Source organism: Rana temporaria, chromosome 3 (assembly GCF_905171775.1).
Source record: "Rana temporaria chromosome 3, aRanTem1.1, whole genome shotgun sequence".
NCBI lineage: Eukaryota > Metazoa > Chordata > Amphibia > Anura > Ranidae > Rana > Rana temporaria.
Window position 1 is genome coordinate 484,853,402 of NC_053491.1, and position 71,875 is coordinate 484,925,276.

The 71,875-nt window shown below is 49.2% G+C and overlaps 2 protein-coding genes and 3 non-coding genes across 5 annotated transcripts; all 5 read left to right on the forward strand.

Annotated features, from left to right (window-relative positions):
• Positions 1-5,736: 5,736 nt before the first annotated feature.
• On the forward strand, positions 5,737-15,773 carry EIF4A1 (eukaryotic translation initiation factor 4A1). The gene is made up of 11 exons (XM_040347071.1): positions 5,737-5,834; positions 10,342-10,396; positions 11,113-11,245; positions 12,072-12,211; positions 12,550-12,718; positions 13,001-13,110; positions 13,498-13,641; positions 13,890-14,027; positions 14,235-14,324; positions 14,590-14,669; positions 15,113-15,773. Exons 1-11 carry the CDS (start codon positions 5,812-5,814, stop codon positions 15,255-15,257), a joined length of 1,227 nt encoding a protein of 408 aa, XP_040203005.1. The 5' UTR covers positions 5,737-5,811; the 3' UTR covers positions 15,258-15,773.
• LOC120934193 lies at positions 9,496-9,626 on the forward strand. The gene has a single exon (XR_005748339.1). It is a non-coding gene; the product is annotated as a small nucleolar RNA SNORA48 (small nucleolar RNA).
• LOC120934225 lies at positions 11,602-11,741 on the forward strand. Its single transcript, XR_005748370.1, has one exon. It is a non-coding gene; the product is annotated as a small nucleolar RNA SNORD10 (small nucleolar RNA).
• LOC120934226 lies at positions 13,282-13,421 on the forward strand. Its single transcript, XR_005748371.1, has one exon. It is a non-coding gene; the product is annotated as a small nucleolar RNA SNORD10 (small nucleolar RNA).
• Positions 15,774-40,818: 25,045 nt separating the features above from the next.
• CD68 (CD68 molecule) lies at positions 40,819-68,360 on the forward strand. Its single transcript, XM_040347072.1, has 7 exons — positions 40,819-40,982; positions 52,489-52,765; positions 52,925-53,180; positions 56,363-56,473; positions 57,842-57,896; positions 62,086-62,253; positions 68,155-68,360. Exons 1-7 carry the CDS (start codon positions 40,937-40,939, stop codon positions 68,298-68,300), a joined length of 1,059 nt encoding a protein of 352 aa, XP_040203006.1. The 5' UTR covers positions 40,819-40,936; the 3' UTR covers positions 68,301-68,360.
• The last annotated feature ends 3,515 nt before the right edge of the window (positions 68,361-71,875 follow it).

A 71,875-nucleotide genomic window follows, 5' to 3' on the forward strand; every position in this document is an offset into this window, starting at 1 on the left:
TTAGCATTGTTGGGAGGAATTCTGCCCCTTCATTGGTGTCAGGGGGGGAAATTATGTTCCATTGTTGGTATTAGTTGGATGAAAATAGTGCCCCAAGGGCTGGATAAAAGCAGGCCAAGGGCCGCAGTGTGGAGACCACTGCTGTAGACCACAGAGAAAGCTGGGAACAATATATGAGTGCACAGGAAGTTATCAGCTGACGAGACTTCTGGCAGGATCAACAGGTATTTTTCTTTTTTGCAGTTATCAGACAGATATAAGACAGGCATTTATTGTTGGGGTGTACATGGACTCATTGTTGAGGTGTACATGGACTCATTGTTGGGGTGTACATTGACACATTGTTGGGGTGTAAATGGACTCATTGTTGAGGTGTACATGGACTCATTGTTGGGGTGTACATGAACTCATTGTTGGGGTGTACACAGGCTTGTTGGGGTGTACATGGACTCATTGTTGAGGTGTACATGAACTCATTGTTGGGGTGTACATGAACTCATTGTTGGGGTGTACATGGACTCATTGTTGGGGTGTACATGGACTCATTGTTGAGGTGTACATGGACTCATTGTTGGGGTGTACACAGGCTTGTTGGGGTGTACATGGACTCATTGTTGGGGTGTACATGGACTCATTGTTGGAGTGTACATGGACTCATTGTTGGGGTGTACATGGACTCATTGTTGGGGTGTACATGGACTCATTGTTGGGGTGTACATGGACTCATTATTGGAGTGTACATGGACTCATTGTTGGGGTGTACACAGGCTTGTTGGGGTGTACATGGACTCATTGTTGAGGTGTACATGGACTCATTATTGGAGTGTACATGGACTCATTGTTGGAGTGTACATGGACTCATTGTTGGGGTGTACACAGGCTTGTTGGGGTGTACATGGACTCATTGTTGGAGTGTACATGGACTCATTGTTGGGATGTACATTGACACATTGTTGGGGTGTAAATGGACTCATTGTTGAGGTTTACATGGACTCATTTTTGGGGTGTACATGGACTCATTGTTGGAGTGTACATGGACTCATTGTTGGGGTGTACACAGGCTTGTTGGGGTGTACATGGACTCATTGTTGGGGTGTACATGGACTCATTGTTGGGGTGTACATGGACTCATTGTTGAGGTGTACATGGACTCATTGTTGGAGTGTACATGGACTCATTGTTGGGGTGTACACAGGCTTGTTGGGGTGTACATGGACTCATTGTTGGAGTGTACATGGACTCATTGTTGGGGTGTACATTGACACATTGTTGGGGTGTAAATGGACTCATTGTTGAGGTTTACATGGACTCATTGTTGGGGTGTACATGGACTCATTGTTGGAGTGTACATGGACTCATTGTTGGGGTGTACATGGACTCATTATTGGAGTGTACATAGACTCATTGTTGGGGTGTACATTAACTCATTGTTGGGGTATACATGGACTCATTGTTGGGGTGTACATGGGTTCATTGTTGGGGTGTACATGGACTCATTGTTGGGGTGTACATGGACTCATTGTTGGAGTGAACATGGACTCATTGTTGGAGTGTACATGGGCTCATTGTTGGGGTGTACATGGACTCATTGTTGGAGTGTACATGGACTCATGGTTGGAGTGTACATGGACTCATGGTTGGAGTGTACATGGACTCATTGTTGGAGTGTACATTGACTCATTGTTGGGGTGTGCACAGGCTTGTTGGGGTGTACATGGACTCATTGTTGGGGTGTACACAGGCTTGTTGGGGTGAACATGGACTCATTGTTGGAGTGTACATGGACTCATTGTTGGAGTGTACATGGACTCATTGTTGGAGTGTACATTGACTCATTGTTGGGGTGTGCACAGGCTTGTTGGGGTGTACATGGACTCATTGTTGGGGTGTACACAGGCTTGTTGGGGTGAACATGGACTCATTGTTGGAGTGTACATGGACTCATTGTTGGAGTGTACATGGACTCATTGTTGGAGTGTACATGGACTCATTGTTGGAGTGTACATGGACTCATTGTTGGAGTGTACATGGGCTCATTGTTGGGGTGTACATGGACTCATTGTTGGAGTGTACATGGGCTCATTGTTGGGGTGTACATGGACTCATTGTTGGAGTGTACATGGACTCATTGTTGGAGTGTACATGGACTCATGGTTGGAGTGTACATGGACTCATTGTTGGGGTGTACATGGACTTGTTGTTGGAGTGTACATGGACTTATTGTTGGGGTGTCCATGGGCTCATTGTTGGGGTTTACACAGGCTTGTTGGGGTGAACATGGACTCATGGTTGGAGTGTACATGGACTCATGGTTGGAGTGTACATGGACTCATGGTTGGAGTGTACATGGACTCATGGTTGGAGTGTACATGGACTCATGGTTGGGGTGTACACAGGCTTGTTGGGGTGTACATGGGCTCATTGTTGGGGTGTACATGGACTCAACATTGGGGTGAACATGGACTCATTGTTGGAGTGTACATTGGCTCATTGTTGGGGTGTACATGGACTCATTGTTGGAGTGTACATGGGCTCATTGTTGGGGTGTAGATGGACTCAATATTGGGGTGTACATGGACTCAATATTGGGGTGTACATGGAATCAATATTGGGGTGTACATAGATTTTAACTTAAGGCAGCTTATTCACTTGAATGGGTTAGCATCCACAATGCAACAGTGTACCGTAGGTGTGTGGCTTTAGTTCAATGGGTTTCATTGAGAATGAGAGGCACAACATTCAGGTTACCTGTATTACCACAAGAATTGTAGTGTAAATACAGTCACTGGGTGTGTCACAATAGCTGATTCCCCCCTGCTGTTACCATATGGCTGCCCATTGTACAAATACATCACAATCACAATGGCTGGGCCCCCTGCTGTCACCCTGTGGCCGTCCATTGTAAAGATTCATTACATTCACAATGACCAAAGCCCAGGTCCAGGAAGTGAATGGGGACCCTGGATGATGGCTAAACAAAGATGGCCCCATCCTTCTAGAGAGAAAGGACATTGTTAGGGTGTGTACAGGCACACATCATTCCCAGTTTTATTTGGGGTAACCATGCACCCCCTTCTGGGTGATACTTGGGGGTGGTGATGGCACGCCTTCCTCTGGGGTGAAGGTGTAACGCCTTCTGGGTTGTATTTTTGGGGATGGATGAGGGCGACAGTGGAAATCTTTTGGGGTGATGGGGAACCTCCTTCTAGGTGATATTTGGGGGGATGGCGCACCTCCAGGGTGCAAGGTGAGTATAATGGTGCACCCCCTTCTTAGTTTTATATGGGGTGATGGCATCCCTCTTTTTGAGTTATATTTGGGGTGATAGGTGAGTACAATGGTGCACCTCATTCTCAGTGATATTTGGGGTGATAGCGCACCTTCTTTAGGGTGATAGGGGGGTACAATAGTGCACCTCGTTCTCAGTGATATTTGGGGTGATAGCGCCCCTTCTTTAGGGTGCTAGGGGGGTACAATAGTGCACCTCAGTCTCAGTGAAATTTGGGGTGATAGCGCCCCTTCTTTAGGGTGATAGGGGGGGTACAATAGTGCACCTCAGTTTCAGTGATATTTGGGATGATGGCACACCTTCTTTAGGGTGATAGGTGAGTACAATGGTGCACCTCCTTAGTTTTATATGGGGTGATGGCAGCCCTCTTTCTGAGTTAGATTTCAGGTGATAGGTGGGTACAATGGTGCACCTCAGTCTCAGTGATATTTGGGGTGATAGGTGAGTACAATGGTGAACCCCCTTCTTAGTTTTATATGGGGTGATGGCATCCCTCTTTCTCAGTGATATTTGGGGTGATAGGTGAGTACAATGGTGAACCCCCTTCTTAGTTTTATATGGGGTGAGGGCATCCCTCTTTCTCATTGATATCTGAGGTGATAGGTGGGTACAATGGTGCACCTCAGTGTCAGTGATATTTGGGGTGAAGTCGCCCCTTTTCCATGGCTCCTGTATGAGGCTTGTGTGGAAGGAGATAGTTTCACATAATCATCACGTTATAAACAGAACCGCCATTATTTGACGTGGCACAGACAGAAGGGAGCCATGGCCCATGTATTTGGTGTCTGTGACATTACAAAATGGCCTCCTTGTGTATTGAGGCCCCTTTGTACCCTCGCCCCCCATTCATATATCAGGGTCCCAACTTTATAGCGATGTGTTTGGTCACCATGACAATACAAAATGGCCTCCTTGTATATCGGGGGTTCCTCCCCCCCCTCATATATCGGTGGGGTGTCTGGTTTTCATACATGGACCAGCCATGTTATTCACACACTGCTCCCCCTCATATATTGGGGTGCCCTTCTCCATGGCGATGTGTTTGGTTGCCATGACAATACAAAATGGCCTCCTTGTATATTGAGCACCCCCCCCCCCCTCCATCATATATCTATCGGAGGGGTGTGTGGTTTTATGGTTTGTAGGACATATATTCCCCCTCATACATGGGGCAGCCATGTTTTTACACACACTGCTCCCCCTCATATATTGGGATCCCCTTCTCCATGGTGTTGTTTGATTGCCATGACAATACAAACCGGCCGCCCTGTATATGGGGGGTCTCCCCCCCCTCATATATCGGAGGAGAGTCTCGTCCCCCCTCATATATCGGAGGAGTGTCTGGTTTCATGGTTTGTAGGAAATATAGAGTGCCCTTCATACATGGGGCAGCCATGTTTTTTCACACACTAGTCCCCCTCATATATTGGGGTCCCCTTCTCCATGGTGTTGTTTGGTTGCCATGACAATACAAAATGGCCTCCCTGTATATCGGGGGTCCTTTCCCCCTCATATATCGGAGGGGTTTTAATGGTTTGTAGGAAATATAGAGTGCCCTTCTTATATGGGGCAGCCATGTTTATTCACACACTGCTCCCCCTCATATATTGGGGTCCCCTTCTCCATGGTGTTGTTTGGTTGCCATGACAATACAAAATGTCCTCCCTGTATATCGGGGGTCCTTCCCTCTTCATATGTCGGAGGGGCGTCTGGTTTTATGGTTTGTAGGACATATAGTGTGCCCTTCATACATGGGGCAGCCATGTTTATTCACACACTGGTCCCCCTCATATATTGGGGTCCCCTTCTCCATGCTGACGTGTCTGTTCACATTTATTGCCCCCTCTCCGCCATGTTTTTCTCTCATTGATCCCCTTTATATACGGGGGTCCCCTTCAGCCATGTTTTTCACACACTGATCACCCTCGGTACAGGATGGAGCCGGGCCCGGTCATATCTGGCCCTCAGTCGGACGTGTCCTGGGCTCAGACATGGCCGTCCTCCCCCTCCATTCTGTCTCTAAGGGGAACGGGAATGGGCTCTCCTTCCTGGAGGGAATAGCGCTAGCGGGCGGGGTCTCTTGTCGTCGCGCAGCCAATAAGCCGCCCGGAAACGCAGAGCGACGTGCCGGCTAGCCTATCCTACTCCGGGCGCGAGTGACTGCCAGGCGGCTCGACCAATGAGCGGGCAAGGTGCTTGGCGGGCTTGGTCTCTGCAGTAAGGGAGTCACGTGCGCTCGGCCGACCAATGAGTTACGTCTTCGTGGGGGGATGGTGGTCGAAGAAAAGGCTGCTTCGCCATCCGGGGGCGTATCCCTTCTCCACCGAGGACCGGCCAATGGCGTTCCGAGCCGGTCGGCCGCCGGTTTGAGTGGCGTGCTCGCTGCCCAATCGGGGAGGAGGAGCGCTGAGAAGCACGTCCTACGTCGCAGTGAACCGGCGAATGGGAGCGCGACTGGGCGTGGCTCCCAGGTGGGTATATAATAGGCGGTCACCGGCAACGAAGAAGCTTCCGCTCTGAGGATGTCTGCGAGTTACGATAACCGGTGAGTGCAAGGGGGAATGATGGCGGCGGGCCCGGGGGCCCTAAGAGGGCATACACGGGGGTTGGCGGGACACAGGGAGCGGGGTGAGAATTAATCTGAGGAGTCTTCTTCGGAATTCTTCTCTCTCCTTCCCCGACCTTCATATCACCCGGGAGGGGGACCCCACCTTATTATACGGGGGGGGCTCTCCGTACCGCGGTCTCCCCACCCCCTCTTTTCCGGGGTCTGATGGCGGCCTCCGCCCGGCGCACGTGGGCGCTCCGACACCGAGCGTGGGGGAAGGGGGGAATAGAGAGACAAGATGGCCGCCGGGATGGGGGAGGGGGAAACTTTCCTCTAAAATGGCGGACACTTCCGGTGCTGCACGTGGACCGGGGGAGGAATCCGGTATACATCAGAGGACTACAACCCCCAGCATGGTCCTTATATACAGTACTGAGGACTACGACTGCCAGCATGGACCGTTTTATAGTATGGGGTACTGCAACCCCCAACATGGCCCTCTAGGGGGCGACATAGAGCAATGAGGACGGGACTGCCAGCATGGTCCTCTATAGAGGGCGGTGTATGAGGACTACAACCCCCAGCATGGTCCTTATATACAGTACTGAGGACTACGACTGCCAGCATGGTCCTAGAGAGGGCGGTGTATGGAGGACTACAACCCCCAGCATGTCCCTGTACTGAGGACTACAACCCCCAGCATATCCTTATACACAGTACTGAGGACTATGACCGCCAGCATGGCCCTATAGAGGGCGGTGTATGGACTACAACCCCCAGCATGTCCCTATACACAGTACTGAGGACTATGACTGCCAGCATGGCCCTATAGAGGGCGGTGTATGGACTACAACCCCCAGCATGTCCCTATACACAGTACTGAGGACTATGACTGCCAGCATGGCCCTATAGATGGTGGTGTATGGAGGACTACTACCCCCAGCATGGTCTTTATATATAGTACTGAGGACTACGACTGCCAGCCTGTTCTATATTTTGGGGTACTGCAACCCCCAACATGGCTCTCTAGGGGGCGACCTAGAGCAATGAGGACGTGACTGCCAGCATGGCCCTCTATAGAGGGCGGTGTCTGGAGGACTACAACCCCCAGCATGGCCCTATAGGGGGCAATATAGAGTAATGAGCACAATGATTGCTGGCATGGATGGTTCTGTATTATAGGGGACTACAACCTCCAACATGGTCCTATAGAGGGCGACATGCAGTGCTGAGGACTGCAACCCCCAGCATGGCCCTATATATGTATAGGCCTTATGTGTAGTATACAGAGGACTGCAGTATATAGCACTACAACCCCCAGCATGGCCCTATATATGTATAGCAATGAGAGTAGTATACAGAGGACTGTAACCCTCAGCATGGCTGATTCTATATTATGGGGCACTACAACCCCCAGCTTCACTGATTCGTTTTGTGGACTACAACCCCCAGTATGGCACCATAGGGGTAGTATATAGCACTACAACTCCCAGCTTCACTGGTTTATGTGGACTACAACCCCCAGCATGGCCCAATAGAGGGATGATGTATGGCACTGAGGAATACTACAACCCTAAGCGTGGGGGACTGCAACTCCCAGTGTGACTTATTGTCTATGGGATTACAATTCCCAGTGAGGACTACAGCTCCCAGCATGATCGTTTGCTGGTCACTCCGTGTTTAGTCCTGAGCAGTATAACTCCCAGCACGGGAAGACTACAACTCTGAGCCTGGCCCTGTAGTGGGCATTATTTAGTACTGAGGCCCTATGGGTTGGTGGACTACCACTCCCAGCATGAGAGGGGGGGTTGATTGGGTAAAATTTCTGATATTTCATTGTGGAGGTTTATGGACTACAACTCAGGATGGTTTATATAAATCTCTGATAATTGGACATGCAGTTCTAACTATGGTCTGGGGAGGGGTTTATGTAGAACTACTACTCTCAGTATGGTCTGGATGGTGAGTGGTCCCGTTGGGTTATGGGGGGGGGTCACATTCCTTCCCAGGTGATGAGACGCATTGTTCTCCATTCTGAGGTACTACAACTCCCATCACTAAGGGTGGACCCTCCCAGGGTTATGCAATGTGTACTCTTTTGTTTGTTGCCAGAGACTACAACCCCCAGCATGGCCTGGAGGATTTGAGTAATGAGTCTCTACATAGCTTATGGAATGTAATCTGCTTTTTAGATGGTGGATATCTCTGGGGAGGTTCTACCATCCCCCGGGGGGTTGTGGAATGTGTGGTCTGTAGATGTCATGGGTTGGGGCTGGTGGTGGGTCACATGACTCCTGGCTCTTTCCAGTCCCCGATGGTTCTGGATGTTCGGTGTCAGTCCTGCACGGGTTACACAATGTGCATTCGTCAGCGGTATGACTAAGCTGGGGGATGGGTTATCACTGGGCTCCAGCCGGGGGAGGGTGGGGGTCCTGTGCAACCCTGGCGTGTCTCAGGTATCCGCCCAATGTTCTCAGCCTATGTGACGTCACGGCTGTCATACATTCCCGGGGCCGCTCCGCCCCTGGAAAATGTCCCCGTCGATTAACTCCTCGTGTGCTGTCGGCCTGAGATGAATCTACGTCATTGAGGCTTTCCACTACTACCGGGCCCCGGTATCGGATCCCAGGAAGGCCGTACAGGGCCACCAATCCCCAAAAGGTCCTTGATGGGATCCCAGGCTGTGCACTGCCATGGGGCCCTGGATTAGATCTCAGAATACACAGCTTTGTGTACAGTGGCCCTATGTTTCTGGTGGTCATGGCCTTGTAGAGCAGTTTCTCGAACCTACCTCAGATCACAAATGGGCCACGTCTTCCAAAATTCTACCACAGGTCAACCTGTATTGCCCCCGTAATTCCATGAAGATCTGGTTGACTTGAGAAATTTCCATAAATTTATGATGTGTCGTCCGATTTGAGACTTTGCATTTTTAAGGTATGGCTGTTTTGGCCATCTTGTCCTTATCTACTGTCAGCCCTTTATCACTCGTAGTAACTGTATATCCCATCACATAATGCCATGGTCTCCTCAAATCTAGACTTTCAGGAGATGTAGGTCCAGATCTAGTGCTAGGCTTTGGCCTAGCATGAAGAATTTAGTCTTAATGGTTTTTATTGTAGGACAATGATGGTGAACCTCGGCACCCCAGATGTTTTGGAACTACATTTCCCGTGATTTTCATGCACTCTACAGTGTAGTTGACCATCATGGGAAATGTAGTTCCAAAACATCTGGGGTGCCGAGGTTCACCATCACTGTTCTAGGATAAAAACTCCTGCAGTTCCACCTTTAAAGTGGACCTGTTCTAAAAACGTCATTGGGATCTGAAGGTTGCTGTCCCATCAGCTGCCTTATTCATTTCTGCTTAGATTGTGTGGCCAGGCAGAGGGCAAACCTACATCTTGGGTGAGATTTGGGTTTCTCTGTAGGTTTAGTGGTGACTGGTACACTTGGGGTTTCTTCATAGGTTCGGTGGTGGCTGGTTCTCTATGGGTTCCTGTGTGGTTCTCTTCAGGTCCTATGGGTTCAGTGGTGGCTGGTTCTCTTTGGGTTCTCTTTGGGTCCTTCTATGGGTTCAGTGGTGGCTGGTTCTGTGGTTTTCTTCATAGGGTCAGTGGTGACGGGTTCTTTCAGAGCTGGTGTATTTCCCACCCTTCTCCCCTGTCACTGGGCAAGGGCACATCACGTGATGTGTATCTTATATCTGACAGGGGCAGAATAAATCCCATATTCATCCCAGCACAGCTGTGTGGTCACTGTCAGCTGGTTCATGCTATGGGGACAAACCTTACTGGGGGACGTTCTTTGGGTTCCTTCAGAAGTCTGTGTTAATTTGAGGTTTCATTGATGGCTGGTTCTCTTTGGGATCCTTCATGGGTTCCGTGGTGACTGGTTATTTGGGTTCTTGTATGGGGGTCAGTGGTGACTGGCTTTTTGGGTTCTTGTATGGGGTTCAGTGGTGACTGGCTCTTTGGGTACTTGTATGGGGTTCAGTGGTGACTGGCTCTTTGGGTTCTTGTATGGGGTTCAGTGGTGACTGGCTCTTTGGGTTCTTGTATGGGGTTCAGTGGTGACTGGTTATTTGGGTTCTTGTATGGGGTTCAGTGGTGACTGGTTATTTGGGTTCTTGTATGGGGTTCAGTGGTGACTGGTTATTTGGGTTCTTGTATGGGGGTTCAGTGGTGGTTGGTTCTCTGGGTTTCTTGGGGTCAGTGGTGACAGGTTCTTTTAGTGAGCCCCAGCTCTTTGACCGGTGATCCTGACACTGGTCGGTCATGTGGGTGGGGCCATGTAGGGTTCCCCCAGGCTGACCTTGTTGGAGAGCACTGTAGGGGGACTTTTGAGCTCACATCATTGTGGGTGGGGAAGACCCCAATAGGCTTCACAGATTTTACAATTTCTGTACTGTTACTGGTCAGAGGTGTCATAGCCGTCATCTTGTCATGAAGTCTTCTCATACATAGGATGTGCCTTTAATTATTTTTTTTTTTTTTTTTTATAGAGAAAGATCTAGAGACAATGGGCCCGAAGGTATGGAGCCCGATGGTATCATTGAGGTAAGTGGTACTCTTGTCTTACACTTTATTTTTTGGGGAAATGTTTATTTTAGTAGTAAGTACATCTTCTGGCGTCATGCCCTCCACCTAATGGTATTTCATTTGGGACACAAGTCATAATTAAAGACGTTCTTAGAGTTCCATACTGCAAAGCCTATTATTGGTGAACTTATATGATGGGAGGGAACTTTACTTTGTAATTAATCATCATGTTTACTGGTGTTGGATGTTTGTGGTAGTAGTCACCTCCTGAAATCCTGTGACTGAATGAGGGCCCATTCACACCAAACAAAGGCAAATGCCGACACAAAGTATATGAGGGGATCTGTGCCCTGTTTCTAGTAAAGGGTGATGCAGTTATGATGGTGGCCCACTGTAGTTGTGGTGCCTTGTCTTTTTCATAGGTTAAGTGGGCACTTGTTCTTTGGGTTCCTTCAGAAGTCTAGTGGTATCCAGGGGCTGGCATATTTCCCACCCCCGTCACTGGGCAAGGGCGCATCACATGATGTGTGTCTTATATCTGACGGGGGCAGAGTGAATCCCATATTCATCCCAGCACAGCTGTGTGGTCACTGTCGACTGGTTCATGCTATGGGGACAAACCTTACTGGGGGAGTTCCTTCAGAAGTCTAGTGGTGACTTGGTTGGGTTAGGGGCCTAAGATTGTGGGGTTAGTGATGGGACTGCCAGCTTAAACCCTTCTGTTTTCTTCACAGAGTAACTGGAATGAGGTGGTGGACAGTTTCGACGATATGGCACTGTCAGAGTCTCTCCTGAGAGGCATTTACGCCTATGGTTTTGAGAAACCGTCTGCTATCCAACAGCGAGCTATTCTACCTTGTATCAAGGGTAAGTGGACCTCCCCATGTTGTCTTTATCATTCTACAGAACTATCCCATAGAACTCTTATGGTCAGCTCCATTGTGCAGCGCGCTGTCCTCTCCAGGGTGGGGTGGTTATGTGAGTGGTCTGCATGAGGTTTCTGGTGGGATGCAGCTCTCTACTGAAGGGTAGAGCTGAGTTTTGGGGGTTGCATGCAGTCCAGGTCTGTTTGGGTTTCCTCTATGTCCCCTGTCTTGGGTTGGCACAGGACACTTGGGTTATGTCCCCCTGGGCTTGGTGCCTCATGCAGAGTACCCATATGGTTTGGTCATGCCATTGGCACAGGTTGGCATAGTTCCAGTAGTGGGCACAAAGTATAGGCTGCTCTAATGATGATATCCCATGCGTGTCATCTGAAGCCCATGTCTCCCTCTTGCGGCAGCTCTCTGGTCAGCGTCTTGCCGGCCGGAACAGTCTGCCCTAGAGGAGTCTGGGAAATGATCACACCATTTTGTCTGAAAGCAGCCTTTGTATCCATGGAATCTCTGCTCGCCATTAGAGGGGGCCCCTTTTAATGTGCTCTTGTCTTGCGTCCTCCCTGGGCGTGACATGGCACACTTGGGTTTCATTAGAACAAATGACGGAGTCTGGGCAGTGTAGGGGGATCTGCCACTCAAATACAGAGGTTTTCCTTGCTGGCTCTCTAACATTTCTCCCAGCCATTCTTCACTCTAGAGTTGTCATTCCTTTTGGCCCCCATGTATAGTTTCTGGCCATTCCTAGATATATGAAGGGAGGTCAGGTTAAACGTGTTGGTTAGTGCAGCCGTAGTAAGCTTGCGGTCTCTCTGCAGGTTATGATGTCATCGCTCAGGCTCAGTCTGGAACTGGGAAAACAGCCACATTTGCCATTTCCATCCTCCAGCAAGTTGAGCTGGATATGAAGGCCACCCAAGCCCTAGTCTTGGCCCCAACCCGAGAGTTGGCCCAACAGGTGAGTACAGAGTGATGTGTGTGGATGGGACTCCTCCTGGTGGGGATGGTACTCTTGTGTGAATGGGGGGCATTGCCTCCTGTTGGTGAGAAGACTGGTGTGATTTGGATGGTTTATACTTGGTGAGTTGTAGGGACTCCTGTTGGCGCAGTGAGGTGTGTGGATGAGGTGGGTGCACTTGGTCTGAGCTCTAAGTGGTCCTTTTACATCAAAGGGGCTTAGCGGTCCCTTAGAAAAGATTAAAAGCAGCCTACAGCACCACCTACTGGCTCAAACCAAAATTACAACTATTAATAGTGTTCATGGATTTAGTTGACATCTTTGCCTGTTTCTTTCAGATCCAGAAGGTGGTGATGGCGCTGGGAGACTACATGGGCGCCGGGTGTCACGCCTGTATTGGCGGCACCAACGTGCGAGCAGAGGTACAGAAGCTTCAATCGGAAGCTCCACACATAGTGGTCGGCACTCCAGGGAGAGTATTCGACATGTTGAACAGGCGATACCTGTGTAAGTATCTGACCAGGGACTGGCGTATTTCCCATCCTCCCCCTGTCACTGGGCAAGGGCGCATCACGTGATGTGTGTCTTATATCTGACGGGGGCAGAGTGACCCCCATATTCATCCCAGCACAGCTGTGTGGTCACTGTCAGCTGGTTCATGCTATGGGGACAAGCCTTACTGGGGGGGTTCTAGGGAATGCTGATGGCGCTGCCCCCTTAGTTCTGCTTGTTGGGAGGTGTATGGTGACTTCTGACATTTGTATAACCCACATTGTGTTTCCTTTCCAGCTCCCAAATACATAAAGATGTTTGTCCTGGACGAGGCCGATGAAATGTTGAGCCGAGGGTTCAAGGACCAGATCTACGATATTTTCCAGAAGCTGAGCAGTAACGCTCAGGTAAGAGGAGACTGCTGTGAATTTGTACTGATTTTGGGGTATCATAATGCCTAGGAGGGGTGGAAGATTGACCTTTAGATATGCCCATCAGAACCTCATGCACTTTACCCATATGGGTTGGTCAAGTCTGCCATTGGCACAGGTTGGAGTAGTGGGCACAACATATAGGCTGCTCTAATGATGATATCCCATGCGTGTCATCTGAAGCCCATGTCTTCCTCTTGCGGCAGCTCTCTGGTCAGCGTCTTGCCGGCCGGAACAGTCTGCCCTAGAGGAGTCTGGGAAATGATCACACCACTTTGTCTGAAAGCAACCTTTGTATCATCCATGGAATCTCTGCTCTCCATTGGAGGGGCCTCTTTTAATTTGTTCTTGTCTTTGTTCTAGGTGGTGCTGCTCTCGGCCACCATGCCCTCTGATGTGTTGGAGGTGACAAAGAAGTTCATGAGGGACCCAATCCGTATCCTGGTGAAGAAGGAAGAGCTGACTCTGGAGGGTATCCGGCAGTTCTACATCAATGTGGAGCGTGAGGTGGGTGTCGCCCTAGCAATAACTCCTCCCCCTTCCCTGTCACTGGGCAAGGATGCGTCACCTGATGGCGTATATTCTTATATCTGACAGGGGTATATAATACAACCCCCATATTCATCCCAGCGCAGCCGCTCAGTCACTGTCAGCTGGTTCATGCTATGGGGACAGATCTTCACTTTGGCCCTTGCCTTGTACCTCAGTTGTGTTTTGTATGATCCTCAATTGGTCTGTCTTGTGTTTTTTTCCAGGAGTGGAAGTTGGACACTCTCTGCGATCTCTACGAGACACTCACTATCACACAGGCCGTCATCTTTATAAACACCCGCCGGAAGGTCGACTGGCTGACGGAGAAGATGCACGCAAGAGACTTCACTGTCTCCGCTCTGGTGAGTCTTCCGATATGTTCTAACGTCTCCCCAGATCACTGGGCAAGGACACGTCACGTGGCGTGTAGTCTTATATCTGACTGGGGTATAGAGTCCACCCATGTTCATCCCAGTACAGCTCTTGTGACTGTCCGCTGGTTCATGCCATGGGGACATGAATGACATCAGCCGGGTGTGGGTTCTAATCTATCGCTCTTTCATTTCCAGCACGGCGACATGGACCAGAAGGAGAGAGACGTCATTATGAGGGAGTTCCGATCCGGATCCAGTCGTGTCCTCATTACTACAGATCTGCTGGTGAGTGACTACAGCCTATCCATTCGCTAGAGACCAGTGACATCACTAAGAATGCAGCCTATCCATTCGCTAGAGACCAGTGACATCACTAAGAATGCAGCCTATCCATTCGCTAGAGACCAGTGACGTCACTAAGAATGCAGCCAATCCAGTGACATCACAGTGCAGCCTATCCATTTACTAGAGCAGTGACATCACGCATGCCCTTTTTCTCCTGTACTTCTGATTGGACTGCTGAGTTGACCCCTTTGTTTCCTCCATGCAGGCTCGAGGAATTGATGTCCAGCAGGTCTCCCTGGTCATTAACTATGACTTGCCAACAAACAGAGAAAACTATATTCACAGGTAAGTTGCCATCCATGATGTATGTTGTACCCAGGAGCACCCTCTCTGCCCAGCCTCCATGCTGGATGCGGACAGTAGTCTCTTGGGAGATAATTCCAGACCATGCTCCACCGCGATTAACGCTGTACAGTCGCGTTTCGCAACTTAAACATGGCCTACACCACCAACTATGAGCCTTGATGTAGTCTTCTCTCTCGGTCTTTTCTCTCTTCTTGCTCGCTCTCTTCTCGCTCGCTCTCTGCTCGCTCGCTCTCTTCTCGGTCTTTTCTCTCTTCTCTCGGTCTTTTCTCTCTTCTCGCTCGCTCTCTTCTCTCCTCGCTTTCTCGCTTGCTCTCTGCTCGCTCTCTTCTCTCCTCGCTTTCTCGCTTGCTCTCTGCTCGCTCTTCTCTTGGTCTTTTTCCCCTCGTATACGGTCTCATCTTATGTTCTCCTTCTTCTCTCAGGATCGGCAGAGGTGGCCGTTTCGGTAGGAAAGGTGTCGCCATCAACATGGTGACCGAGGAAGACAAGCGCACCCTGAAGGACATTGAGACTTTTTACAACACAACTGTTGAAGAGATGCCGATGAACGTGGCGGATCTCATCTGAGCTCCCCCACGAGAGATTTAACGAAAAAAAAACAAAAAAATAGTATAACTGAAAATACAAAAAACACCTTTCTGTCTAAGGCGGGCCCCCCCCAGGGGTCCCCGGGCAGGGAGGAGGCATACAGCTTTCTATTAAGCCCCACGTTTGGGCTTCCCCCATTCCCTTCCCCCACCCCTGTATGACTTTAAATGATTTATATTACTTTTTTGTTTTTTTTCAAATAAATGTTATTTTGAGGTATTGTGACCGTAAAACATTTGTTTGTGTTTCTTCTGTAAACTGAACACTAACCCCCGCCCCCCCTCCTCTGTAACCCCCAAAAGTTTCCCCCACCAAATCAGTGGACCAAAAACAATCGTTACCCATTCCCCCTCCTCCTCCAATCAGGCTGCTATCAATTCGGACTTCAAAAATTTATTTTTTCAAAAATTTTCCCCCAAAATACTATAAATTGTCGCCATTTTTCTTTGCTTTTTCTGTATAGTATTTATTAAATAAAAACATTTTTTTTTGCAACTTAGTTTGTCTCTTTTTGCTTGTCCCCCCAACCCTGTCATCCCTGATTGCCTCCCCCACCCTCTCTAAACTAAGCAGCAGCCCCTCTTCCTCCTACCCTCCCCCCACCTCCTTGTAGGGCTGGTTTTGGTGGGAAATGCTTCATTATATTGCAGACAAATGTTGATCAATGTGTTTTTTCCAAACTAACATCGCCCTCTAGTGGTCTTGTATTTTGGAGCTGCAAACCTTCAGCTGCTGTGATAAAATTGCAGGATAAGCCACCTAGAGCTTAATTTGTGACCCGAAGGTGTAATGCTGTGCAGTTAACATGGGAAGTATGCAAGGGTGCACCATGTGACCTGCTCTACCTATAGGCACCTTAAGAGGCGTGGCCACTGATGTGTAAGCCATCAGAAATGGGAGGTCTTTAATATCTTGACACCCATAATGACTATACACAGAGGCAAAAGTTTGGGGTTTTAACACACAGGCATCAGTATCCGGCCAATGTTCCTGTGCAGAGTGCGCTCCCCTTGGTCCGCAGTAGTGGATGCTGACTTCTGATCATGTGACAGCCAGTCAGAGGTCAAATGATCACCAATCCTTTTCACCGTAAATGTACGGCAAGGCTGGGCAACGTACATGTGACCGGCCACCTTTCAGCTGTTGGGCACTCGTGGGGGGGACCCTGTCAACCTGTGCTGTAATTTTACACCATTAGGGATTGGTGATGGCGGGTTTCGGTTGAGCGATTAGATGGCGGGTTTCGGTTGAGCGATTAGATGGCGGGTTTCGGTTGAGGGATTAGATGGCGGGTTGAGGGATTAGATGGCGGTTTTCGGTTGAGGGATTAGATGGCGGTTTTCGGTTGAGGGATTAGATGGTGGTTTTCGGTTGAGGGATTAGATGGTGGTTTTCGGTTGAGGGATTAGATGGTGGTTTTCGGTTGAGGGATTAGATGGTGGTTTTCGGTTGAGGGATTAGATGGTGGTTTTCGGTTGAGGGATTAGATGGTGGGTTTGGGTTGAGGGATTAGATGGCGGGTTTCGGTTGAGGGATTAGATTTTGGTTGAGGCATTAGATGGCGGGTTGAGGCATTAGATGGCGGGTTGAGGGATTAGATGGCGGGTTGAGGGATTAGATTTCGGTTGAGGGATTAGATTTCGGTTGAGGGATTAGATGGCGGTTTTCGGTTGAGGGATTAGATGGTGGGTTTGGGTTGAGGGATTAGATGGCGGGTTTGGGTTGAGGGATTAGATGGCGGGTTTGGGTTGAGGGATTAGATGGCGGGTTTGGGTTGAGGGATTAGATGGCGGTTTTCGGTTGAGGGATTAGATGGCGGGTTTCGGTTGAGGGATTAGATGGCGGGTTTCGGTTGAGGGATTAGATGGCGGGTTGAGGGATTAGATGGCGGGTTTCGGTTGAGGGATTAGATGGTGGGTTTCGGTTGAGGGATTAGATGGCGGGTTTCGGTTGAGGGATTAGATGGCGGGTTTCGGTTGAGGGATTAGATGGTGAGTTTCGGTTGAGGGATTAGATGGTGGGTTTCGGTTGAGGGATTAGATGGCGGCTTGAGGGATTAGATGGCGGGTTGAGGGATTAGATGGCGGGTTGAGGGATTAGATGGCGGGTTGAGGGATTAGATGGCGGGTTGAGGGATTAGATGGCGGGTTGAGGGATTAGATGTCTGGTTGGTGGGTTTCGGGATTAGATGTCTGGTTTCGGCCAAGGATTGTATAGATGGCTGATCGGCAGGTTTCGGCCAGGGATTGTATAGATGGCTGATCGGCAGGTTTCGGCCAAAATCGGCTTTGTCTACAAAAAAACAGGAAGCTGGCTGTTCTACCTGAACAGCGGGGAGAAAAAACAGCCAGATTAAAAAGTGGCAGTTAACCCCCTTGATTGCTTCTAGATGTAATCACTCATCTCCTTCCCAGCCAGTGTGATTGGTACAATATTGGACTGGCCATAGAAAGCAAATTTCTTTCCTGTAACCGTTGTTTGCCAGAAAAACTTTGCTCCGCCCCCCAAATATATCAACCCAGACAGTGTAGGGGAATCACTCCTGCCGAGCCATAGTCTCCCAGCCGTCCCACCAGAAGACCAATTATTGCTTGAACCCAGATCGATGATGAAGCCCTTCAGGAACTGACAAGATTTGAACCATATATGGGGGCAAGCTGAATGTACCCCCATATATATTCAGCTTGCCCCATATGGTTTAACTCCTTGTTGGTTCCTGAGATTTGAACAGTCTGGCTGGCTTTACCACAATTAGATTCAGGGTGGGGGCAGAGGGTGCAATGTTTTACTGTATTGGGGGGGGGGGGGGGGTGCCTTCCTGTTTTATGCTTACTAAGTAGTGACAGCGGTTTTGACAAGTCGGTGACTGCTGGGCGTCGGACCTAAGCTTGCACATCATGGGGGGGCTGTGCAGTTTGGCATCTCTGCCCTGGGTGTTGGATGACCTTGTACCCGGCACAGTTAGTGATCCTCATAGCCAGTGTCAAATTGCCTGTCACTCTGTCCCACTAGAAGTTGCTGATCCCCCCCCCGAAATACAGTATAGCATCTAGCTGCACACATTCCTGTGTATATTTATATCCCATAGTGTGTAGACACCAGAACTGTCACACAAACCAATTATACGCTTGGTATCTGATCAAAAAATATGTAACCGAATACTTCTTGGCCTAAATTTATCAAATTTTATTGGCTATATTTTAAAATTGCTGAATACTTTTGGGTTTTTGTTTAGGTAATAAACCCAGTGATTTATCAAATGTCACAAGTGTAAAAAAAAAACTAGCAATACACACCAAACTGAGCATGTGCAGAGTCCCTCCTAGCCTCTGTTCTGTCGAATTTGGGACAGTGGAAGAATGGGAGGATCAGAGAAGACAGGTTCAAAAAGTCTTATTTTTTTTTTCTCTTCCCTTTATGGACGGACACGGCAGCTTTTGACCTTGGGGTATTATCCTCCCCTTTAGGAGATTGACTAGGCAGAAAAACAGCATGTTAAGTGTTAAAACACAGCAGATCCCTCATTCTCTGTTCTGCAGCCTCAGTTTTTTTTTTTTCTGCCTAGCAAGGAGATGACATGGCTCTTCTAGGCCCATGTGCTCTGGAGATTTTTTTTTTTCTCTCGCATATTTTTGTTTTTCCTGCATTTTTGGCTCCTGAGATCTACAATCAACTGCCGACAGGCTGGATCCTCGATCCTTAAAGTCCTCCCATGTTCGACCATCGAGCGTGTGCCGGCCTTTAGCTACGCGCTTGGCAGTCCACGACATGCCCCGTTGCTCCAGGGAACGGACGTTGGTTCTGTCCAGGATGCCTCCAGCCGGTGGTCGCAGGACGGGTAAGTAGCAGTCCCCTTGGCATGGTGGTGCGGCTGGTGCATTCCTGGGGAGGTCGATCGGGGGTCTGCCCTGCTTTCCTCTCTCCTTCCCCACATTCTGGGTGGTCGGCCGTAAGGTGGGGGGCGCCATCCTGTGGCTGCTGTCGGGGGTGCTGTATTGACTTTATTGCTGCCATGTTTGCGGGGGGGCTTGCCCGGGGTCCCGGGTGTTTACTGTGTGTTTTCTGCACTTTCGCGGCTGCCATTTTGCCATCGTCTGGCGCCTTTATTAACGTTCGGCGGCCGTTTTCTTGTAGCGTAGCGCGCATGCTGTTTTTGCATGTCTGTCATTTTGGATGGGGATTTTGCCTCTAGTGGCCAGAATAACGGCGTGAACGGCTCCAGCACACTTCCTAAGGGACGGCACAGCACGCGCAGCGCTCTGGGGCAGTCAGCAGCAGTACAGCCTGGTCGGGTGGTGAGTCCTGTTCTCTGCAGCGGCCGGGAGGGTGGCCTGTGGATCTTGCCTTGCAGTCCAAGGGTGGCTATTGGGTGGGTCTGCATGGCGTCCGAAACGGATGCTTCTCTCCCAGACATGCCGGATTTAACCCTTAGTGCCCCTGTTCCTGCGGCCTCTGTGGATGCTATGACGGCAGTCCTTGAGGCGTTTGTTGCCAGGATTGAAGAGGCGCGTGGCCAGAGGGGGGGGTAAATAGCGCCCTCTCCCCCCACCTAAAAAAGTGGACCTCTCCTCCGTCAGTGGACCCCCCCTGTGTCCAGGCTGAACAAGGCGACCACGTTGCCTGTGGAAGGGGCTCCCGCTTTTAAGGACCCCGCAGATAGGAGAGCGGAGGCTGTGGCCCGGTCAGCGGTGAGACCAGTCTTGGCCGGGGCTCTAGTGTCACAGACACTTACCGAACGGGCAAAGTTGTTCTTTCTGGGTTTGGAGGCGCATAATGCCCCTGAGGACTGTGTGGCGCTGGCCGACCAGTTGGTGCAGGGCCTAAAATTTGTCTGAGTCGACCCTGGATACGCTTCCTTTGCTCTCCAGGGCTTCGGCCTACGCGGTAGTGTTGTGCCGCCTTGTCTGGCTGAAGTGTTGGTCTGCGGACCAGTCTTCTAAAAAGGCCTTGGTGGACTTACCCTTCAAGGGTGAACAGCTTTTTGGGGAGTCTCTTGATGACATCATAAAAGATGCCACGGGGGTAAGAGCACTCTGCTCCCACAATCTGGTAAGGGTAAGGAGCCTTGCCATAGGCAGGGGCCCTCCTTTACCGCCCCAAGCATTTTTTTCAGGTAAGCGTTCCCAGGGCACTAAGGCGCCCGCTGAAGGGCAGAAGTGCCCCTGGTTCTGCAAGCCCAACAAGCCTGCGCAAAAGCCTGCTTCCGCATGAAGGTCTGCCCCCGCCCGTCTCTCGGGTGGGGGGCCGGCTTTGCGACTTCGCGGCTCGGTGGAGGTCTCTTCTTTCCGACCGGTGGGTTTGCAAAGTAGTTTCCTCAGGGTACAAGATAGACCGCCAAAGAGATTTTTTCCTTCCAACCTCCAGCTTCCTCCGGGAGGCCCTGTCAGGGGCTGTGCAGGATCTGCTGGTCAGAGGAGTGATTGTGCCGGTTCCCTCAATGGAATGGTTTCAGGGGTTTTACTCCAATCTGTTTGTAGTACCCAAGAAGGAAGGGGTCCGTCCAATCCTGGATCTCAAGGTCCTCAACTGTTTTGTCAAGGTGCAAAAGTTCAAGATGAAGTCAGTTCGCTCTGTAGTGGCGGCACTCCAGGGGGATTTTCTGGTGTCCTTGGATATCAAGGAAGCATACTTGCATATCCCCATATGCGCAAAGCACCAGAGATTTCTGCGCTTTGGCGCCACAGGTTTTCACCAAGGTGCTCTTTTCGATTCTGGCCCTGCTGAGGCAGCACGGGATTGCTATTGTAGGATACCTGGACGACCTTCTCCTGAGAGCTTCTTCAAGCTCAAAGTTAAAGGTGGATGTGTCTATCACCTGCCAGACCCTCCAGGAATTCGGTTGGCTGCTAAATGTCCAGAAGTCAGTGTTGGTACTGTCTCAGCGTCTGGAATACCTGGGGTTGGTCCTGGATTCCTCGGAGGCCAGAGTTTTCTTTCCAACGGAGAAACTACAGACACTGCAATCGGTGGTGCAGCGGTTGGCGACCCAGAAGTGGTCGTCGCTTCGCTTTTGCATGCGGTTCTGGGTCTGATGGTGGCCTCCTTCGAGGCGGTTCCGTATGCTCAATTCCACACTCGAGTGTTACAGAGAGAAATTCTGTCGCATTGGGACCTTCGTCTCTGGATTACCAAGTCCGGGTGAGTCGCCTGGTCAGGTCCTCCCTAGTGTGGTGGCTGACATCTCCGGTACTTCGGGCCGGGAAATCATTTCTGCCGTACCACTGGGCGGTGGTCACGACGGATGCCAGCCTCTCTGGCTGGGGGGGTGTCTGGGGTGTTCAGTCAGCCCAGGGACGCTGGACTCTGGAAGAGTCCCGTTTGCCAATCAATGTCCTGAAACTCTGGGCGATCAGGCTGTGCCTCTCCAAGTGGTCTCTGAGACTGCAGGGCCGCCCAGTCAGGATCCAGTCAGACAACACCACGGCTGTGGCGTATGTCAATCATCAAGGGGGCACACGGAGCTCGGCTGCAGCGGCGGAAGTCGCTCACATCCTCCAGTGGGCCGAAAAGTATGTTCCGGCTCTGTCAGGCCGTGTACATTCCGGGGGTACAGAACTGGCAGGCCGACTACCTAAGTCGCCAAACGCTAGACCAAGAAGAATGGTCGCTACACCCGGATGTGTTTCAGAGTCTGTGTCGAAAATGTGGCACTCCAGACGTGGATCTTCTGGCGTCCCGTCTCAACGGAAGGTGTCATGGTTCGTGGCCAGGTCAAGAGACCCAGCTATGACTAAGCATTAGTTGTTAATGCGAAACGCGTCAGATGTCTATCCCACTGTATGCTGTTGTGTGCTGTGCATTTTTTCCTTTTTACAATAAAGAGCACGTCTTTTTCAACAAGACTTTTTGGAGTGCGGCTGTCCATCCATTCTCCCACCTGCTCAAGAGACCCATGGGCGGACGCGTTAGTGGCGCCGTGGGGTCACTAACGCCTAATCTACGGCTTCCCTCCTCTGAAGCTTCTTCCTCGTCTGCTGCGCAGAGTGGAAGCCGAGGGGATTTCAACAATCCTGATTTCTCCGGATTGGCCTCGCCGTCCCTGGTACGCAGGTCTGGTGGCAGACGTTTCTTGGCGCCTGCCTCTGCGAGAGGATCTTCTGTCGCAGGGTCCTATCTTTCATCCTGCTTTACAGTCGTTGGCTTTAACGGCGTGGCTATTCAGAGCCAGGTGCTGAGGGATCGAGGCCTGTCGGACTCGGTGATCTCTACCATGCTGCGGGCGCGGAAGTCTACTTCCCAGAAGATTTACCATCGTACGTGGAAGGCTTACATCTCTATGTGTGAGGAGATGAATTGGAACCCCCGTACATACGTGATGTCCTGGATTCTGCTGTTCTTAAAGCGTGGAGTGGATCAGGCTCTTGCCTTAGTTACGATTAAGGGTCAGATTTCGGCCTTGGCTGTTTTCTTTCAGCGACCCTTGGCGGCGCACTCTCTGGTGTGTACGTTTGTGCAGGGGGTTCGACATGTTCCCTCCTGTGCGTCCTCCACTGCCTCCGTGGGACTTGAAATTAGTTCTCTCGGTGCTTCAAACGTCTCCGTTTGAGGACATTCAGAAAATCCCTTTATTGTCCCAGAAGGTGGTTTTTCTGGTGGCAATTTGATCGGTCAGACGGGTTTCTGAACTAGCGGCCTTGTCTTGCAAGGCTCATTACTTGGTCATCCATAGGGATAAGCTGGTGCTGCCGCTGCAGCCGTCTTTCCTTCCTAAGGTTGTTTCGGTTTTTCACATTAATGAGGACATTGTTCTTCCATCTTTATGTCCTCGGCCGAAGAACCCGAAGGAGGCCACGTTACATTCCTTGGACGTGGTTCGAGCCCTACTGGTGTACTTGTCTGCTACGGCTCCGTTTCGGTGGTTGGATTCACTGTTTGTGTCGGTGACTGGTCCTAAGAAGGTAGAAAATAAAAAGGTTAGCTTATATAAGGGGAAGAAAAAAAATTTCCTCTCCAAATATAGGGATTTTTACGTGAGGTGTGTTGCTCTTAGTATCGAAGGTAGGCGCACAAAACACGAGGTTTTTAGATATCAAAAATAATTTAATTATATAAATATAAAGTTTCACATTTCATAAAATAAGTTAGCAAAGTGAAATATACATGATCACGACCAAATTCACATGATTTATACAAAAAAGGAAATGAGGGTTATGATTAGAAGAAAAGCAGATGCGATATTGCCAACTAGTTTCGCACTAGATGTGCTTCATCAGGGCTTGCATGATACTTCTGTTCCTTAATTACATGTGATGGTCTGTGTATGACATAAAGATTCATCATTAATGCACAAAATTAAAAATGAAAGTATGAAATTTAATACTTTCATTTTTCATTTTTAATTTTGTGTCCTCTTCCTTAGGAGAGAAATAGATACAACGTACAAATACCTGTATCTCTTCCTCCTTAACTGTGGTGAACCCCCTCTATACATCTCATTGTCCGCACCTGCTAAAATCAAGTGGATCTGGCCTCCACTGATTGAAAGTGCAGCAGTCAATATCTCCTGTCCGCATCAGGTTCGCCTTCGCTATTTTCTTGGCAGCTCTTTTTGCTCTGCCAGGTTCTTTGAGCTTTTTAAACATAATTGGTAAGCGCACTATATTCTATTATTTGTACATGTGTTGAACACTCATTTACAAAGTTTAAAGATATTTAATTGATCATACCTGCATTAATGATGAATCTTTATGTCATACACAGACCATCACATGTAATTAAGGAACAGAAGTATCATGCAAGCCCTGATGAAGCACATCTAGTGCGAAACTAGTTGGCAATATCGCATCTGCTTTTCTTCTAATCATAACCCTCATTTCCTTTTTTGTATAAATCATGTGAATTTGGTCGTGATCATGTATATTTCACTTTGCTAACTTATTTTATGAAATGTGAAACTTTATATTTATATAATTAAATTATTTTTGATATCTAAAAACCTCGTGTTTTGTGCGCCTACCTTCGATACTAAGAGCAACACACCTCACGTAAAAATCCCTATATTTGGAGAGGAAATTTTTTTTCTTCCCCTTATATAAGCTAACCTTTTTATTTTCTACAATTTTGATGGGATTGTGAGTGACTGCTGCTCAAGAGGAAGTCATTCATTCACCTACATACTTGTTTCTCTGGTCCTAAGAAGGGTCTGGCGCTCTCGTCGGCCACCATTTCTAGGTGGATCAGACAGGTCGTGCTTCAGGCCTATGCCCTAAAGGGGCGGGCGCCCCCCTTCCCGGTTACGGCGCATTCGACCAGGGCGATTGGTGCCTCTTGGGCTTTCCGCCATCAAGCGTCTGTTTTACAGGTGTGTAAGGCAGCGACCTGGTCTTCAGTCCACACCTTCTCAAAATTTTACAAGGTGGATGTGAGTGCATCTTCGGATGCCTCCTTTGGCCACAAGGTTTTGCAGGCGGCTGTTTAAGGTTGAAGTTTCTCCGTTGAGGAACTCTGGTTTGTTTGGAGTGAAGTTTGGTTTGCTGTGTTTTTTCCCACCCCTCGATTTTTGACACTGCTTGGGGACGTCCCTAAGGTCAATTGCTGCTGTGTCCGTCTATGAACGGAAGAGAAAATAGGATTTTTGTACTCACCGTAAAATCCATTTTTTTGAGTTCATGGACGGACACAGCACCCACCCCTCCTTTGCTTGTTTACGAACTGAGGCTGCATGAGGCAGAGAGAGGGATGTACCTGGGGGATCCGCCCCCTGGGAGGTACTGTACTGGTGGAGTGTTTTTAACACTTAACGTGCTGTTTTCTGCCTAGTCAATCTCCTAAAAAGAAGGATAATACCCTAAGGTCAATTGCTGCTGTGTCCGTCCATGAACTCAGAGAAATGGATTTTACGGTGAGTACAAAAATCCTATTTTTCCTGTCAATGACACCAATGGTGGGACACTTTTCCTGTCAATGACACCAATGGTGGGACACTTTTCCTGTCAATGACACCAGCGGTGGGACACTTTTCCTCTCAATGACACCAATGGTGGGACACTTTTCCTCTCAATGACACCAACGGTGGGACACTTTTCCTCTCAATGACACCAAAGATGGGGCTCAGTTCTTCCCAATAAAAATTCTGGATGGAACCTCTGCGCACTGCTACACCCTTCCCAGCAAAATATGCAATGAAAAACAGGAATATTTAGTTCACATGCATTGCAATGCATGTTTTAAGCTGGCCAACTACATCAAAGTAATCCCTCTGTGGCCAGTCTCTACTCTGCCACTGCAAATACTAGGGTGGACACCATGCCAACATGGGGCATGAAGACCTAAGATGGGAAGAGCAACTGGTTGACCATATTTGAACCTAGTAACTCTCCCCCACATTGTGTCTTTATGCCCCATGTTGGCGTGGTGTCCACCATAGCATTTGCAGAGCAGAGTAGGGACTGGCCAGAAGAGGAATTACTCTGACGCAGTTGGCCGGCTTAAACGTGCATTGCAATACAGTGAAACCTTGGATTGCGAGTAACGCGGTTAACGAGCGTTTCGCAATATGAGCACTGTATTTCTAGAAATCGTAACGAGTGTTTCGCAACACGAGCAGGATTCTGAGGTGGGGGGGATCACAGCCGATCGTCGCCGTTTGGAAAGGCCCAAGGACAGTTCGACCGACCTCGGAAAGGCTCGTGAACGGGGCTTTCCAAGATCAGCCGAACTGTCCTCAGGCCTTTCTTGCCGCTTCTGAGGCTCTCCGGCGCCCCCCCCCCCCCCCCCACTGCCTCTGGCCGCATGAGGTATTGCATGCCATTAGCGGAACAAATTATTTTCGTTTTCATTGACTTCAATGGGGAAACTCGCTTTGATATGCGAGTACTTTGTATTACGCGATTCTCCTGGAACGGATTATGCTTGTAATCAAAGGCACTGTGTTTGTGAATGTTTTTCTTTGCATAGTTTGCTAGGTAGCAGAAGCAGCCCCCCTAATCCATGCGCCCGGCCCCTAATCTACATACTGGACGCATGGATTCCAATGTGTTTTTTTTTTTTGAAGCCCATGAGTAGAGCCCGAGGGGTGGCTCGGAGAGCAGAGTACTGCGCCCAAAGCCCACCAAGTTTTGTGACAATAGCAAATTTATATTCGCTATATTCTTCCTGATTCTCCACCCGGCCAATCAGGAAGCAGGTCCTGAGACTTAAGACCCATTTCCTGTTCTGCCGTGAGGAGAAGCAATGGCCCCGGAGCAGCGATGAACTGGCCATCGGGACTACCGGGAGATTCCCGGTTGGCCGATGGCTCAGTGGGTCGGTCGGAGGTCCGCGGCGATCTACCCGTCAATCGCCGGCAGCTGGCGCCTGACGGGTAGATTGAGATTTAGCGAGCATGCAGAGTAGCGCAGGAAGCGTGTGTAATATGTTCTCTCTCCTGTCACGGCACTCACGCTGCTCCCCGGACATCATCTGGGATGGACGAGAAGAGAGGAGGGGCCGCCGGGGAGCAGCGTGAGTGCCGCGACAGGAGAGAACATATTACACACGCTTCCTGCGCTACTCTGCATGCTGGCTGGTAAACAATGTGCTCTGTGCCTTGATGTGATGTGCCCTGTACGTGTTGTGCACTGTACCCCCCAATGTGTTGTGCCCTGGGCCAGTCTAGATGAAGTCCAGGGCCACATTTTTGTCCCAGTCCAGCCCTGCCCCGGAGCGAGGAGCAGCAACCCAACCCATCTGCCTCCTAACTTAAGGAGGACTCTGATCGGAGGTGTAGGAGGAGGAGGGGGATTGCTGCCTTCCCATCCGTCTCCCACAGGGGTGGCATTGGTTTGCCACTCCCCAAAACATTGAGGCACCAGCTGTCGCTGCTGGGAAAGGTGTAGCAGTGTTCAGAGGGTTCATCCAGAATTTGTAGTGTTAATATGTGATCACACCCCTTAAGAACCTGATAGTTCAAATACATGTACAAGCTGGGATTTAAACCCAGGTATATCTTTTCTCAGTTCTTCCCACTGACACCAACGATGGGGCACAGTTTCTCCCAATGACATCAATGATGGGGCACAGTTTCTCCCAATGACATCAATGATGGGGCACCGTTTCTTCCAATGATGGGGCACAGTTCCTCCCAACGATACCAACGATGGGACACAGTTTCTCCCAATGACACCAACGATGGGGCACAGTTCCTCTCAGTGACACCAACGATGGGGCACAGTTCCTCTCAGTGACACCAACGATGGGGCACAGTTCCTCCCAACGACACCAGCGATGGAGCATTGTTTACTCCCACTGATGCTGGGACATTTTCTACGTTGGGCTTGGTTCTGTTCTCACATGGCTCTTCAGATACTTCCATATCCCTTAGTCTCAGGTCCCTCTGGGGGGTGTCAGTGGCTTTGGGGGGTGTCAGTTGGACTGTTTTTTTTTTTTTTTACCTCCCTAAGATTTATGAATTTCTGTGTCACTCAATGGATAAAAGAGAAAAGGACTCACTGGCCCAGATTCAGGTAGAATGGAGCAATATTTGCGTGGGCAAAGAGCAAATATTTTTCTCTGCGCCCACGCAAATATTGCGTTTTGCCCGCGATTCACGGAGCAGTTGCTCCGTAAATTGCGCGGGCGATATGCTAAACAGCCGGGCGTAAGGCTGCCTAATGTAAATGATCCCGCCGGGGGCGGGAATCATTTAAATTAGGCGCGCTCCCGCGCCGAGCGAACAGCGCATGCTCCGTCGGGAAACTTTCCAGACGTGCATTGCGGCAAATGACGTCGCCAGGACGTCATTTGCTTCTAAGTGAACGTGAATGGCGTCCAGCGCCATTCACGGTTCACTTACGTAAACGACGTGAAATTTAAATTTCACGAGCAGGAAGCGCAGCTATACTTTAGCATTGGTTGCCCCTGCTATTAGCAGGAGCAGCCTTATGCTAAAGTCGCCGTAAACTCCGTACCTTGCGTGCGCAGGGCCCGCGCAACTTTTGTGAATCGGTGGTAGTATGCAATTTGCATACTATACGCCGATCACAATGGCCGCGCCCCCTAGCGGCCAACGCAAGAATGCAGCCTGGGATGTGAAGGCATAAGGAGGCTTATGTCTGTCACATCCTAGGCTGCAGTCGGTGTAACAAGGTTCCTGAATCAGGAGCACTCGTTACACCGGAGCAAGTAAGCCCTTGCGCCGCGCAACCTATGGTAGCGCGGGCGCAAGTGCTTCTTGAATCTGGCCCACTGTGTGAAATCCTTATCATGGAGAACATTGAGGGTTGGGTAGACGAGGGGTTACAGCGGAGGCTGGAGCCTTTCTAGTTGGCATTGTCCATTCCTCCTGTAGGTGGCACTATAACCCAGTGGTTTAAGAATTCCTCTGTCACTCAATGGATGAGTGTGGGCGGAGTCTGACACTAGGTATAGATACAATGTTATTATACATGATATATGATCACCATAATAAGAAGAGAGTAGGAAACATTTTGTTACACAGTATCTATCTATACCAGCAGAAAAGTGAATGCAATAGTCTTCTGTACCAGTAGAGGGCGGCAGAGCACAGTGAGCTGAGTCTTCTATTATGATGTTTTATTCAGCAAATGAAACTTCTTCTGTGTCTTCAATACTCTGACAGTGAGCTCCCCCACACACAATTCACGACTCTGTTGCCCAGGGATGGTGGGAACCCCTCATAATGGGCACAGCGGGTGTACAGACCTGAGAACTCAGCACAGGGGTGGTGGGAACCCCTCATAATGGGCACAGCGGGTGTACAGACCCGGGAACTCAGCACAGGGATGGTGAGAACCCCTCATAATGGGCACAGCGGGTGTACAGACCCGGGAACTCAGTACAGGGATGGTGGGAACCCCTCATAATGGGCACAGCGGGTGCACAGACCCGAGAACTCAGCACAGAGATGGTGGGAACCCCTCATAATGGGCACAGCGGGTGTACAGACCTGGTAACTCAGCACAGGGATGGTGGGAACCCCTCATAATGGGCACAGCGGGTGTACAGACCCGGGAACTCAACACAGGGGTGGTGGGAACCCCTCATAATGGGCACAGCGGGTGTACAGACCCGGGAACTCAACACAGGGATGGTGGGAACCCCTCATAATGGGCACAGCAGGTGTACAGACCCGGGAACTCAGCACAGGGATGGAGGGAACCCCTCATAATGGGCACAGCGGGTGTACAGACCCGGGAACTCAGGACAGGGATGGTGGGAACCCCTCATAATGGGCACAGTGGGTGTACAGACCCGGGAACTCAGCACAGGGATGGAGGGAACCCCTCATAATGGGCACAGCGGGTGTACAGACCCGGGAACTCAACACAGGGGTGGTGGGAACCCCTCATAATGGGCACAGCAGGTGTACAGACCCGGGAACTCAGCACAGGGATGGTGGGAACCTCTCATAATGGGCACAGCGGGTGTACAGACCCGGGAACTCAGGACAGGGATGGTGGGAACCCCTCATAATGGGCACAGCGGGTGTACAGACCCGGGAACTCAGCACAGGGATGGAGGGAACCCCTCATAATGGGCACAGCAGTTGTACAGACCCGGGAACTCATCACAGGGATGGTGGGAACCCCTCATAATAGGAACAGAAGGTGTACAGACCCGGGAACTCATTTTCTACTCCCGCTGGCCACAGTCCGGCCCTTCTAACGTCTGAAGCACAGTAAACTGGCCATTTGTTTAGAGAGTTTGGAGACCCCTGTACTAGATCAACGACTGCTTTGTCTGCATTTCAACAGATTTGCCAGGCCACCACCTGATCCTCACACGTTCTCTAAGATCTTCTAGGTTGGCCTCTTCTGATGCCAGCTTCGGGCATTGGATCTTCAGCTTCGAGCTTCCGGCAGTCCCCACTTCTGTTTGTGGGCCTGTTAGTGTCTTGTTGCTGTTGCCCACCCCTCACACTGCTTCTGGACGTTTCAGCAGTCGTTAAATTCCTGTGCTCCTCAATGAACGCCTATGGAACTTGGCGTAAAATCAATTTATTGTATTTATTCGGGGGCTGGGCTGGAGTTCGCTCCGACTGATTAAGTTAGCTTGTGATTTCTCACTGTCGCCTGTAGATGTCACTTTATCACCGGTCGTAGGATAGGATTTCATAAACAAAAATAAGTTATGAATATTTATATTTTCTTCAGCCAATCAATCCAGTAGGAGATTTGTGCCACTAGTGCATGCTGGGGGAGGATATAAATATCTGGCACAGGCTCGCTGTCTTCCCCTGGGCTGTGACCTAGGGAGGTGCTGCTGGATGGGGGCTAGCGTGTGCTGAAGTGGTTCTGCCTGTTCACCTCTATGGCCAGCCAAATCATTTCCTGGGCTCGACAGGAGGACTGGTAGGCATGAGAAACACCGGTGAGCGACGTGAGAGGGGTGCAAGGGTGGGACTTTCCCTCCCGCTACTTCTAAAAGTGATCCAGCGGCTAATCAGTCGCTTGGATTGCTTTTATGAAAAACAGAATGGCCGGCTGAAAAAAATAAAAATCAGGGTTATGGCTAATAGCATCAGCCATAACCCTGGTATACCACTTCAACGTATACAGTATACAATGGAACCTCGGTTTGCGAGTAACGCGGTTAACGAGCGTTTCGCAATACGAGCACTGTATTTCCTAAAATCCTAACTCGGTTGCAAAACGAGCAGGACTCAGGCCAAAGCGGTGTGCAGTACCGCGTTTGGCCTGAGGTGGGGGGGGGCGTCGGAGCCGATCAGCGCCGTTCAGAAAGGCCCAAGGGCAGTTTGGCTGACCTTGGCAAACCTCGGAAAGGGAGCCTTCCCGAGGTTTGCCGAGGTCAGCCGAACTGTCCTTGGGTCTTTCCTGCCGTTTCTGAGGCTCTCCGGCGCCCCCCCTCGCCTCTGGCTGCATGTGGTATTGCATGCCATTGAAGTCAATGCGGAACAAATTATTTTAGTTTCCATTAACCTCTATGGGGAAACGTGCTTTGATATGCGAGTACTTTGGATTACGCGCATTCTCCTGGAATGGATTATGCTCGTAATCCGAGGTTCCGCTGTATACCGTACGTATTGCAGTCGGCAAGTGGTAGGATAGCAAATTAGCTTGACTGTGCATTGGAACTGTGTTGGGAAAGCCTGGCCATGCCCAATGCATAGGGTGTGAATTGTCCCCAAGCACAAAAATCACACTGGCCCAGATTCAGGTACGACTTGCCCATTTCTTACGGAGGCGCAGTGTACCGTTTTAACACTGCGCCTCCGTAAATTTCCTGCGCTACGCTTGATTCACGGAGCAGTAGCTCCGCAATTTGCGTGGGCGCTCCTGAAAAATGCCCGGCGTAAGCGTGTGTAATTTAAATGACCCCATAGGGGGCGTGGATCATTTAAATTAGGCGCGTTCCCGCGCCGAACGTAGTGCGCATGCTCCGTCGGGAAACTTTCCCGACGTGCATTGCGGCAAATGACGTCGCAAGGACGTCATTTGCTTCAAAGTGAACGTAAATGGCGTCCAGCGCCATTCACGATTCACTTACGCAAACGACGTTAAATTTTAAATTCTCAACGCAGGAACGACGGGTATTACGTAGCATTGGCTGCCCCTGCTAATAGCAGGAGCAGCCTTACGCGGAACCCGACGAACGGAAACTAGGTAAACTGCGTACGCAGGGCTCGCGTAGGGTTGTGAATCGGCGTTAGTATGCAATTTGCATACTATACGCTGACCACTATGGGAACGCCCCCCTAGCGGCCATCGTAAGAATGCAGCCTACGATATGACTGTCATAAGAGCCTTATGCCAGTCATATCTTAGGCTGCAGTCGGCGTATCGAGCTTCCTGAATCAGGAGCAGTCGATACGCTGGCGCAACTAAGCAATTGCGCTGCGTAACTATGGTTACGCAAACGCAATTGCTTGTTGAATCTACCCCAATAATTTTACTACGAGGGTAAGGTGGTACAAGGGATGGGGGTGATAGTGTCAGTGGGTTGTGGTGCATAGTCCACCCGGTTACCAACCATCACCTGAGACTTCAGAGCTATGTGGGTGGATCTAGTGGCTTATTTAGGCTACCAGGGTCTCTAGTTGATGGTTGATCGTTGTGATTGATAAATAGGCAAATGGAACCAAAGGTCCGGTATGGTTTAGGTTACAGAACAAGTATATAGAAGAAGGATGGTACAATGTAAGAGGGTTTGCACAATTGCGGTTCTTACAACTTACAAACTCATCACAGACGCGGAAAGGTGATTGGGAAATCTCTGAGTAAGGGGTTTTCAGAGAGCGTCTGTTCCTACTTCCCCTTTGGATGGTCACACGACCAGGATGAGTCAACCCTTATGTATCAATAGAGGGATACATTCGTCATTCTGGAAGAGCCACGTAGCCAGCAGGCTGGAAACCAGTAACCGCATAGACTCAGCGTGACCCAACCCCGTTGTCACAAGTCATGGTGGATCTCTTGACTCCCCATCACAAGAGCCAACCAAGTCACCCCGCCATGTGCTGTCCGACCATCTGATGGGTCTCCATAGCACACTCTGTAAACAATTAGTAATCTAAACTCTTCATCATTCTACTTAAATGGCAAGTGTTCAGAATCTCAGTTACAACCCTTGTAAGCTTTTCGAAAAAATCTACCCAACTAGTGAGGAGGCCAGGACATCCTTCAAGTCTTTACTATAGACTGCTGGAGACCCTCGAAGGAAACATTTCCTCCAACAGTGCCTCTAAAACCGTGGTCTCCAAACTGCGGCCCTTTGCTTGCTTTTACCCGGCTCTTGGGGTACTATTTCATCTATTGATACCAACGATGGGGCATGATTCCTACCAATGGCACCAACAATGGAGCCCAGTTCCTCCCAATGACACCAACGATGGGGCACAATTCCTCCCAACGACACCAACGATGGGGCACAGTTCCTCCCAACGACACCAGCGATGGAGCATTGTTTACTCCCACTGATGCTGGGACATTTTCTACGTTGGGCTTGGTTCTGTTCTCACACCAAAAATGGAGCCCAGTTCCTCCCAATGACACCAACAATGGAGCCCAGTTCCTCCCAATGACACCAACAATGGAGCCCAGTTCCTCCCAATGACACCAACAATGGAGCCCAGTTCCTCCCAATGACACCAACAATAGGGGAACAATTCCTACCAATGACACCAACAATGGAGCACAATTCCTCCCAATGACACCAACAATAGGGGCACAATTCCTACCAATGACAAGAACAATAGGGGCACAATTCCTACCAATGACACCAACAATAGGGGCACAATTCCTACCAATGACACCAACAATAGGGGCACAATTCCTCCCAATGACACCTACAATGGAGCCCAGTTCCTCCCAATGACACCAACAATAGGGGCACAATTCCTACCAATGACACCAACAATAGGGGCACAATTCCTACCAATGACACCAACAATAGGGGCACAATTCCTACCAATGACACCAACAATGGAGCCCAGTTCCTCCCAATGACACAAACAATAGGGGCACAGTTCCTCCCAATGACACCAACAATGGAGCACAGTTCATCCCAATGACACCAACAATAGGGGCACAATGCCTACCAATGACACCAACAATAGGGGCACAATTCCTCCCAATGACACCAAAAATGGAGCCCAGTTCCTCCCAATGACACCAACAATAGGGGCACAATTCCTACCAATGACACCAACAATAGGGGCACAATTCCTACCAATGACACCAACAATAGGGGCACAATTCCTACCAATGACACCAACAATGGAGCCCAGTTCCTCCCAATGACACAAACAATAGGGGCACAGTTCCTCCCAATGACACCAACAATGGAGCACAGTTCATCCCAATGACACCAACAATGTAGCACAGTTCATCCCAATGACACCAACAATAGGGGAACAATTCCTACCAATGACACCAAAAATGGAGCACAGTTCCTCCCAATGACACCAAAAATGGAGCACAGTTCCTCCCAATGACACCAACAATAGGGGCACAATTCCTACCAATGACACCAACAATAGGGGCACAATTCCTACCAATGACACCAACAATAGGGGCACAATTTCTCCCAATGACACTGTGACGGTATCGGTATGATATCCCCGTCAACGTTCCCTTCTTCCCATAACGAAAATCACCCCAATATTCCACGAGGAGGGATATCCCTGGAATCGCCCAGAAAGCCACACATGAGACAAGCTTACTGCTGGAACAAGACACTTTATTGACACAAAAACTCAGCTTATGTGTGGTTACAGCCTGTTAGGAACGCCCCCCTCACACAGTGGGGTTTCCCATACAGATTATAGGAGACAAGTCGGAGCCGACCCTGCAGACACGTTTCTTTAGATAAAGACATCAGTGGAGTTAAATACTAGTTGTAACAGCCTGACCACAATGAAGCAATCAGAATAATTAACATGAGCCACTTATCTAATCATTGTAAACAGTAAGGCCGGTCTCCTTCCCACACACAATAAATCAATTACCATTTGAACTAGGGAGCTGGCTGAGGAAGGGTCATTAACATGTCAATAGCTTGTAACACATAAATCCATTTACCTCTAACCCACAATTTAACCAAGCAGGGAGATTTACACTGACATATCCTTCACAATGGCCCCCCTTTTTCTCCCTGCTCCGGCAAACCCGGTTGGACCTTCCCTGGTCCAGTAGGGTTGACGGGTTCAGAGCTTTTAGTCCGAGGTTAACTCCGTTTGGCGTGACTGACCTCCATTGGTAACTGCTTCCGACTCAGGTATGCCACCGGGTCGTCAGATCACACGCCGGTCAGTCCCCAAGTCTTTGTGCGATCTGCAAAGTCACCAGAAGTCAGTGTGAAGACAGCGAATGGGTCTGTGCGCCGCCGTCTAGGTGTCCCGCTATGGGAGGGGGCAGGTTATGGCTCTGAAGTGACAATCACAGGAGATTCATAAAAAGAAAAAGTTATATTTGTTGAAATGCTGTAGCACTGGTGCTCAGAGTCCGGGGGGGGGGGGGGAAGGGGACTCAGAGCCCCATAAGGTCAGCCACCCCCTGCTCCCTCCGCAGCCGCCGGTTCTCCTCTTGGAGCTTCTCCAGCTCCATCTCCAGTTCATGGAGCCTGGGGGGGTCAGCCTGCTGTGACCTCAGGTGGTTGTTCTCCTCCTCCATGCGGCTTATGCACTCCTCCAGCTCTATGTACTCACGGATCAGCTCCTGCTTGCTCATGTCCTGCAGGCTCTCCACGTGGTCCTTCATCATCAGGAACTGGGTGGTGGTGTAAGGGGCCACCGGTGGGCCCTTGGCGAACATCTCGGCCCGCATCTGGGACGCCCGCTGCGACTCCCTCTCCTCCAGTCGCTTCTTCTCCTCCCAGGTCCGCTGGTTATATGACTTCCAGGACCTCTTCTTCTTGGAGGGTAGCTGGCGGTGCCTCTTTCTGCCCAGCTCCCTCCAAGGCCCCTCCGGCTCATGGCTGTCGCCCATGACCAGCTGACAATGGTGTTCCCTGTTGTCCGTAATAACAGATTGTACCATGAGGGCTTCGTAAGGGGTGCCCAATGGTTCTTCCTGACCCAGCTCCTGGGGATCCCAAGCCGAGTCTACACAATGGGCTGCTGCTGGTGGGCGGTACCCAGGTTGAGACCAATTTGACCTGGTGTTGTCATTCATGGGGCAATTCTGCTTGAAGTGACCCAACTGTTTGCACCGGAAGCAGCGTTGTTCGTTGTCCTCCTGGCGTGGGTAGCGAGGGCTAGATGTCATCGGTCTGTTAGGCGGTTGGTATCTAGCGGCTGGTGGGTGTGAGGGCGCCGTTGGTTGTGGAGGTTGTACCCGTGGTGTGACCTGGTTTGTCTTGCGAGTATCCGCATATTCATCCGCCAACTTCGCGGCCTCTGGTAGAGTCATGGGCCTGCGATCTCTCACCCAATCTTTGACATCCGTCTGGATGTGATTGTAAAATTGCTCCAGGAGCATTAGTTGCAAAATGTCCTCTGCGGTGGTGGCCTGGCTGCTGTTAACCCAGTTAGAGGCCGACAGGGACAACTGGCATGCCCACTCCGCGTAAGAGTCTTTCGTGGTTTTGCGTGAGTCCCTGAACTTCTGTCGGTGGGACTCTGGGGTTACTGCATAACGAGCCAGGAGCACTTCTTTAACCCTGGCGTAGCTATGGATATCCTGATCTGGCACGGTCCGGAAAGCATCAGAAGCTTTGCCTGACAGTTTGCCTGACAATATTGAAACCCACTCTCCTCTAGCTATTCAGTGCAGGTTACATTGTCGCTCAAAATCCGCCAGGTAGTTATCAATCTCACAGTCCTTTTCATCAAAAGCTTTAAAAGCGCTAAACGGAATCTTCCTTGCGTCTGCTGTGCTGTACTCACTGTTCGTAGAAGGTGCGGCTGCTTGTTGGACTGCTGCCAGTTTTAACTGTAGTTCTGCGTCTCTTATTTGTTTATCCTTCTGTAGCTCCGCGTCTCTTATTTCTTTAGCCTCCTGTAGCTCTGCGTCTCTTATTTCTTTAGCCTTCTGTAGCTCTGCGTTTACTAACATGTCCATCACTTTCAGCACCACATCCGGCGTTCCTTCACAGACACCAACAACGAAGCCCAGTTCCTCCCAATGACACCAACAATGGAGCCCAGTTCCTCCCAATGACACCAACAATAGGGGAACAATTCCTACCAATGACACCAACAATGGAGCCCAGTTCCTCCCAATGACACCAAAAATAGGGGCACAATTCCTACCAATGACACCAACAATGGAGCCCAGTTCCTCCCAATGACACCGGAATAAGAAAATAGAGCACTCACATTGCCTCATCCATAAATAATTATGGAACTACAAAAAAGGAGGGTCCCAAAAAGGTGACCCAAGGTCGGACTTTTTAACGGCACAGTAAACAATAAGGATATAGAAAAATATTTATTGAGACATAGAAATATACACGGTATAAAAAGGGACACGAATAAAGATAAAAAAAAAAACATATACGTAGGAATACATAGTATATGATGTGAGCCCTATTGCGTCAACGCGTTTCGTCGTTAGGCTTCGTCAGGACACATTCGGGATTTGTTGGTTGCAAGAGAAAGGAAAACGGGTCTCACTAACTAAAAATAAATGATAAAACAGATATGTTTATAATTGGAATCTCTTTATATGTTGCACAAGATTGACTCTCTCGCAAGGTACATATTTGTCTGTCTCTATGCCTACACGTGTTTTGATTCTCTGACCAGACAGAACGGTGCTTCCAAAAAATGTATGTTGTTATTCCAATTATAAACATATCTGGTTTATTATTTATTTTTAGATAGTGAGACCCGTTGCTCCTCACAGGGCAGCACAGTCAAAGGGTACTGGTCCTTTGTACCCAGCCACAACTCGGAGGAAACACAGTGCAGCAGGAGGCATTCGGGGAGTAGGGTTGCCATCTGTCCAGGATTCACCCGGACAGTCCGGATTTTGAATCATGTGTCCGGGTTTCAGGCAGACTGGGCTACACAAGTAACCAAGATAGTCACACAAATCTGTTGCCGTGTGGAAGCTGCAGACAGATGTCAGGGGGCAGGTTCGACATCTCTGGAGAGGCAGAGTGATGATGTCAGCAAGAGCAAGCTGGCCACACCCAATGTTAGCCACATTAGTCCTCTCCTTGGGGCACCCAAAAGTGTCTCAGGCCGCTAAAGTGTCCAGGTTTGGCTTAAAGAAAGGGTGGCAACCCTATCGGGGAGGCAGAGGGAGGTTGATGGGGTCATTTTTTGCACCCAGCCCCAGTTGAAAGTGTACACAGGTACCGTGTTTCTCCAAAAATAAGCCCGGGTCTTATATTAATTTTGGCAACAAAAGACACAGTAGGGCTTATTTTCGGGGTAGGTCTTACCATGTAATGTGCTGTCTTCTCTCCCCCTCTCTCTCCCTTCCTGACAGGAATCCCCAGTGTTAACTGAGTTAAAATGCTTGTAAAATCCTATAATCCTCTCTATTACAGTATTATATAATGTACAATGTGTGTGTTTCTATAATATAATTGTGCCAAACACCTTCGTTATAGCGCCGCTCTGCACTTCTGTGACCTGCCGGATCTCGCTTTCACGCATTAAAATTATATACTACTGTAATATAGTGGATTATAGGATTTTACAAGCATTTTTAACTAGGGCTTATTTTCAGGGTAGGGCTTATATTGCAGCCCTCCTGAAAAATATCGCTAGGTCTTATTTGTGGGGTAGGTCTTATTTTTGGAGAAACACGGTAGTAGCATTGCAGGAAGGGATGGACAGCAGGGAGAAGGCAGCTGCTCTGCAGGGAGAAGGCGGGAAGCAGGGGGTCCTGGGGGGGGCCACAACCAAGGTACACATATGCAGTGAGAGGACAAGCACGGACATAGCCTAGTGTTCGGTACAATCCTGTGGCAGGCAACCCAATGTTTGGTGTCGGGTTGCCCTGGTGACTGGCTGCACTCACTTTGCCCTTAGGGAGCTGTGTCTTTCCTGCCGGGAAACAGTGTGGCGCTGGGGGAAGTGGAAGTCTGCAGCCTGCATTTGATAACTTTCCATGCAGGCCACAGCAGGAGTGTGGAGTGGAAGGATCTACGTCTAGGTGCCGGTGCTACCACTAGGCAAACTAGGCAGCCGCCTAGGGTGCCCTGCTGCCTAGGGGCACCCAGCCACTGGTGTTCCTACTTTCTTCTCTCTTCAGCAAGCAACTAAGTCTCAGCATCAGCTGGCAGCCACCACTCCATTGGCATATGGTGTCAGAGGCGCGGCGGCGGAGGACTGTGTCTGTGTCCCGACTCCCGAATTAATGGAAGCAAGCAAACATTCATTAATGGGCACTGGTAGGCCGCATTTGATGAGAACTGGTGATGCTGCATTTGAAGTGACTCCTCCCCCTTCAGAGAAATTACTTTCCCCCTCCTGAGCATTCACTCCTCCTCCGTTCCAGGGCAGTGGCGCAATGTCCTCTGGGACTTCGCCCAGATGATTGACGTGCCTGACAAAACTCTGGCTAATTTTCGACTATGCTTACTCTGTTTATGTTTTTATTATTATTAAACAAGTGTGATTTAACTGTACTTCTGTCTCGGTCTGATTCTTGGTTTCTAACAGCCTCAGGAGAGAGTTATACAAGAAGTCTCCTCCAGGAGACCTCCTATTAGTTATCTAGGGCTCGTTCTACTCCATTCACCACTCTGTTGAGGTCCAGTACACCACTCCCTTCCATTTACCCTTCCCTTCTCCCCCCAAGGGTGGTTCATTCTTCCTACTGACCTCCGATGTACCTGTTAACAATGCTCTCCAGTAAACAGGAAGCCGCATGGCTTGAAATCATGGACGCTGTCCCCGACCATAACAATTGAAAGGCTCCTGTTTTTACTGTTGGCGTGAATCCTTATTCTGCGTGGTTCAGAGAGCAACGCATACCCGGATTATACTACCGTTCCTGTAGCATTAGATACCTGAATTTTTTATGGTCCTTCTAGTGCAGGGGTAGGCAACCTCAGCTTTCCAGCTGTGGTGAAACTACAAATCCCATCATGCCTCTGCCTCTAGGAGTCATGCCTGTGATTGTTAGGGTCTTGCAATGTCTCATGGGACTTGTAGTTTCAAAAGAGTTGGAGGGCCGAGGTTGCCTACCCCCCTGCTCTAGGCTAAAAAAGGGTTGAGAAAGGCCAATCTTGATGTATAATACCGTTCTCTCATTTACCTGGAATCTTTTGTTATGTTGTTGACAGTGGGCTAGATTCAGGTAGCTGCGCCCCTTCTTACGGCGGCGCAGCGTATCGTATTTACGCTGTGCCGCCGTAAGTTTGAGAGGCAAGTGCTGTTTTCACAAAGCACTTGCCTCCTAACTTACGGCGGCGTAGCGTAAATGGGGCCGGCGTAAGCACGCATCATTTAAATGATGTTGAGGGGGGCGTGTTTTATTTAAAATAGGTTGACCCCGCGTATTTTACGCATTCCCCGTTATGAAAAAATCCCAGTGCGCATGATCGAAATTCCGACACAAATCGTAATAGCTTTCGATGTGAACGTAAATTACGTCCAGCCCTATTCGCGAACGACTTACGCAAACGACGTAATAAATTCAAATTTCGAAGCGGGAACGACGTCCATACTTAACATTGGCTGCGCCTCCTAATAGCAGGAGTAACCTTGCGCCGAAAAAGCCTAACGTAAACGACGTAAATAAATTGCGCCGGCCGTACGTACGTTTGTGAATCGGCGTATCTAGGTAATTTGCATATTCTACGCCGAAAACAACAGAAGCGCCCCTAGCGGCCAACGTAATATTGCACACAATTCTACGCCGCCGCATTCAAGTTACGTCGGCGGAGGAAGCCCATTTTTTTAGCGTATCTGCCTTTGAGAATCGGCGTAACGATACGCCGGCGCAGATTTGAAATGACGGCGTGCCGTAAAAGCTACCTGAATCTACCCAAATGCGTGTTTGTTAGGCCCTACAAAACGAATAAAGTACTTGAAAAATAAAAAGCACGAACAGTTGATATACGATGAGTGACGGTGAAGCTAAACGATCGCAGGTTTCATTTTGACGAATGACTCCTGTTAACCCTTATTGTTGTCTCGTTGCTTCCTCCTCTCACTTCCTCTAACTGATAGAAAAGGGACGTTCAAGTTTGCTGAGCGGTCACATGAGCCTGGAGCCTCGTACAAGAGATAACGGGACGGGGGAAATAATCATCAGACTGTGGGGAGCGACAACTAATCACAGCACCCGACTCTAGACATGGATTATCTATGGAGGCTTTTCATCAGTTCTGTCCTCATAGCAGGTAAGGTGTCCGCCATTTTCCATCTTGACCTCCAATGGAGTCATTAGATCAGTGATTGTCCATTCTGCTGCTTATCCACCTAGAACAGGTCAGTTTTTCATGATTTTCCTCATCTGCAATCTTCTGGTCCTTTCTGATCCAGGAAAACAGATTACTTATCCTGTTATATGAAGAAAAAAGATGCCATGTTGTTTGTACTTGGGGCGATTGACTGCCCATTCAAAAGAAAGAGAGAGGGCAAGAGCTGATAATCTTGTGGTGAATCTTGAGGCGTGTGTGCGGGATGGATTTATAAATTACTGCTTTAACCACTTCAGCCCGTTGCTGATGGGGGATCTATTGTTGCTAGCGGTGAGTCTTATGCTGCAGGTGGGTCAATCATTGCTGGGAGGGATCTACTGTTAACCACTTCAGCCCGGACCATTTGGCTGGCCAAAGACCAGAGCACTTTTTGCGATTCGGCGCTGCGTCGCTTTAACTGACAATTGCGCGGTCGTGCGACGTGGCTCCCAAATAAAATTGACGTCTTTTTTTCCCCCCACAAATAGAGCTTTCTTTTGGTGGTATTTGATCACCTCTGCGGTTTTTATTTTTTTGCGCTAAAAAAATAGTGCGACAATTTTGAAGAAAAATATAATATTTTTTACTTTTTGCTATAATAAATTTCACCCAAAAATATGTAAAAAAAAAAAGATTTTTACTCAGTTTATGCCGATATGTATTCTTCTACATATTTTTGGTAAAAAAATCACGATAAGCGTTTATTGATTGGTTTGCGCAAAAGTTATAGCGTCTACAGGATAGACCACTGTTTCTCAACTCCAGTCCTCGAGGCGCCCCAACAGGTCATGTTTTCAGGATTTCCCTCAGATTAAACGGCTGTGGTAACTGCTAAGGCTGGGTTCACACTATTACACTACTTTCATCCTACTTTGCTCTGCTACATTGGTCCTACATTTATCCTACATTGGTCCTACATCCATCCTACTTTCATGAACAGGATACTACTTTGGTCCGACTTCAATGATATTCAATGGGCCTGAAGTAGGATCAATGTAGGACCAAAAGTAGTACAGGGAGCATTTTCAAAGTCGGACCGACTTGTGTAGGACACTACAAGACGCTCTCATAGGGAAACATTGAACACAGAGCAAAGTAGGATGAAAGTAGTGTAGTAGTGTGAACCCAGCCTTTGGCAGTGAAACTGATCAAATCACCTGTGCAAAATAATGGAAAGCCTGAAAACATGACCTGTTGCGGCGCCTTGAGGACTGGAGTTGAGAAACACTGAGATAGGGAATAGTTTTATGGCATTTTTATTAATATTTTTTTTTTTTTACTAGTAATGGCGGCGATCAGCGATTTTTATCGTGACTGCGACATTATGGCAGACACATCGGACACTTTTAACTCCATTTCGGGCCCATTGTCATTGATACAGCGATCAGTGTTAAAAAAAATGCACTGATCACTGTAAAAATGCCACTGGCAGTGAAGGGAGGGGGCGTTGCTAGGTGGCAAAAAGAAAACAGAATGGATGACATTGAAACTAATGTAATTTCACATGACAATGAATTTGAGACTCTTAAGCCCCATACACACTATCAGTTTTCCTGCTGGTTTTCTCTTCAGGTTTACCAAAACCATGTAGTACAAGGACCTGCCTGATTGCATTCAAATTGAAACGCTTAAGGTTTGACCTCATATTAGATGGTTTTGGTAAACCTGAAGAGAAAACCATCAGGAAAACTGATAGTGTGTATGGGGCTTCAAAGATAAAAACGTAATGCTGCAAGCGCGTTTGGAGGACTTTGAAAACAGGGCACGTCGATCAAACCTCCGCATATGAGGTACACCTAAGTCCAAGGCCGGAAACTGTGTGGGGGTGGGGCGGAGATGGTGTATGTGTCCACAGAGATAGCTGGGAACAATGTAACTGATAAGAATGCAACACGGGAATGTTATCAGCTTGCAAGATTTTTGGCAGATCGATTGGTATTTTTTTTTACACTTACTGAAACAGCTATAACAAAGTGCTTTCAACGGGATAATAAACAGACTAAAATGTATCAAATACGAAACGATCTTTGCTAAGATTTACAATTGTACGATCTTGGCAATCTTCTTGGATGGAGTAGAGAACAGTTGAGGGGTCTGTGGGTGCCATCAGATCCTAAAACACACACAACTGAATGTTCTTGCCCGATGGAAAAGTTTGTTGGTCGGGTTGGCTACCGGAGATTATATCTATTAGATGCTAGGAGTCAGGAGAGAGTTATATTTCACTGTGTTTAAATGTCTATATTCAGTTTTTTTTTCCCAGCGGGAACGTAGTGGAACGCAAGTTCCGCCACCTCCAGAACTGAATGTATGTAATCAATGGCTAAGGGGTGTCGGGGTGTGCTGGAGGGTCTATAGATGCCATCATCTATAGACCCTCCAGCCATGGGCGTCCGCTGAAATTTTTCAGGGAGGGGCGCTTCAGCAGCAGCGATACACAGTCGCATTTAACCCTTTTCTTCAAACGCTAGCGGGAGTTAAAAGCGCCCCGCTAGTGGCCGAATAGCGCAGCTAAAACGATGGTAAAGCACCACTTTACCGATAACGCGGCCAGCTGGCAGTGTGAAATAGCTCTTGAGATAATTCAGCTTCACTCCATGCCCATATAAATATAGCCTAGAGAATGAACAGAACCCCCTTCAGCACAGATGGACCCCCCCTTCAGCACAGACCCCTCCATTCAGCACAGATGGACCCCCCTTCAGCACAGACCCCCCATTCTGCACAGACCCCTCCATTCAGCACAGATGGACCCCCCTTCAGCACAGACCCCCCCATTCCGCACAGACCCCTCCATTCATCAAAGACCCCCCCTTCAGCACAGATGGACCCCCTTTAGGCACAGCCCCTCCTTCAGCACATACCCGCCTTCAGCACAGACCCCCCCTTCAGCACAGATGGACCCCCCCCATTCAGCACAAACCCCCCTCCCCATCCCATTCAGTACCTCAGATCAGCCATTAGTGCAGCACAGGCACAGCAGGTTCCCTCCCCCTGTGTACACATAAACACTGGAGGGGGAGGCAGCTTCACTCTGCTCGCTGTGCCTGTGTGACATCCAACCTAGGACCGCTCAGACAGCCCGTGGCCGCAGAACTCTTCAACACCTTCTCGATTTTCCAGGGGGGTCAATTGCCCCCCTTGCCCTATGGAGCAGACACCCATGCCTCCAGCACACCCCGACACCCCTTAGTCATTGATTACATACATTCAGTTCTGGAGGTGCCGGAACTGCGTTCCACTACGTTCCCGCTGAAAAAAAAAACCTGAATATAGACATTTAAACACAGTGAAATATAACTCTCTCCTGACTCCTAGCATCTAATAGATATATCCCTGTAGCCAACCCGACCAACAAACTTTTCCATCAGGCGAGAACATTCAGTTGTGTGTGTTTTAGTATCTGATGGCACCCACAGACCCCTCAACTGGGGAACCTATTGTTGCTGTAAAGAATCTCTTTTTGCTAAGGAAGAGGGCCTATTGTTGCTGGGGAGTTCTTCTGTTGCTCATGGGGGATCTATGGTTGCTGGGATGGGTCTTATGATGCTGGGGGGACAGTCGTTGCTGGGAGGGATGTCCTGTTAACTTATTCAGCCCTGGACCATTTGGGGAGGGGTCTTTGTTGCTGGCTGCTGGAGGATCTGTTGATGTTGGCTACTGGGGAATTTATTGTTGTTAGAGGGGATCTGATTTTGCAGGGGGGGGGGTCGATTTTTGCTGGGGATGTCTACTGTTGCTGATGGGGGATCTATTGTTGCTAGCGGTGAGTCTTATGCTGCAGGTGGGTTAATCACTTCAGCCCCAGACCATTTGGCTGGCCAAAGACCAAAGCACTTTTTTGCGATTCGGCACTGCGTCGCTTTAACTGACAACTGCGTGGTCGCGCAACGTGGCTCCCAAACAAAATTGGCGTGCTTTCCCCCCCCCACAAATAGAGCTTTCTTTTGGTGGTATTTGATCACCAGGTCAGCTGCCCCTTTTGCCCTGCCTTAAAGATGGCCCTGCATACCCTGGACATTCTAGGGGCCCCTCACTCACTGGCATTTATATGGACACTAACTCCAACCGCTACTCCACTAGAGAAGGGATTTTTCTAAAAGGGGGGGCCCCAACACCTGATTAACTTTGCCTTTTCCATATTACGTTGGCAACAGAGCCATCTAGTGGCTGGCAAACTAACTGCACCTGCCAACATGCTTGTTGCTGCTGGTGGGTTTACCATGGTTGTGGCTGTGTATTCCCTCATTTTTGCAATCTTTCATCCTTGTGGTCCCTCTTGGAGCTTCAGGATCAGCAGAGATCCAGCAACGTGTGTTATGGGTCCATCATAGACGTCAGAAACAAACAGATGGCTCCTCCCCTCACCTATAACTGGCCTTCACAAACCACACATGTGAGGTATCGCTGATTGGGTCACGGAGCTGTAGAACGGGGAGATGCCAGTGTAAACACAACGCCCCGGATTCACGTAGCACTTACGCCGACGTATCTACAGATACGCCGCGTAAGTGTCAATGTGCGCCGTCGTATCCATGCGCCGTGCCCATAGAACTAGAAACGCCTGAAAATAGGCTTCCTCCGACCGACGTAACTTTCCTACGCCGGCGTATCTTGGGCGCATGTTTACGCTGGCCGCCTCATTGCAAATATGCAAATGAGGGAGATACGCCGATTCACCGACGTACTTGCGCCCGTCGCAGAAATATACGCCGTTTACATAAGGGGTACGTCCGGCGTAAAGTTATTCCACCTAAAGGAGGCGCATCCCATGCAAAGGTATGGACCACGGAACAGCCGTCGTATTTTACGTCGTTTACGTAGGACTACGTGAATAGGGCTGGGCGTAGGTTACGTTCAGTGATTCGACGTATCTTAGGCATTCGTTCAGACGTGATTCTGAGCATGCGCACTGGGAAGCGTCTACGGGAAGGCGCATGTGCCGTTCGTTCGGCCCATCATTTGCATGGGGTCACGGTTAATTTAAATGGATCACGCTCCCAGGGTCCACCTACTTTGAATTAGGCGGGCTTACGCCGTATAATTTACGTTACGCTGGCGCAACGTAGGGAGCAAGTGCTTTGTGAATACTCTGCTTGCCTCTCTGTGTTACAACTGCATAGTGAATATGAGATGCGCTACGCCGGCAGAAAGATGCGCCGATCTACCTGAATCCGGGCCAACATCTCCCTGTTCTTCCTAGTGACATGTCACTGATCGCCTGCTCCCTGTCATCAGGAGCAGCGATCAGTGATGTGTCACTCATAGCCACGCCCCCCCCACAGTTAGAATCACTCCCTAGGACACCCCTTTCTAGCCCCCTAGTGGTTAACCCCTTCACTGACAGTCACATTTACACAGTAATCAGTGCATTTTTATAGCACTGATCCCTGTATCAATGTGAATGGTCCCAAAATAGCTCCAAAAGTGTCCGATGTGTCCACCATAATGTCGCAGTCACGATAAAAATTGCTGATTGCCACCATTACTAGTAAAAAATTAAATAAAAATAAAAATGCCGTAAATCTATCCCCTATTTTGTAGATGCTATAACTTTTGCGCAAACCAATCAATAAATGCTTATTGCGTTTTTTTTTACCAAAAATATATAGAAGTATACGTATCGGCCTAAACTATTTTATATATTTTTGGGGGATATTTATTACAGCAAAAAGTAAAAAAATATTGTTTTTTTTTCAAAATTGACGCTCTATTTTTGTTTATAGCGCAAAAAAAAACTGCCAGAGGTGATCAAATACCACCAAAAGAAACCTCTATTTGTGGGGGAAAAAAGACGTAAATTTTCTTTGGGAGCCACGTCGCACGACCGCGCAATTGTCATTTAAAGCGACGCAGTGCCGAATCGCAAAAAGTGCTCTGGTCTTTGGCCAGCCAAATGGTCCGGGGCTGAAGTGGTTAAGACCGCTGCGCAAATACAGTGTGACAAAAAGTATTGCAACGACCGCCATTTTATTCTCTAGGGTGTTAGAAAAAATATATAATGTTTGGGGGTTCTAAGTAATTTTCTAGCAAATTTTTTTTTTTTTAACTTGTAAACACCAAATCTCAGAAAGAGGCTCGGCCCTTAACCACTTGCCGACCTCCTCATGTACATATACGTCAGCAGAATGGCACGGACAGGCACATGTACGTACCTGTACGTCCTCTGCTAGACGTGGGTCGGGGGTCCGATCGGGACCCCCCCCCCCCGGTACATGCGGCGGTCGGTAAGCCTCGGGGAGCGATCCGGGACGATGTCGCGATCGCTCCCCGGAGCTGAAGAACGTGGAGAGCCGTATGTAAACACGGCTTCCCCGTGCTTCACTGTGGCGCTGCATCGATCGAGTGATCTCTTATATAGGGGAGACACAATCGATGATGTCAGTCCTACAGCCACACCCCCCTACAGATGTAAACACACACTAGGTGAACCCTAACTCCTACAGCGCCCCCTGTGGTTAACTCCCAAACTGCAACTGTCATTTTCACAATAAAGAATGCAATTTAAATGCATTTTTTGCTGTGAAAATGACAATGGTCCCAAAAATGTGTCAAAATTGTCCGAAGTGTCCGCCATAATGTCGCAGTCACAAAAAAAATCGCTGATCGCCGCCATTAGTAGTAAAAAAAATAAAAAAAATAAAAATGCAATAAAACTATCCCCTATTTTGTAAACGCTATACATTTTGCGCAAACCAACCGATAAACGATTATTGCGATTTTTTTTACCAAAAATAGGTAGAAGAATACGTATCGGCCTAAACTGAGAAAAAAAAATTTTTATATATGTTTTTGGGGGATATTTATTATAGCAAAAAGTAAAAAATATTGAATTTTTTTCAAAATTGTCGCTCTATTTTTGTTTATAGCGCAAAAAATAAAAACCGCAGAGGTGATCAAATACCACCAAAAGAAAGCTCTATTTGTGGGGAAAAAAGGACGTCAATTTTGTTTGGGAGCCACGTCGCACGACCGCGCAATTGTCTGTTAAAGCGACGCAGTCCCGAACTGTAAAAACCCCTTGGGTCTTTAGGCAGCATATTGGTCCGGTCCTTAAGTGGTTAAGTGGTTAAAGGATGAGTCCATCATAGACATTAGACTGCTTCTTGGTGGATCTTTTCCGAGTTGTACCAATTACAGCCATTTCTGGAAATTGGTAAGATTTTTTGATCTTTTTTTCTAATGCCGCGTACGCGCGATCGGAAATTCCAACAAGAAAACCGAATGTTGGCTCAAACTTGTCTTGTATACACACGGTCACACCAAATTCTGAGCATCAAGAACACGGTGATGTACAAAACTACAACAAGCCAAGAAAAATGAAGTGGCTCTAGGCTTTGTGAGGCCTTAGGCAAAACTCTAAGACGTGAGGCCCCACTTACGTGTCAGTGTCGGGCAGGACTGTCTGTCCTGCTGTACCTTGAGCGGCAGACAGGCCCCCCGATGATCGGCAAGCACCAACTCTGGCAGGAGCAGGTTCCTCCATTACACACTTCCCTGTGCCACAGGCGGCTTTAGTCTTTGTGAGGCCTTAGGCAAACCTTGACATGGGACCCCACTCACACCCATGATGGGAAAAACAATTCAAGGACAAGAGCCTCTTCCCCACAACCCTGGCCGGTGGTTGTGGGGGTCTTCGGGCAGGGGGCTTATCGGAATCTGGAAACCCCCTTTAACAAGGCGGCCCCCAGATCCTGCTCTTTAATAACTAAGGGGTGGGGGCCACCCAGTGATGTCACCTGGTGAACCCGCCCCCTTGTGACGTCATTGACTGAGGGCATGTTGGGTCATTGACGTCACAAGGGGTGGTGTCACCGATATTCACTGGTTGTTAGGGACGCTGGCAGCTCCGCTCCTGAGTCAGGGCTGTTAACGCTGCCTGAGTACAGCGGCGTTAATGTCCCCTGTCCCTCAAAACTGGGGTAATGCATTGGGCAAGATAGGCGGCCGCGAGGCCCCTGTGAGCTTGAGGCCTAAGGGCTCTTTCACACGGGCGGACCGTTGAGGTCCGCCTGCCAGTTTTTTAGGCAGACCTGAACGGGCGCTCCGCGCTCCTCTATGGAGCCGCGGATGTCAGCGGTGACATCCGACCCGCTCTGATCCGCCAATGTGGTGCCCATATTTAAAAAGGGAACAAAGTCTTTACCAAGTAACTATAGACCTGTTAGTCTAACTTCTATAGTTGGGAAGATACTGGAACGTTTAATAAAAGACCACATGGATGAGTTCTTGCTGGAAAAAAACTATTTAAGCAGCAGACAACATGGATTCATGAAAGACAGAAGTTGTCAGACAAACCTGATTTCCTTTTATGAAGAGGTAAGTAAAACCCTGGACAGAGGCGTGGCTGTGGACGTGATATATTTGGATTTTGCAAAAGCGTTCGATACAGTTCCGCACACACGGCTCATGTGTAAGGTAAGGTCTACAGGATTGGATATATCAGTTTGTAAATGGATAGAAAACTGGCTGAAAGACAGAATTCAGAGAGTCGTGGTTAATGATTCTTACTCTGAATGGTCCAAGGTTATCAGTGGTGTACCCCAAGGTTCAGTGCTGGGACCCTTACTTTTCAATATATTTATAAATGATATTGGGTCTGGGATCAAAAGTAAAATTTCTGTCTTTGCAGATGACACCAAGCTATGCAGTGGAATAACGTCCTTGCAGGATGTCTCCAATTTACAAGCCGACCTCAATGCTCTGTCTAATTGGGCGACTAAGTGGCAGATGAGGTTTAATGTAGATAAATGTAAAGTTATGCACTTGGGGGCTAAGAATATGCATGCATCATACATACTAGGGGGAGTACAACTGGGGGGGTCTGTAGTGGAGAAGGATCTGGGGGTTTTAGTTGATCATAAGCTCAATAATAACATGCAATGCCAAGCTGCGGTTTCCAAAGCGAGCAAAGTCCTTTCTTGTATAAGAGAGGTATGGACTCCAGAGACAGAGATATAATTTTGCCCCTGTACAAATCATTAGTAAGACCTCATCTGGAATATGCAGTTCAGTTTTGGGCACCAGTTCTCAAAAAGGATATCGGAGAACTGGAGAAAGTGCAGAGAAGGGCAACCAAACTGATAAGAGGCATGGAGGAGCTCAGCTATGAGGAAAGATTAGAGGAACTGAATTTATTCTCTCTTGAGAAGAGGAGAATAAGGGGGGATATGATCAACATGTACAAATATATAAGGGGTCCATACAGTGTACTTGGTGTTGAGTTATTCACTTTACGGTCAACACTGAGGACAAGGGGGCACTCTTTACTTCTAGAGGAAAAGAGATTTCACCTCCAAATACGGAAAGGTTTTTTCACAGTAAGAGCTGTGAAAATGTGGAACAGACTCCCTCCAGAGGTGGTTCTGGCCAGCTCAGTGGATTGCTTTAAGAAAGGCCTGGATTCTTTCCTAAATGTACATAAAATAACTGAGTACTAAGATTTGTAGGTAAAGTTGATTCAGGGAAAATCCGATTGCCTCTCGGGGGATCAGGAAGGAATTTTTTCCCCTGCTGTAGCAAATTGGATCTCATGCTCTGCTGGGGTTTTTTGCCTTCCTCTGGATCAACTGTGGGTATGGAGTTGGGTGTATGGGATTGTATTGTGTTTTTTATTTTGTTTGTTTATTTTTTTGAGGTTGAACTGGATGGACTTGTGTCTTTTTTCAACCTGACTAACTATGTAACTATGTAAAGTGTGACGGAGAAAAAAACTACTTTTCCATCCGTCTGGCGGATCGGATCGGGTGAACACGGACAGATGGTCCATGTTCATTCGATCCCCCCATAGGGGAGAGCGGAGAAAAGACAAGGCGGTCCCTGCACAGTGTGCGGGGACCGCCCTGTCATCCGCCGGCTCAGCGGGGATCAACGGAGCGATCCCCGCTATGCAAGCGTTGGTTCACGAGGCGGATCAGTAATGTGAAAGGGGCCTTAGGCGACCTCCTAATTTGCCTAATTAAAGAGCCGTCTCTGGCCCTGCTTCCGTCCTGGAGAGTGGACGAGGGAGCTGCTCAGCGCTCTGCACCTTGCAGGAGATCCGCAGAGCGCGGCAAAAGGGGAGGAGCCGGAGGAGGGGAGTACATGGAGCCGCAATGCACTTACCCTGGGACCTCGGGAAGTGATTAAGGGGCAGATCCACGTACATTTAGATAGGCGCAGCGTATCAGAGATACGCTACGCCGCTGTAACTTACTTTAGAATTCTTTCGAATCCACAAAGAATTTGCGCAGTAAGTTACGGCGGCGTAGTGTATCTCTCGGTGCGTAATTCAAATCGGCGGGTGGGGGGCGTGATTCATTTAAATGAAGCGCGTCCCAGCGCCGACAGAACTGCGCATGCTCCGTTTCAAAATTTCCCACCGTGCATTGCGCGAAATGACTTCGCAACGACGTCATTTTTTTAACTTAGACGTGAATTACGTCCATCCCTATTCACGGACGACTTACGAAAAAAAAAAAAATATTTCAAATTTCGACGCGGGAACGACGGCCATATGCAAAATAGCAGCTTTAACTATACGCCGGAAAAAGCAGACTAGAGACGACGTAAGAGAATGCGACTGCCACGCGTACGTTCGTGGATCGTCGGAAAAAGCTAATTGGCATACCCGAGGCGGAAAACGACGCAAACTCCACCCAGCGGAAGCCGAAGTATTGCATCTACGATCCGAAGGCGTACAAAGCCGTACACCTGTCGGATCAAACCCAGATGCCGTTGTATCTTGGTTTGAGGATTGAAACTAAAGATACGACGCGGGAAATTTGAAAGTACGCCGGCGTATCAGTAGATACGCCGGCGTACTCGCTCTGTGGATCTGGCCCTAAGAGATTAAGAGAACTATTTCCAGGCATAAACACGGCCCTGGGGACTCCGATCGGGGGAAATTCGCAACCCACTCCCACACAAATGCACACAAGGAATCGCCCCTCAATATTGATGCGAGAAAATAAAATACTACAACCCCAATCGCGTTCTTCGATCGACCAACCAAAACCTCCTCCAAATCCCCAAGTTCCGCTACAAGTCTAAAGGAGTACGAAGATTCGCAGTCCAAGGACCACGGCTATGGAACGCTCTACCAACTAACATCCGCATGGAAGAAAACCATCGGGCCTTCAGCAAAAAACGTGAGACCCACCTCTTCTGAAGGATCAGGACGACTTCGGATACAAAGCGCCTTGAGGCGATTTAGTTTGCATTTGTAGCGCTATACAAGTTATTCACTCACTCACACACACACATTAGGCAAATTAGCGGGCGAGGCGCGAGGCCTTTGGCGGCCGCCTAATTTTCCTAATTAGAGATCCGCTTCTGTTTGGGTGATAACTTGTCTATGTTCATTATGAAGTATTGAATGTTGCTATATTCGGCAAAAAACGACTCCGCCATAGTTGTCCTTTGTGACGTCACTCAACTGTCCTAATTTTTTGTGTTTTTATTACAGAGTGTTTCGGTGACAATCAAGCTGTCAGACCAACATCGGCTACTATGCAGATTACAAGAACTCTACAGTGGTGTCCGAAAAAGACTACTACACGCCACACTACAGTTGCCCCAACAACGGCCCATACCAATCATACAACTGAACCGCCCACCACGGCCCATACCAATCATACAACTGAACCGCCCACCACGGCCCATACCAATCATACAACTGAACCGCCCACCACGGCCCAAACCAATCATACAACTGAACCGCCCACCACGGCACACACCAATCATACAACCGAACCGCCCACCACGGCCCATACCAATCATACAACTGAACCGCCCACCACGGCCCAAACCAATCATACAACTGAACCGCCCACCACGGCACACACCAATCATACAACCGAACCGCCCACCACGGCCCATACCAATCATACAACTGAACCGCCCACTACGGCACACACCAATCACACTACGGCACACACCAATCACACCACGGCACACACCAATCGTACAACTCAGGCATCCACGACTTCCCCCAGCAACCACACTTCTACACCACATACTAACCAAACTACTCCCCCTCATACCACACCTTCCCCTCTACCGCCTCCCACAGAGTATTTTGTGAATGGTACGTCGGAAGTTTGTCTGAGGATAAAGGCGGTCTTCATGTTGACATTGGACAACACCACAATTCGAAATGTAAGTTACTGCTCATAGCTGAGTTATTTAGTGGAAATCCTGGGCACAATCTACAAGGTGATCTCATAGAGTACAGTATTTGAGGGAACAGTATTACCAAGAACTAAGGAAAGATGTTGGGGGTGCTCATTCCATATGATTGCACAATGACAATGGCATCCCTAGGGGGGGCAGAGGGGTCTTGTATTTTGCTCGGGCCGCCGCTGGAGTAACACAGTCTCTCCAGAGAGGCATAGCCTCCCCAGTCAGCTCCTGCAGGGGATTCCTCCCCCCTCCCTCTGCTCGCTGACACTGCATAATGCGAGCGCTCACACAGCCGCCCGATCTACTCCTTCCCCTGCATTACTGCTGCTAGGTGACCAGCTGGGGGCTCGGCTCTCTATAACCAATAGTGCCAGCCTTTCCCTGCATGCACCCCTAATGTCACCAGCACTAGGTCCTAACAGACTGCTGCCGCTGCCAAGGGGACAGATGCCAGACCAGCGCTGTCAATAGCAGGGACAGGACAACCGGTGGAACCCCACAGTGGCAGAACACCAGGGCCTGGTGGCAGGACAACCTTTGCAACCCTGATAGTTCTCCTACATCTTTGGACCCTTATATTTTCTTGGTGTGCTGGTGACATATATCTCTTGTTTTCTGCCACCCTGGGGGGCCCCAGTATAGTAGGAAGGGAGCTCACTGCAGAACATGATCAAGGGCCCGTTGTGGGATTGCAGTAAAGGGCCTCAGGATATATATTTATATATATATGATTGCATTTTAAAGTTGGCCCCCTACTTTTGTCCCTGTACCCCCATGTGCCCCACTAAATATGAAAGCTGGAGACAGACAACCACTGCACAATGAGCAAACAATATTGCCAGGCAGCAGGGAAATCAAACTGTGGGATCCAAAATTGGAGGGGTCACCAGCAGGAGGAAGGAGGTCCTGATCCCTCTATATAGGTCTTTATATCACTAGAGGGATCACCAGCAGGAGGAAGGAGGCCCTGATTCCACTATATAGATCTTTATATCACTAGAGGGATCACCAGCAGGAGGAAGGAGGTCCTGATTCCTCTATAGATCTTTATATCACTAGAGGGGTCACCAGAGGAGGAAGGAGGTCCTGATCCCTCTATATAGATCTTTATATCACTAGAGGGGTCACCAGCAGGAGGAAGGAGGTCCTGATTCCTCTATATAGATCTTTATATCACTGGAGGGATCGCCAGCAGGAGGAAGGAGGTCCTGATTCCTCTATATAGATCTTTATATCACTAGAGGGGTCACCAGAAGGAAGAAGGGGGTCCCGATTCCTCTATATAGATATTTATATAACTAGAGGGATCACCAGCAGGAGGAAGGAGGTCCTGATTCCTCTAAATAGATCTTTATATAACTAGAGGGGTCACCAGCAGGAGGAAGGAGGTCCTGATTCCTCTATATAGATCTTTATATCACTAGAGGGGTCACCAGCAGGTGGAAGGAGGTCCTGATTACTCTATATAGATCTTTATATCACTAGAGGGGTCACCAGCAGGTGGAAGGAGGTTCTGATTCCTCTATATAGATCTTTATATTACTAGAGGGGTCACCAGCAGGAGGAAGGAGGTCCTGATTCCTCTATATAGATCTTTATATTACTAGAGGGGTCACTGGCAGGAGGAAGAAGCTGGACAACAAAATGGCTCCCCCATCAACACTGCCTTTAACTAGCGATTTTCTTTCCTGAACCCCATTAAAGCCCTCCATTGACGGTTCAAGTCTCGGCCGGTTCTGCAGGCTGTATGAACAGGCTGAGAGTACCCAAGAGGAGAATGGACAATAGGTCCGCGGGAGGGATTCCGCCATCCACACTGACTGTGTTGATAGGGGAATCGAGCCATTTTTCTCCATCTTTGGATGGCTTTAAGGATGAAACATATTAGGAGGGACTTAAACCAAAAAATAAAAATGTATTATACTGCAGTCTACCATTGCTTAGCTGCATTGATTTCCTTGTTTTGAGTTTTTGTATTTTCATCTGGCAATGTCCCTGGTTTTAACCCAGGCATATCATACTTCGGCATTGGCCTCTTTTTAAGCCTATTGCATTCTCTGTAATGTTGCTAAGAGCTGTAAAAGTCAGAAAATACAGTCCGACTCCCCGTTGATCCTTGCAGTCCTCCTCTGAAGGAACCCCTTCCTGTTTGTACTGAAACTGACCATGCTAGGCAGAAAAGCAGATCCGTCCTGGCATGATTCATTTGTGTCCTTTCCTCATATTTCGGACCTATCGTATGCCATTGCGATGCTCAATATGTCTGTAGTTCTGAATTCAGATTGCTACTGGAAGATACTTCACTGGCCTCCATGGAGTGAAAGTTTTTTTGGGACCTGTGACATTGGTGGTAGCCCCCCAAGTGTCTTTTCTCCAACTCTCACCCTCAGAGCTGGGGGAAGAAGAGGAACGTGGGCAGTCACATAACCACCAATAGGCAAGGCAAGAAAAAAATGATTTATAGGACCAGTTGATCTATTTCTGCTATGAGAGTCAGTGGATCAAATATAATCCTTGAAAGCCAATGATGATTGATTTAGCTTGTCCTGTCAAGACCCGTGATTACCAGATCAACGACATCCTATGGTCACATCCAGGGCTGTCAACAAAGGGCAGCACCATATACTGTATCTTAAAACAGCCTGATATTATAATTGGCTGAACTAATGATGCTTCCCAAGCTCTTATCATCTCATAGTTACAGGGGCGTAGATAATGGGGGGGTCAAGGGGGTTTTTATCAACTATGCAGCAGCTAGGCTAGTTTAGCCTTTCAGCTGTGAGAGTCGGACAGCCTGAGTCCTTCAGAGGTGATGTCAAGAGGGACCTTTGAGAGAGTTTAAGCTACCCATTGACTGAGGAGGTGGGGGGGCAGCCCCACTGCCCACTGCCTCCTCAGTACGTTATGTCCTCTGGGTACCCAAGGCTGACCCCCCCCCCCCCCCCAGGATTTTTTTTTTTTTATCTACGGACCTGCATAGTTAATATGATCATAGTTATCAAAGTCATAGCTATAGGAAGGGTCCTACCAAATACTAAAACGTTCCAACAATGGACATCACAATTTTGCTGAATGTATGTGTCAATCTTGGGTTTCAGGTCATTACAAGTCAGTTTGTTTAACTTGCACTGATCCTTGTGTTTCTTCTGTTCTTTCAGTACACCATCCCACCACCTCCGACCACAAAGGCCAATGGGAGTTGTAGTCCTGACACAGCAGAGCTGATGTTGACTTTTCCAAACGGAAGTCTTGCCCTGACATTCAGAAAGGTATGGAGGATGTAGATTGGATGGCGAGATAAAGATAATGGGCCGGATTCAGAAACGAGATACGCCGTCGTATCGCTGAGTGCGGTTGGATCTTAGAATCCCTAAGATCCGACTGGTGTAAGTGTCTTACACCGTCGTATCTTAGGCTGCATATTCACGCTGGCCGCTAGGTGGCGCTTCCGTATAGTTACGTGAGGAATATGCTAATTAGGCATTTACGCCGATTCAGAAACGTACGTTCTGCCGGCGCATTTTTTTTACATTGTTTACGTTAGGCTTTTTTCGGTGTATAGTTACCCCTGCTATATGAGGCGTAGCTAATGTTAAGTATGGCCGTCGTTCCCGCGCCGAGTTTTGAAAATTTTACGTCATTTGCGTAAGTCGTTCGCGAATAGGGCTGTACATCATTTACGTTCACGTCGAATCCAATACGTCCTTGCGGCGTACTTTGGAGCAATGCACACTGGGATATTTCACGGACGGCGCATGCAAAGTTAAAAAAAAATGTCAAAAACGCGGGAGTCAAGTGAAATTTAAATAAAACATTCCCCAACATCCCTATTTGAATTAGGCGGGCTTACGCCGCAACACATACGTTACACCGCCGTAACTAAGGGCGCAAGTTCTTTCTGCATACGGAACTTGCGCCCAAATTTACAGTGGCATAACGTATCGGAGATATGTTACGCCTGCAGAAAGATGCGCTCATCTTTCTGAATCCGGCCCAATAAATGCAATAAAGATACATAAATACGAGAGTACCCATTGAACTGAGTCTATTGGGTGGTGAGGTATAACTGGTATAGTAAAACCTTGGTTTGAGAGTAACTTGGTTTGAGAGCGTTTTGCAAGACAAGCAACGTTTTTTTAAAATAGATTTTTCCTTGATATACAAGCGATGTCTTGATATACAAGTAGCGTCATGTCACAACTATGGGCGAGACCGCGGAGCTCAATCCGCGGATCTCGTACTCGATTAAAATTATTTTGATCGATCAAAGAAATTAACGATTAATCGAGGAATTAATCGTTAATTTCCACTGCCCTAATATGGACTATAAACTGAAGGATTTATGAATGGTTGTGGAACGAATCATTTGAGTTTCCATTATTTCTTATGGGGAAATTCGCTTTGAACTACAAGTGCTTTGGATTACAAGCATGGTTCTGGAACGATTATGCTCGTAGTCCAAGGTTTTACTGTATATGGGACATGGCGGCGAGGAGTCACAGGCTATTCAGCAGGTACAGAGATAGCTATCTTGGGAAGCTTGTTCTAATAAAAAAGCATATCAGAAAGGATAAGGTGGTGTTTTGTATTCTGCCGTAAAAATGATATTTATGGAATATTTTTCACTCTTTTTGAAGGACAAGAAGAAAAGCTTGTTTTATTTGGATGCCATCAATGTTACCGGACATGGAGGTAATACCCCAAAAACAACTTCAAACTTCTAGAATATGAACCAAACCTTGGTAGCACCGTATGCAAATGTGTTATTTTAAAGGTCACACCCTCCAAAACCGATATTGTAATGACTGGGAGATGCTGGAAAAATGGCCTCCTTTGATGGTTTCTTCTATTTTTCAGGGGACTTTGTTGGTGAGATCTCTGTGCTGAGTTCCTGATTCTGCTGGGGCTTTATGAGAAGCTCTCACCATCCTTGCAGTGGAACCTCGGACTGCCAGTAACGAGCGTTTCGCAATACGAGCGCTGTATTCTAAAATATCCTAACTCAGTTTGCGAGCGTTGTCTTGCAAAACGAACAGCAGGAATCAGACCAAAGCGGTGTGCAGTACCGCATTTGGCCTGATGTTAGGGGGGGGGCGCTTGAGCCAAACGGCAGCGCTCGGAAATGCGCAGAAAGGCCCGACAACGGCTCGTCTTTCCGAGGTTTGCCAAGGTTAGCCGAACTGCCCTCGGGCCTTTCCGGCTGTTTCCGAGGCTCTCCGGCACCCTCTGTCCGCATTCGGTATTGCATACCATTGAAGTCAATGCGGAACTAATAATTTTTGTTTCCATTGACTTCAATGGGGAAACTTGCTTTGATATGCGAGCGCTCCGGGGATTACACACAGAGTGCAGTGCTCAGGGGGGTTACATACAGAGTGCAGCGCTCAGGGGGTGGTTACACACAGAGTGCAGAGCTCAGGGGGGTTACACACAGAGTGCAGAGCTCAGGAGAGTTGCACACAGAGTGCAGAGCTCAGGGGGGTTACACACAGAGTGCAGAGCTCAGGAGAGTTGCACACAGAGTGCAGCGCTCAGGAGGGTTACACACAGAGTGCAGCGCTCAGGAGGGTTACACACAGAGTGCAGCGCTCAGGAGGGTTACACACAGAGTGCAGCGCTCAGGGGGGTTACACACAGAGTGCAGCGCTCAGGGGGGTTACACACAGAGTGCAGCGCTCAGGGGGTGGTTACACACAGAGTGCAGAGCTCAGGGGGGTTACACACAGAGTGCAGCGCTCAGGGGGTGGTTACACACAGAGTGCAGCGCTCAGGGGGTGGTTACACACAGAGTGCAGAGCTCAGGGGGGATTACACACAGAGTGCATAGCTCAGGGGGGGTTACACACAGAGTGCAGCGCTCAGGGGGGGTTACACACAGAGTGCAGCGCTCAGGAGGGTTACACACAGAGTGCAGCGCTCAGGAGGGTTACATACAGAGTGCAGCGCTCAGGGGGGTTACACACAGAGTGCAGCGCTCAGGGGGGTTACACACAGAGTGCAGCGCTCAGGGGGGTTACACACAGAGTGCAGCGCTCAGGAGGGTTACACACAGAGTGCAGCGCTCAGGAGGGTTACACACAGAGTGCAGCGCTCAGGGGGGTTACACACAGAGTGCAGCGCTCAGGAGGGTTACACACAGAGTGCAGCGCTCAGGGGGGTTACACACAGAGTGCAGCGCTCAGGAGGGTTACACACAGAGTGCAGCGCTCAGGAGGGTTACATACAGAGTGCAGCGCTCAGGGGGGTTACACACAGAGTGCAGCGCTCAGGGGGGTTACACACAGAGTGCAGCGCTCAGGAGGGTTACACACAGAGTGCAGCGCTCAGGAGGGTTACACACAGAGTGCAGCGCTCAGGGGGGTTACACACAGAGTGCAGCGCTCAGGAGGGTTACACACAGAGTGCAGAGCTCAGGGGGGGGGTTACACACAGAGTGCATCACTCAGGGGGGTTACACACAGAGTGCAGCGCTCAGGAGGGTTACACACAGAGTGCAGCGCTCAGGAGGGTTACACACAGAGTGCAGCGCTCAGGGGGGTTACAGACAGAGTGCAGCGCTCAGGGGGGGTTACACACAGAGTGCAGCGCTCAGGAGGGTTACAGACAGAGTGCAGCGCTCAGGGGGGGTTACACACAGAGTGCAGCGCTCAGGGGGGTTACAGACAGAGTGCAGCGCTCAGGGGGGGTTACACACAGAGTGCAGCGCTCAGGGGGGTTACACACAGAGTGCACAGCACAGGGGGGGTTACACACAGAGTGCAGCGCTCAGGGGGGGTTACACACAGAGTGCAGCGCTCAGGGGGGTTACACACAGAGTGCACAGCACAGGGGGGGTTACACACAGAGTGCAGCGCTCAGGAGGGTTACAGAGTGCGGCGCTCAGGGGGGGTTACACACAGAGTGCGGCGCTCAGGGGGGTTACACACAAAGTGCAGCGCTCAGGGGGGGTTACACACAGAGTGCACAGCACAGGGGGGGTTACACACAGAGTGCAGCGCTCAGGAGGGTTACAGAGTGCAGCGCTCAGGAGGGTTACAGAGTGTGGCGCTCAGGGGGGGTTACACACAGAGTGCGGCGTTTAGGAGGGTTGCAGAGTGCGGCGCTCAGGGGGGGTTACACACAGAGTGCGGCGCTCAGGGGGGTTACACACAGAGTGCGGCGTTCAGGGGGGTTACACACAGAGTGCGGCGCTCAGGGGGGTTACACACAGAGTGCGGCGCTCAGGGGGGTACACACAGAGTGCGGCGCTCAGGAGGGTTACACACAGAGTGCGGCGCTCAGGGGGGGTTAAACACAGAGTGCAGAGTTGTCACTCGTAAACGCAGAAACTGGACTTCTGTGTTTACAAGTGATTGTGGGTACGGGGCATTACCCTTGCTCGCCATTATATTCGGATCGTGTGTTCGGGGCATTACCCTTGCTCGCCATTATATTCGGATCGTGTGTTCGGGGCATTACCCTTGCTCGACATTATATTCGGATCGTGTGTACGCGGCATTACCCTTGCTCGCCATTATATTCGGATCGTGTGTACGCGGCATTACCCTTGCTTGCCATTATATTCGGATTGTGTGTACGCGGCATTACCCTTGCTCGACATTATATTCGGATCGTGTGTACGCGGCATTACCCTTGCTTGCCATTATATTCGGATTGTGTGTACGCGGCATTACCCTTGCTCGCCATTATATTCGGATCGTGTGTTCGGGGCATTACCCTTGCTCGACATTATATTCGGATCGTGTGTACGCGGCATTACCCTTGCTCGACATTATATTCGGATCGTGTGTACGGGGCATTACCCTTGCTCGCCATTATATTCGGATCGTGTGTACGCGGCATTACCCTTGCTCGCCATTATATTCGGATCGTGTGTACGCGGCATTACCCTTGCTCGCCATTATATTCTTGATTTACTAAAGCTGGAGAGCGCAAAATCTGGTGCAGCTCTGCATAGAAACCAATCCGCTTCCATTTTCTTTTTCTTGTCAAAGCTTAAGGCCGGGTTCACGCCGCCGTACGCGGCTCACAGCAGCGGTCCGGTGTGTGTGCTGGTTCACCGGTTCAGGTCCGATTTCAGCCTGAATTTTGGTCTGACATCGAACCTGAAATGCACCAAGAATGGCAACGCGTTTTTCCGGCACGCCGCACCGTAGAGAGCCAGTCACATTCTCAGTCACATTCTCGCCTAGCTGGCCGCTAGGTGGCTTTTACGTCGATTTCAGCGTCGCATATGCAAATGAGCCGAATATGCCGATTCCCGAACGTTTTTGCGCCGCTTCGCCGTAGTTTACGTCGTTTACGTAAACGTAAGGTTACCCCTGCTATATGAGGGGTAACCTTACGTCGGTCCGCCGTATGCCATGTTAAGTATGGCCGTCGGGACAGCGTCTGTTTTTTCCGTCGTTTACGCCGTTTACGTAACTCGTCGCGAATAGGGCTGTGCGTTAATTACGTTCACGTCGCAACCAATGTATTTGCGGCGTACTACGGAGCATGCGCAGTGGCCTACGTTTAAGGCTGGGCCATTTAGACTACGCCGCCGCAAATTACGGAGCAAGTGCTTGGAGAATACGGCACTTGCTCCAGTAAGTTGCGGCGGCGTAGTGTTAATGGCATACGCTACGCCCCGCTCGTAGATACGCTGATCTAAGAGAATCTGGCCCACTGTGTCCATCAATTGCAGCCACTGTGCCCATCAAACACAGCTACTGTGCTCATCAATTGCAGTCACTGTGCCCATCAAACACAGCTTTTGTGCCCATCAATTGCCACCACTGTGCCCATCAAATGCAGCTACTGTGCCCATCAATTTCCACCACTGTGCCCATCAAGCTCTGCAGTCCTACTTAGACATACTCTCTTTTTGTTTCCTTCACAGAGGGGACCTCTCAGGGGGCTCATGTATCTCTCAATGGGATGAGTACCCCACTTGGGCATTCTTTTACCTGTAAAGAGGTGGACTTGGAGGTTTCTTCCCGTGTGAAACTTGCACTATTGGACGTCCAGGCTCAGGCCATCGAGCTGAAAGGGGGCAACTTTGGACCAGGTGAGTGATGATGGGAAGATAATATTGATGATTGTGTTATCTGCATGGTGAGCTAAAATCACCAGTGCGGGCGCCGGAATCACCCAACTCTGCCAAGCTGTCCCATCAAGTTTCTTGGAACAGTTTTCAAAATGTGTTAACACGTTGGCATTCTGGTGATACGCCCATGTCGGGGGCGGGGCATTTTCTGATGCAGTGTTTGTGCCCCCCCCCCCGCCTCTCTTGCCTTATCCTAACCGTCCCCCCCCCCCCTCATGGTCCAAACCCTCCAGAGGAACTCCAGACAACAACATGGCCGACAACTTCTCACCTCTCCTCTTACAAAGTACTGTTTGCCTGGCTGGCCCTGGTGGACTAAATAGTTGGGTGATCTGATATTGAATTGTCAGATTGTAATGTGTGTGGTGAGCTTTACCTGCTTTCCTAAGACACAGAGTCAATCATTTTCCCTCAGGCACTGTGCCAGTACAACAAGTCGTTTTTACCTCAGGCTCTGTGCCAGTACAACAAGTCGTTTTTACCTCAGGCACTCTGCCAGTACACTCACTAGATGTTCTCCTAGGCAGGGATTTTTCACACCCTAGGTGAAACCTAATTTTGCCATCCCCTTGGCTCCACCCCTCACTCCACCCTCTTTCCCTGCCCATGTAACCCATGTGACCTATCTGACCATTACACTGACCTACCTGACCCCGAAACTGGCCTACCTACACTGACCTACCTTACATCTACACTAACCTACCACTGAGCTACCTGACCCTTACACTGATGTACCTGACACCGACACTGACCTACCTGACCCCTACACTGACCTACATGACCATTACACTGACCAACCTACCGGACCCCTACACTGACCTACCTTACCCCTACACTAACCTACCACTGACCTATCTGACCCCTACACTGATGTACCTGACACCGACACGGACCTACCTGACCCCTACACTGACCGACCTACCGGACCCCTACACTGACCTACCTGACCCCTAAACTGGCCTACCTACACTGACCTACCTTACATCTACACTAACCTATCTGACCCTTACACTGATGTACCTGACACCGACACTGACCTACCTGACCCCAACACTGACCTACATGACCATTACACTGACCAACCTACCGGACCCCTACACTGACCTACCTGACCATTACACTGACCTACCTGACCCCGAAACTGGCCTACCTACACTGACCTACCCTACCCCTACACTAACCTACCACTGAGCTATCTGACACTGACCTACCTGACCATTACACTGACCGACCTACCGGACCCCTACACTGACCTACCTGACCCCTACACTGACCTACCTGACCATTACACTGACCTACCTGACCCCGAAACTGGCCTACCTACACTGACCTACCCTACCGCTACACTAACCTACCACTGAGCTATCTGACACTGACCTACCTGACCATTACACTGACCTACCTTACCCCTACACTAACCTATCTGACCCCTACATGGATGTACCTGACACCGACACTGACCTACCTGACCCCTACACTGACCCTTACACTGACCTACCTGACCCCTACACTGACCTACCTGACCCTTACACTGACCAACCTACCAGACCTCTACACTGACCTACCTGATTCCAAATACAACGTCAATGTTCTTCACTCACCGGGGCCCTACATGCATCCGACGACCCTGTGAGTGCCAGCAGGCCTGGTGCAAGGATTTTTGACACCCTAGGCGAAACCCCATTTTGCCGCCCCCCCCGTAGCCCCGCCCATGTATACCCCACCTTTTTAATGAAGCGCCCATCAAATGCAGCCTCACCAGCGCCCATTAAATGCAGCCTCACCAGCGCCCATCAATTGCAGCCTCACCAGTGCCCATCAAATGCAGACTCACCAGCGCCTATCAAATGCAGCCTCACCAGCGCCCATCAAATGCAGCCTCACCAGCACCCATCAAATGCAGCCTCACCAGCACCATCAAATGCAGCCTCACCAGCGCCCATCAAATGCAGCCTCACCAGCACCCATCAAATGCAGCCCCACCAGAGCCTATCAAATGCAGCCTCACCAGCACCCATCAAATGCAGCCCACCAGAGCCTATCAAATGCAGCCTCACCAGCGCCCATCAAATGCAGCCCACCAGAGCCTATCAAATGCAGCCTCACCAGCGCCCATCAAATGCAGCCTCAACAGTGCCCATCAATGAATGTTTACTTGCTTCCATTCATTTGGGAGTCAGGACACAGACACAGTCCTCTGCCGCCACTACGCCTCTGACACTATGTGCGAACGAAGCAACGGCTGCCTCCTGATGCGGAGACTTCGTTGCTTGCTGCAGGGAGAAGAGAGTAGGAACACCAGTGGCCGGGGGCGCCCTAGGCGGCTGCCTAGTTTGCCTAGTGAAATCACTAACCCTGTTCTAGTGCTTTGAGTAGGACATTGTAGTGTACAGGCAGCTGAAAGGTAAAATAGTGGCAGTGTAAATGTTTATTTGCCCCCCCCAACGCCTTCAAGAGCCGTGGGGTACTGTGACCTGACCCCACTGTCCTCGAAAGAATGACCCTTCTTCTTAAAGAGACCCCGTCACCGACAAGCTTGTGCTTGACTGTTGGATCTTTGGGATGCACCACCTTCTGTCCCAGTGTATTGCTCGGCTACAAAGACAAGACTAATAGCCAGATTCAGGTACAGTTACGACAGCGTATCAGTAGATACACCGTCGTAACTCCGAATCCGCGCCGTCCTACATTTAAGCGTATGCTCAAACTGAGATACGCTTAAATGTTGCTAAGATACGACCGGCGGAAGTCTCCTACGCCGTCGTATCTTAGCTGTCTATTTACGCTGGCCGCTAGGGGCGTGTACGCTGATTTACGCCTAGATAGCTGGATTCAGGAAGAAGTGCCTAACGTTAGGCAGGCGTAGCGTATCTCATATACGCTACGCCGCCGTAAGTTAGAGAGGCAAGTGCTGTATTCACAAAGCACTTGCGTCCTAAGTTACGGCGGCGTAGCTTAAATGTGCCGGCGTAAACGCGCCTAATTCAAATTGTGAAGAGGTGGGCGTGTTTTATGCTAATGAATCGTGACCTGACGTGATTGACGTTTTGAACGATGCGCACATGCGCCGTCCGTGGACGTATCCCAGTGCGCATTGCTCCAAATTACGCCGCAAAGATTTATTGGTTTCGGCGTGAACGTAAATTACGCCCAGCCCCATTCACGGACAACTTACGCAAACGACGTAAAAAAAAAAAAATTTGACGCGGTTCCGACGTCCATACTTAACATTGGCTGCGCCATCTTTTTGGTGGAATATCTTTAGGCCTGAAAACGCCTTATGTAAACGGCGTATCTTTACTGCGACGGGCAAGCGTACGTTCGTGAATAGGCGTATCTCGCTGATTTACACATTCTAGGCGTAAATCAGCGTACACGCCCCTAGCGGCCGGCCTAAATAGACAGCTAAGATACGACGGCGCCGGCGGTCGTATCTTAGCTAGATTTAAGTGTATCTGAATTTGAGAATACACTTAAATATACGACGGCGCAGATTCGGAGTTACGACGGCGTATTTACTGATACGCCGGCGTAACTCTACCTGAATCTGGCTAAGAATATGTAAATCAGCAAGATACGCCTATTCACGAACGTACGCTCGCCCGTCGCAGTAAAGATACGCCGTTTACGTAAGGCGTTTTCAGGCGTTAAGATAAACCACCAAAAAGATGGCGCAGCCAATGTTAAGTATGGACGTCGGACAGCCGTCAAATTTTTCACGTTTTACGTCGTTTGCGTAACTCGTCCGTGAATGGGGCTGGGCGTAAGTTACGTTCACGTCGAAAGCATTGACTTTTTGCGACGTGATTTGGAGCATGCGCACTGGGATACGTCCACGGACGGCGCATGCGCTGTTCGTTCGAAGCGTCATTTACGTGAGGTCACAAATAATTTCCATAAAACACGCCCACCTCTTCCACATTTGAATTAGGCGGGCTTACGCCGGCCAATTTACGCTACGCCGCCGCAACTTACAGGACAAGTGCTTTGTGAATACAGCACTTGCCTCTCTAACTTGCGGCGGCGTAACGTAAATAACATACGTTACGCCCGCACAAAGTTAAGCCGCCGTACCTGAATCTACCTATTAGTTCGGAGATATGAAGCCTATTTGGATTTCATTTAAATGTGAAAGAGAGAGAGAGAAGAAACCTGCGCTCACAATGGTCTCTAATTTGAATAGTTCTTTCTTCTCACCACACATTTCCTCTTCTACCTATAGAAGAGGAACTAGAATATTCTCAATGGACCGTGTTCACCAACACGGTGTGCTTCCTTCTCTATTTATGGACCAGAGGAAAATCATACATTGAAAACTAAAGATCTAAAGAGAGAAGCTTTCTTCCTCCCGCCGGTGACCCCTCTAGTGATATAAAGATCTATATAGAGGAATCGGGATTGTCCCGGGAAAATCGGGACTGTTGGCAACTATGCCTCCCTCCTGCCGGTGACCCCTCTAGTGATATAAAGATCTATAAAGAGGGATCGGGACCTCCTTCCTCCTGCTGGTGATCCCTCTAGTGATATAGTGATCAATATAGAGGAATCGGGATTGTCCCGGGAAAATCGGGACTGTTGGCAACTATGCCTCCCTCCTGCCGGTGACCCCTCTAGTGATATAAAGATCTATAAAGAGGGATCGGGACCTCCTTCCTCCTGCTGGTGATCCCTCTAGTGATATAAAGATCTATATAGAGGAATCGGGACCTCCTTCCTCCTGCTGGTGACCCCTCTAGTGATATAAAGATCTATATAGAGGAATCGGGACCTCCTTCCGGAATCAGGACCTCCTTCCTCCTGCTGGTGACCCCTCTAGTGATATAAAGATCTCTATAGAGGAATCAGGACCTCCTTCCCCCTTCTGGTGGCCCCTCTAGTGATATAAAGATCTCTATAGAGGAATCGGGATTGTCCCGGGAAAATCTGGACTGTTGGCAACTATGCCTTCCTCCTTCTGGTGATCCCTCTAGTGATATAAAGATCTCTATAGAGGAATCAGGACCTCCTTCCCCCTTCTGGTGATCCCTCTAGTGATATAAAGATCTCTATAGAGGAATCAGGACCTCCTTCCCCCTTCTGGTGGCCCCTCTAGTGATATAAAGATCTATATAGAGGAATCGGGATTGTCCCGGGAAAATCTGGACTGTTGGCAACTATGCCTTCCTCCTTCTGGTGATCCCTCTAGTGATATAAAGATCTATAAAGAGGGATCAGGACCTCCTTCCTCCTGCTGGTGACCCCTCTAGTGATATAAAGATCTATATAGAGGAATCAGGACCTCCTTCCTCCTGCTGGTGACCCCTCTAGTGATATAAAGATCTATATAGAGGAATCGGGATTGTCCCGGGAAAATCGGGACTGTTGGCAACTATGCCTTCCTCCTTCTGGTGATCCCTCTAGTGATATAAAGATCTATAAAGAGGGATCAGGACCTCCTTCCTCCTGCTGGTGACCCCTCTAGTGATATAAAGATCTATATAGAGGAATCAGGACCTCCTTCCTCCTGCTGGTGACCCCTCTAGTGATATAAAGATCTATATAGAGGAATCGGGATTGTCCCGGGAAAATCGGGACTGTTGGCAACTATGCCTTCCTCCTGCTGGTGACCCCTCTAGTGAAAGCTCTATGAAGTGAGGGGAAATTCCCTCTTGGACGGGTGTCCCTATCGGAAGTCCCCCCTCTTCTGTTGTTGTGGTATATCCTAAATTAGTTTAATAACATTGAATTAGAAAATGGATTTTGTCAGTCGCCCATATTCCTCAGAACTGCCAATTTTACAATTTATATAAAACAATGGACTGCGGTGGAGAATGTTACAAAGTTGTGAAAAGATCTAACGTGATGTCACTTTCTCCCCTCCAGAGATGAGCTGCTCCTCCCCCTCTCGCAGTAAGACAGTGCCCATCGTGGTGGGGATCGTCCTCGTGGTGCTGATCGTCGTTGTGGTGGCTGCGTACGTAATTGCTCGTAAAATTCGGCACAGATCCGCCGGATACCAACCTCTGTAACGCCTTTTCGGGAGAAAGAAACAACCCGACACAGATCCGAGCTCCACAATTCAAAAAAAAGAAATAACTTTTCCTGTTGTGTGTTTTTTTTTTTATATTTTTCATTTGTATCTTTTTTACTTTTTGTATATTTTTCAACCTTTTTTTTTTTTTGCCAATCTCAAATGATCAAGCTGTTTTTTTTTTTTTTTTTTGTGATTTGGAAAAGCTGAAGGTTATTTATGTTTGTTATTTTAAAATAAAGGGAAATCGATGACGATGTTCACTCACTGATGTATTAAAATACAACCCTTGTACGATGTCTCGGATGCACTGATTGGGCAACTTCGTGGCCAATAAGGTTTAATGTTGATAAATGTAAAAAAGTTCTGAATGTGGGGGGGGGGGGGGCTAAAAACATTCATACTGTACATCATATAAAAGGGCCTCCAAACATTCGAAACAAAGGGCCGGTTTATTGTCCTTCAGACTCTAGGAGGGCCGGACTTTGGCCAGCAGCAGCGGCAGTGCGTCCATAAAGTGCGCAGGAGCGCCCCCCCCCTCTCCTGTCCCCCCCCCCCTCCTGTCACTCTCTAATCCCCATAGATAGATTATCTATGGTCGCCGCTGACACCCCTTATTCAGGTGTCCGGCCCTTTTTCGGGCACCTGAATTACAGCGGCGGGGGTGTTTTTTAGGAAGCACCGGCTCTAATAGGCATCCAAAAATGTGAGAAGCAGGCGCAACGCCGTGCGTTCGCTTCTCACTCAGCTGTATGTTAGCAAAATGAAGGAATTCGCATTGCTAACATTGAACCCCCCTTTGATTGACTGAAACGACAGGCGCTGTGACTGGACACCTATCAGGCGTCCAATCATAGCAGCGGACGAGAGGAGGAGCGTGGGGTGGGAGAAGACATCGGGGGTCGGGGAAGAAATGGAGGACACCGCTCGCCACCTGCCGCCGTCACCCGCGGCCCACCCGAGACAAGGTAAGTGCCGGGCAGACTGGGGCACGGTGGCAACACTTGGGGCACAGTTGCATCATTTGGGGCACAGTGGCAACATTTAATGGGCACAGTGGCTTCGTTTGATGGTACAGTGGCTGCGTTTGGTACAGTAGCTGCGTTTGATGGGCACAGTGGCTGCGTTCCCTCCCATTCCTCCCACTGATACCAGTGATGGGGCACTATTCCTCCCACTGATACCAGTGATGGGACACTATTCCTTCCACTGATACCGATGATGGGACACAATTCCTCCCACTGATACCAATGATGGGATACTATTCCTCGCACTGACACCAATGATGGGACACTATTCCTCCCACTGATACCAATGATGGGTCACAATTCCTCCCACTGATACCAATGATGGGACACAATTCCTCCCACTAATACCAATGATGGGACACTATTCCTCCCACTGATACCAATGATAGGACACAATTCCTCCCACTGATACCAGTAATGGGACACTATTCTTCCCACTGATACCAATGATGGGACACAATTCCTCCCACTGATACCAATGATGGGACACAATTCCTCCCACTGATACTAATGATGGGACACTATTCCTCCCACTGACACCAATGATGGGACACAATTCCTCCCACTGATACTAATGATGGGACACAATTCCTCCCACTGATACCAATGATGGGACACAATTTCTCCCACTGATACTAATGATGGGACACTATTCCTCCCACTGACACCAATGATGGGTCACAATTCCTCCCACTGATACTAATGATGGGACACTATTCCTCCCACTGATACCAATGATGGGACACAATTCCTCCCACTGATACTAATGATGGGACACTATTCCTCCCACTGATACCAATGATGGGACACAATTCCTCCCACTGATACCAATGATGGGACACAATTCCTCCCACTGATACCAATGATGGGACACAATTCCTCCCACTAATACCAATGATGGGACACTATTCCTCCCACTGACACCAATGATGGGACACAATTCCTCCCACTGATACTAATGATGGGACACAATTCCTCCCACTGATACCAATGATGGGACACAATTCCTCCCACTGATACCAATGATGGGACACTATTCCTCCCACTGATACCAATGATAGGACACAATTCCTCCCACTGATACCAGTAATGGGACACTATTCTTCCCACTGATACCAATGATGGGACACAATTCCTCCCACTGATACCAATGATGGGACACAATTCCTCCCACTGATACTAATGATGGGACACTATTCCTCCCACTGACACCAATGATGGGACACAATTCCTCCCACTGATACTAATGATGGGACACAATTCCTCCCACTGATACCAATGATGGGACACAATTCCTCCCACTAATACCAATGATGGGACACTATTCCTCCCACTGACACCAATGATGGGACACAATTCCTCCCACTGATACTAATGATGGGACACAATTCCTCCCACTGATACCAATGATGGGACACAATTCCTCCCACTGATACCAATGATGGGACACTATTCCTCCCACTGTCACAGGGGGGTTCTGTATTGTAGGGGGGGTCTGAAATGTAGGGGGGTTCTGTATTGTAGGAGGGTCTGAAATGTAGGGGGGTCTGTATAGTAGGGGGGTCTGTAGAACCAACGCCCCCCCCCCCCCCGGGCTGCTCAGTCTAAAATGCCTGAGCCAAAAGATATATGCAGCCAATTATAACATCTGGGACCCAGTAAGGTGACAGCAGGGAACAGACAACACAGGGCAGTGCTGGAGGTGGTGGCACGCCATCCTGTTGATTAATCACAGGCAAATTAGACGGCCGCGAGGCTCCTGTGAGTGCGAGGCCTTAGGCGACCGCCTGATTTGCCTAATTAAAGAGCCGCCTCTGAGGTCAACCTCATGAATATGGAACACCGAGGACCTCAGCTATGAAGAAGGACTAGCTGAACTCCACTGTAACTTCATCACTTGGTGGACTATTTGTGTATTCTGCATTCATTCTTATCTCTTGAAAACGATTTCCTCTCTTCGGTGATCCTGACCTCGTTTTGCAACAACAGTTACCAAATCCATCATGCGGCGCTCCGTGGAGGAAGTTAAAGGTCGGGTTTCCAAGTGCTGAACACGGCAACTATTGGGGATTCCAGATGTTTGTAACTTCCAGCTTTGAAATGGAAAATAAAATGATGACTTTTTTTTATTAGGTTAACAGCTAAAAACTCTTAGGCCCCGTACACACGAGAGGATCCATCCGCTGGAATTGATCCGCGGACCGGCTCCAGCGGATAGATCCCCTGGTGTGTACGATCCAGCGGATCTGTTTCCGCGGATTTTTATCCCCTGGGATGGATTTCCAGCAGATAAAAATTTGAAGACATGCTTTCAAATCTATCCGCTGGAATCCATCCCAACGGATTGATCCGCTGGTCTGTACAGACTCACCGGATCAATCCGTCCGAATGGATCCCCCGCATGCGTCGTAATGATTCGACGCATGCGTGGAATTCCTTATATGACAGCGTCGCGCTCGTTGCCGCGTCATCATCGGGGCGACGGCGCGACACGTCATCGCGAGGGGATTTCGGCGCGGATTTCGATCCTATGGTGGAACGTATC

What these genes read in the sequence shown, in the direction of transcription:
- EIF4A1 (XM_040347071.1), top strand. Translation starts at nt 5,812, where the DNA reads ATGTCTGCGAGTTACGATAACCG. An exon ending in AGCCCGATGGTATCATTGAG is followed by an intron (nt 10,397 to 11,112) that starts GTAAGTGGTACT and finishes TTTTCTTCACAG; the next exon opens with AGTAACTGGAATGAGGTGGT. An exon ending in TCATTACTACAGATCTGCTG is followed by an intron (nt 14,325 to 14,589) that starts GTGAGTGACTAC and finishes TCCTCCATGCAG; the next exon opens with GCTCGAGGAATTGATGTCCA.
- CD68 (XM_040347072.1), top strand. Translation starts at nt 40,937, where the DNA reads ATGGATTATCTATGGAGGCTTTTCATCAGTTCTGTCCTCATAGCAG. An exon ending in CAGTTCTGTCCTCATAGCAG is followed by an intron (nt 40,983 to 52,488) that starts GTAAGGTGTCCG and finishes TTTTTATTACAG; the next exon opens with AGTGTTTCGGTGACAATCAA. An exon ending in ACAACACCACAATTCGAAAT is followed by an intron (nt 53,181 to 56,362) that starts GTAAGTTACTGC and finishes CTGTTCTTTCAG; the next exon opens with TACACCATCCCACCACCTCC.